This window comes from Papaver somniferum, chromosome 9 (assembly GCF_003573695.1).
Source record: "Papaver somniferum cultivar HN1 chromosome 9, ASM357369v1, whole genome shotgun sequence".
NCBI classification, from domain to species: Eukaryota; Viridiplantae; Streptophyta; class Magnoliopsida; order Ranunculales; family Papaveraceae; genus Papaver; species Papaver somniferum.
The window spans coordinates 42,924,773-42,996,861 of NC_039366.1; the positions used below are offsets into that span (position 1 = coordinate 42,924,773).

Consider the following 72,089-nt stretch of genomic DNA (forward strand, 5'->3'; position numbering starts at 1 on the left):
GATAAGATAAGTTATTAGAGAAGAAACGGGCATTTCAATGAGTTTGTGTCCCTCTTCCTTGATATACAGGGGGTATACGAAATTTATAATTTTGACGGGTAGGTAGATAAAATAAAACTAATGGGTACAAAGATAAAGGGGTGTCATTAGTAATTTCAGGGGTATATAAAAGAACACCCCTGAAATACGGAGTCAGAGAAATATATCAACATGTTCTGAAACTGTGTCATTCGACCCTTTACATTTCAGGATAGCTCACAACAACTATATTGTATAGTTATACAAGTACATCAGAGTACTAATACGAGACACTAAATTAATGAAGTACTCAGCAAACTAGGGAACGTATAGACAAGTAAACATGAGGAAGGGGGATTCTCTGTTTTCATTTCTCTTCTTATTTCCCGTACTGTTACAAGTGACCCATATGGGTTTTTATAGTAGGAATACATTAGTGGAGATACATAACCACCCATCATAGCTATTACTCTGCGGCCAACACGTTGTAGCTTGTGTGTCTTTGCCTAAGGCTTGTATTCATGCATAAAGACACGTGAGCCAGCGGGTCCCTCATAAATGTGTTCAGCCACACATTAGATAGTGGACAATCTATAACACTCCCCCTTGGATGACCACTATATCTGTTGCTTCGTTAAAATCTTACCAGAAAATTTCGACTGGGATAAAAATTGGCTGAAGGAAAAGGAGTACAACACTGGAAGCTTTAAACTGATGATGGTAATCACACATTTTCTCCTATCGTCGAAACTGTGTCAGGAAAACCATTTAGGAAAAACCTGAACTTGGAGTGAGCTTGATCACCTCCATGAAATGATTTCTCTGTCAAAGTTGCGTCAGGAAAACCATTTAGGACAAAATCTGAGCTTAAAATGAGGGTGGTCGCCGCCACGAAAAATTGTCATTGACAAAATTGTGCCAGGAAAACCACTTGGGAAAAACCTTAGCGTTGAGAAATACTTCCTCCATCAAAATTGCGTTAGGAAAACTGCTTGGGATAAAACCTAAATGTTTGTGCCAGGAAAACCACTTGGGACAAAACCTGAGCGTCGGGAAATACTTCCTCCATTGAATTGCGTTAGGAAAACCACTAGGGACAAAACCTGAACGCATGTTCCAGGAAAACCACTTGGGACAAAACCTGAGCATTCAAATTCAGAATAATTCCGACGACGAAGAGCATGTTGCCTCGTTAAAAACCTCGTCTGGAAAACCACGTGGGAAAAATCAGATCAGAGGAAAAGAGTACAACGGACGTCGCCCAATGACAGTGCTAGGTACGCATATGCTGCCTCGTTAAAACCTTGACAAGAAAAACCCCTCGGGACAAAACCTTGATGAAGGAAAAACAGTACAGCGCGTTTAAGTCCAGCCTATGATTCTACGAGTCTACTCCCCCTGAAGCATGATTTCTTAAAGCGGTTGGTGGTGCAAATATTATATAACCTTTAGAAAACTGCTTTACTAAGCTCAGTTTATGGAGGATTGACTGCCAGATTTTGCGTCGGGTGAACAATCGCCATTGTACACCTCGCATTTAAATCCTCCGCCCGTTGCACACCAAATTCAGTTTTCCGCTTCAACTTCAGGCATAACAATGAAAGGCCTTTTGTAAACTCATAAATACCGTAGAATCAATTTCAGCCTCTAAAAGTGTAACCAGATAGATCGATCACTTCCCATTTTTGGGAATCATATAGTAATGGTGTTAATTTTAGTAGCACAATAAGTATTACTAGTATCAAAAGTTAGATACTCTAGTCTGTGCTAACATATTGTCGAACTTCTGGCCGAGAAATATTTCAATTTCGACGAGATCTCACAGTTTAGTTTAAGCGTGGATTTTAGCGCTATTAGATGCTCGTTAAGAGGTCAAGGATGATACCATCTTATCCGGACTTTAGTCATTTTTCAACAACTCAAAACACACAAAGGGTTGTTCACAAAATTCTCCTCTTCTAACTGGTGATTATGACTTGATTTCAAGCCTCACATAGTTCATAAAGTCAGGTGGCTGCCTGAGTTGGAAACTCGAATCCTTCAGGGATTCATTACATTCACTAGTCATAACAAGATGCAATATGAGTCCTTCATGGAATACCACGCTAAAGTGCATCTATATTAGGAGAATAATGTTTTTTTTACAGAATCAATCCTGGGGGGTTCAGCAGGAAAAACCCTTAAATCGCACCTTTAGCGATTATATTACTCTCTCTGCGCTTCATCTCAAACACCAACCTGTAATATTCAGGCCTCATGATTTTTACGGTGTGAGTCGGATCCGATCTTTTGCGCTTTTTGGAGAGATTCCATCCTCTACCTTATTTTGAGGGGAATAGACTATATTCCTACCAATCACGATGTCGATGTTCCTCTGTAGAGGGGTACGTAACCACCATTGTAAATAGATAATCGACAATCATATACAATCTAACACATTCTCTAGTGCATGCACACTTAACAAAAATTTCACAGACTGGTACCAGCGCCACTTCAGGGGCATTATCATCTCCTCATTTTCAATGAGGGGTTTCAAACTTAGAAAATGCGGATCATATTTTGATAGTCTCCACGAGCACTATCTGTAGTCTCTCTTCAAGAGTACTACATATTAGGAAAATGATTGGACTCTCTTTTGAGAGGCATATATATGAGGCAGTTATTCAGGCCTCAAGCGTGTTTGAATACACGACTTGGTCATTGCGAGATGCATGATTTAACCTGCTGTGACAACTTCTTGTGTCTGCATTCTCAAGCAAGTGACGAACAATAATTTTCCAGAGCTACTGCAGTTATTTATTTTAATCATGAGTAATCTCCAACACCTCAATTACATCCTATATTTTGGTGTGAGAAATAAATGAGATGTTTCACGCCAATTCTAGTGGCAGCCAAACTTTCTTTGATCAGGATAAACACTTAATCAGATAACCTATTTAATTTGTCGACATTGTTCACTGCAACCTTTAGGTGGTTCTTGTCGTCTCCATGACTTCAAGGGAAAAACCTTAAGGTTGTCGACATAATACGTGTCATCTTCATATGGCAGTCTTTCTTCCCCTGGTTTAGGCGGGAAAAACCCTTTTAGGTTATCGTAATTTGCACCATCCTTTTATGGTGACGTTTCTCCCCCTGACTAAAGTGGGAGAAGCTTTAAGGTTATCAACCCTACTCTTGCCGAACTTCTGGTGGCGGGTTTCCATGCCAACTTCTGGTGGCATTTTAGTTTTCCTGATCATGGCGGAAACATTACTATTTCATTTCTGGAAACTTCTGGTTCCATAATTGCCTATTTTCAAAGACAATTCTGTTCATGATAGTTTTTGGGTTTTAATTTAACTACACAATAGGTATCCCAAAAACAGCTGCAGGCTCGACAAGAGATGAGATATTTCACGCCGTTCCTTATAACGGTTTACTTCCTCCCCCTAACGGCGGGAATACAGTCTCATCTTCAATAAGACATTACAAACACATGGTTTTAAATGTCTTATGAATCAAAACCAACATATATAGCTAGGTGACGTTATGGAACAAATACGTAAGTTGTAAGGTTGCTTCTCAAGATGTAATTGATGGTAAATAGTTGGTCGAGCAATAAACTAAAGATGCTTAAACAAAGAACTCAACTAGACCATGTTGAGTATGCACATGTGATGTTTATATGTTTGATATAATACCAACTGAAGGCAAAGCATCAAAAGCCTATAAATTTACCACCAAATTAAATGGACTTAACAAGAAAGTCCAGAAAAATAGATATGCAACCAAACAAATAGTATGAGCATCTTAGCAAACACGAGAGACCATCTAGTGGATGTGTCTGTCAATACGATAAAGTATTGAAATAATTGTCCATACTGCAGGATGAATAAGTCCTGCATATGCCACCTTGAATCCTTTCTAGGGATTAATGTTGGTGATTCAGCAAATGGTTACCATAATGTTAATGTTGATGCAATTTAACAACTAATTGTCTCAGGGACCAACAACACAATTTACATCCTCATCTAATAGAATCTTCAGGTTCTGTAAAAGATGCCCATGAGCATTTTAAATTGTCTACTCGACTTGGTAGAACTTTGGTGTCCATAACGACCATGCATGAGCATGAAAAGTCGAGGTCATTAAGCTTCTGGCTAATGGCACTGTGAGATTCTACGAATAGAATTTTCATATGGCACACCCCATAAAAGAGAGAGTCTAAAGCTTCTCTAAACGTGCTTCTGGCACAAAAACAAACAAAGTAACAAAATACTCCATAAAAATGCTCGTTTATCATTTCAAGGTGGTAACGCCAAATATTCTCAAAAACTCAACAGATTCTTCAGGAAATCCAGAATATTATAAGGCGTTAATAAAGATGATTGTTGTATCACCAAAATGATACGCGCTCTTCCGGAGCCGTCTATCATATTATTCGAACCTGAAATGATATTTTACATTTCGCAAAACCTCTACAGGGTTATAAAAATGGTTCGAAAATTTATGTTTGTTGTTCCGTTGTCTTTGAGACACATATCTCCATCATATATATCTTTACTGGATAGATTACTTCTGGAATCCATATCCTTTGGTAAAGATAGACGAGAGAAAAATAGAAAGTAATCAACAAAAACATTTGGTAACCATGGGCGACTTCGGGAACCCAAAATTTTATGGTTTATTCCTGAAATCCATGGACCACTTCTGGAGCCTAATATGGATTACCACATAAACCACAGATTACACGTTGGACTGCTTCTGGAGTTGACAACGTCTCATGGATTACTTCGAGAATCCATTATTTACAAAACAAGGAAATAAAATAAACAGAACTTAAAAGCAAAAGGAAACATAAACATATATATGGTACTTAAAGGAAATAACAAATCTCCATTTTCGTCCCTCGGGGGTCGACGAAATATTAATTTACAAGTGTGCAAATGGATACATGCTTTATAGGAAATTTCCTCAATATCAGTCACAGGTCACTTCAGGGATCGCTGATAGAAGCGACTAGCACATTTGTAACGGGTCTCTTCTGGGACCAACGGGCTAGCGGAGCACACATTTTGTACCCATATTATTCCACACGACGTCCCATCTTCTGGTGGAACTATTTCAAAATTTCTAGAGATTATCAAAGTAAAACATTGTCCATCATTGGATGCACAATTTCTTGCTTTACCGGTGTTAAAAACTGTTAGTACCACAATAATATGATAAAGAAAATTCCATATTTCCTAAATCATGATCCTTACCGTTACCTACCGACTAGCCGACATATTTGCCCACAGGTAATAGTGCATACTCGTGATTCAAATAAGTCGCACCCTTTAAAATTTGCAATTTACCACCCATGGAAAGTTAAGAATTTGCTTTGATCACCCGCTATCCTGGTCACTTGAAAACACATGAGTCAGTATCAAACTACCCATATATTAAATTAATAAAACAAAACTTAAATGATTAAGTGAAATATGTCTTGGTCGTGATCGGCATCTTGATTAATTTATCCAGCAACAAATTTCTCTTTAATTAGCAGCGAGTCGATTGCCGGTACAGAGGAGAGCCTCGTGCTGATAACGTGTTCTGAAACTGTGTCATTCGACCCTTTACATTTCAGGATAGCTCACAACAACTATATTGTATAGTTATACAAGTACATCAGAGTACTAATACGAGACACTAAATTAATGAAGTACTCAGCAAATTAGGGAACGTATAGACAAGTAAACATGAGGAAGGGGATTCTCTGTTTTCATTTCTCTTCTTATTTCCCGTACTGTTACAAGTGACCCATATGGGTTTTTATAGTAGGAATACATTAGTGGAGATACATAACCACCCATCATAGCTATTACTCTGCGGCCAACACGTTGTAGCTTGTGTGTCTTTGCCTAAGGCTTGTATTCATGCATAAAAACACGTGAGCCAGCGGGTCCCTCATAAATGTGGTCAGCCACACATTAGATAGTGGACAATCTATAACACAACAAAAGCATTCTTGGGTCATTTGACCTTTACAAGTAAGCTCGTTGGACCATCCGGTTTATTCAATTGAAAATTCATACATCGAAATATGCAAGTTATATTCAAAGGTATCTGTCTAAAAAACATTGTTCTGGAATCTGGAATACTTGTTTTTAAACAGCTATTTCATGAGTATGATGATCAAAAAGGGAAACTTGGTTATACGATTCAGCAATCAGGACCATTACCAAACCCGATTTCAACTATCAATTTTGTGACTGAACTAAATGTTTTGTTCCAGCGAAAACTAAGTTATGGAATCAAGTACCGCAACTAAACGTCTGGTGATAAAAACTTGATGGCATTGCAAACAGATGGAGATAGCTAGAGCAATTTCTAAGTTAGAAATTCTAACTACAAGTGGTACATAATAATCCATGCATCATCAATTGGATATCTAACTCCAGTACAAGAAATAACAGTCAAACAGGACATACAAAAGAATATCTATATAAGATACCTATGTTGTAAAAGGCGAGCGCCTTTGACGCTCTATACGTAGAGCCACCGCCTGGGAAAAAAAGGCTCCTAGGCGCCAAAATAAAGCTTGTTATGTTGTTTTCTAAATCTCGGGCGCTCTAGGCGCTGGGCTTGGCGCCTCGCCTCGCCCGGCGCCTTTTACAACATAGCAAGATACCATGGAAAATTAGTAGAGAATACAGAATTATGCCTGCTATCCTATTTTCGTGCCCATCTCCGGTGACTCATCTACATAGTGTAAACCCATAAGACTACAGCATGCATTTATTGTACCGGAGATTACTGACTGCAATAATGTAATATTAGGAATCAACTACTTGCTTAATCTGTTAATAATCTTAGGCCAAATTTGGTCGTCGATGTTTAACAGCGAAATCTAACAGGAGGGACATAAAATAGGGAATATGAAGTAAACCAAAAACACCATGTCAAACATCATACGACAATGAAGTATATTTTCATGAAAATGATAAAAAAAGGAAGAAATATTAGATTAATTCAAGGAGAAAACTGACTTAAGGGCCAGCTCTAGGATCAGATGATCCTTCAGCCACAACTCCCATTCCACCACTGCCCTCATCAAAGGTAACTCGTATCTGCTCATTCTCGCCAGATGCTCTGACAACAGGTTTATTGCCCTCTAATTGGTTTACAATTTCATCAATTTTGCGGAATTGATGTGGCCAACTTGGGTTATAGAGGAACTGGCGAAGATCGAACCTGTTGTCTTCTAACGCATAACTCTGCACCAACATAAAATGGATTTTCAAATATACTTTTTCTGAAGACATCAACCAGTAAATTACTCACGTACTTCTGCAAGATTGTTGTCTGTCGGTTAGTTGTTAAATAATTTAAATCTAGGATGAAGAAGAAACTGCAACTATACCTCAGCATGATAGGAAGGTGGCAATACGGTCATCTTGTGTCGATTAATTGAGTAGTACTTGAAGAAGTGCTTCACCTTGTTTCCTATCTCTAAATGACTTAACCTTCCACCCCATTTATAGCAAAGGTTCTGTGACACCAAATAATTGTCCAATGAATGGCTAAAACTGATGGCATGAAGGTAACCAGAATCTGAAGATTTCACTCAAGAATTTATAAGTTCACTAAGATAATGTAAAAATCAACCAACGCCGAGGCTAGACTATTCGATTCCATTTTCTTGAAGTGAATATAAGGGTCAGAGTCCTCCCGGATAATCATTGCTCAGTTTTCAGAGGTTTGTTGAAGATTGCAAAACGTACCTGAAACATGGATACTGGACCAAATCGGGAAATTTTTCGCAGTTTTCCATATACTGAGAGCTCCTCGTATGTCATACCCATGTCAGCTACATCTGACTGAATTGCTCGAACGAAAATATCAGGGATCAAAAATAAGTTAATGAAGGAAACTTATAAGGAAAACAAGAAGGATATGGCGGAATGAAATCGTCACACAAAAAGGAAGATGAGCTGTACAAAAGTTACACCAGAGAAAGACACAGTTGCAAAATCTTTTATACCTGAATGTAATTGGATCGTGTAGGCTCCAACTCAGCAGTTGGAGGGGCGGCTTCGACTTCCGCCAAGGATGAATAACCGAGATGGACAGCAGCCCATCTCAGAAATGCTCGAATATCCTGCTTACAAATACTTCCTATGGGGTTTATATCTCCAGAGCTGCAATCGTACTGCAAGACAGTAATGTGTAAATAGGAACAATACTGTTACTTGACTAATACGTATAACTCTAACAACTAGGAAAATAAATGGTAGCTGATAGAATATGAAATGCAGATTACTGATGGAGCTTTAGCATTCTAGGTTCAAGGTCCAAGCTCTACCTTGCATTTAACATCTGAAATTCGAATGGACAAAAAAGTAAGCTACCTTTGTTAAGTAACCACGCAATGCTTCGTCCGCATTTGAGCTACTCAAAACGAGATGAAATCTAGGCTTGCCATGAGCCCAAGGAAGGAGAGATGCTAACATAAATGCCAGTACCATTCTAATACGAGCCTGGATGTTTTGCAACGCCAAGTTCTCAGTGTTTGATCCCCCATCAACCTGTACACAAAAATCCTACTCAATTACTAAAATGAAACCGTCTCTTTCTCATAAAAGGAAACATGAACAAATTGACATAGAACTAGATGTTTTACTAGAGATACATTCCTAGTTCATTTCGGTCGGGAAGGAAGAATAAGGTTGAAAAAAAGCGGATATAACTATATATGGAGAACTAATCTTGTGTCACTAACTTACGAGCACATAGACATGTAGAAAATGAAAAGCATGATAAACTATAGGAATACCTTGTAAAGTGGACGTTTTCTAGTAAGTGTCTGGAACAGGGATAGCAAGGAAGAAATGACACTATTTATGGAAACATAAAGGTGCCAGGAACCGATTTCATCGGCTAGTAACTTCGCACGCGCCTTTGTGGCATCAGAACTACAGAAATACAGAAAATAGCTTTAATAACCCTTTAAATATAAGGTGAGTGAATACTTATTAAGAACTTCGAATTAATTACTATTGAGAACCAAAAATGAAATAAAAGGTCCTCCCCCTGGGTTCAAATTCAAATCCAACCTATTTTCGGTTCCCATGTAAACCGTGTAAAATATGCGTTTGGCGAACTCTTTGCTATCAGTTGGATACTCCCCGTCAGTGTAATGACCAATTCTTATTGCATCAGCTTTCACCTGTTCATTCCCATTTGCAATTTCTGCATACATATATCTGTCTATCATCAACCACAGCAAAACTTAGCTGATGCCATTGCTAAAAAAGTGAGAAGAGAGAAATTATTTATTGAGGAACTTGATAATGTTTCTGGATGTTTATAAACTCTCATAGGTAGGCATATTACCATTAATTAATAAAATTACTCCTGTTATCTAAAAAAAAAAAAACCACAGCGAAAGCAAGACAGAAAAACCATAAGACATGCAAATGAAAATACATCATTACATAATTCACCTACCCATTCCACAAAGGACTACTAGTATTTTTCTTATTTAAGATCAAACACTAAATACATAATTCACAACCTAGTATATTTCATCCAGACATGAAGTAGCAAGTCATATATAAAGAATCTGCTTGATTATGAGCGATCATTAAATCATGAATCCTCCCAAATCCAAATCCAGATCCAATCCACGAACCTATGAAATCCAAGATGAGGCCCACACAACTTACCCTTCACAACAAGCTGACACATACATCCAACAATGGAAGCTACAGAAGAGCTGTCGGCTCCACCAGAAAGTGGAAGCAGAAAACCGGAAGCCCCACTTCTTCTTAAGTAATCCCACATCCAGCAACCAGCACCCAAGGCTATCTCCTCCTCGGGACAGTGATACTTAATCTGCATATAATGATCAACCGTTATAGTTTGTACGCACTCACGCCATTGAGATTCATCATATACAGCTTATAATAGTGAAATGGATGGTACAGGATGTTGGGTGGAATACATATATTAGTACCTTTACAACTTTACATGAAAAATAAACTGACCTTCAATGGACTCGAAAGCAAAAGTTGGGGATTAAAAGATTGGCAGAGCTTATACGGTGCTTTTATGGAGGAAACCTTGGTCTTACAACTGGCTTGTTCTTGAAAACTACTTATTGATCCTCTAAGACTGGCAACCTGTCAAATCAAATTTAAATAGTGTAAAGCAATCATACTTTATTCTATATATATCGGGCATTGGTGGTAGGCTGGTAGCCATTCTTATAAAAAATATTTAAGAAAATTTATATATTTAGGAAAAGATCCAACGAGTATTAATAATAACAGTATCAATTTTTTCACTTTTCAACGTAATTATATCTCTCCTTAGACATACTTTGAGGACAAATTTAAAAAACTATGTCTATATGTTGCTTAAATGATGTTCAAACCCTTCAATTGATAAGGGCATAAAATAATAGATTTTTGGTAAAAAAATAGCGTTGCTGATATGCGATGCACGCACACACTAATTATATGCTTGAATGACCACCCAGAAGTTTAACCCATAATACTAGACCCACCCAGAAGTTTATGAAAAACGTGAAATTAAATCTTACAACGTCCAGATCAACTTGAGCAACCAAAACCTCGACATCGTTTAGAGAAAATTGAGACCCCTGAGCAACCACATCCCCGTTAACAACTATGCAACTGCATCCATCTGCCACATGTAGAATACAACAGTGATTATATTGTAGAAAAAACAAATTTTTTTCATGAAAGATGTCACTCAAATGGCCAATTCACTACCGTAATAAAGACGAGCACCATCACATCCTTGGTGATTACTGTACATATAAACCCCTCCGCGAGTTTGGGTAGCACCTATAAAAGCTCGAAGACGGACATCAAGCTTTCTTAACTGATGGTGACTTCCACTTGCATTAAGAAATACTTCAACACCATTAAGTGCTAACTCAGCATGCGGAGGTACAGGAGAAAATAGTTCTTCACAAATTTCAGCAGCAACAGCACTACAAAATTAAAAACACGGATATCAAACAGTCAAACACAATACCCAAAAGAATTTAAACGCAAAGCCAATGTATTGTAACTCCACCTAAACACAATTATTGAAACGCATTCTTACGTGTCTTGAAATCTAATGTATCCATAACCAAAAGGCACAGATGTTTGTGACAAAGCCTGAGCAACATCTGGTGGGAGTTGAAATTCCTCAAGCTGGTCTCTTTGTTTCCATGCAGTAAACCATCTGAATTCTCTATAATTTCCATAATTTGCAAGCCAAATTTTTGGTCTAATCATCAGAATTTTCCGGTTATAACAAAGAAGTTGACAATTATAACGCTCAGATCCACGAATTACTGGCATCCCAATACTACATAATATTCCATCAGTATAATCACCAGCTAAAATTTCCTTTAAACATTCCCATCTGCACAACAAAAGAAGTCATAAAGAAATTTCTTAATAATTAAAGCTAAAAGGATAAAACTATTTTTTTGGGTTATTGGGTATAGAAGACAATCAAAATATGGCTATTGTTCTAATATCCTAAAATCTAAAAATATTTTTCTATTATCCAAATTGGGTATTTCACCCATGTTTTATAACTAATTTTATATGTGAAAACTACAGGGAGACCCATTCTACAGATTTTCTACACCGTGAAACGCACGGGCGGAAAAGTTCATGCGCGCACCCAATTTTCGTGAGAAAATTTCTCCCAAACCCACAATTTATAAAATTTGGTTTCTTCGTATCTTATCTTCTTCTTCTTCACGGGAATTTCTTCTTCAATTATTTTTCTTTTCTTCCTCCCAACTGTGACTTATGATCAATAATATTGATAGACAATATAATCACATGAAGATTGGAAACAATAGATGAATGAAATCGAAAATTAGGGGTTTGAGGTGATGTTATGAGATGAATCGAGATCTTGCTGTTTGTTATTTCCAAAAGATGTATGAATGGTTTTTTTTTTTTTTATGATTGAGAAGATGGATCTGAGGTGTGTTCTGAGATGGAGATTGGGTTTTGTAATTGTTTCAAACAAGTAGAACAGGAAGAAAAATTAATTAGAGATTTAGAAAATATAGGGAATAATAATAAAGCTTATTTGAGCTTAGATGATGAACAACGACGAAGAATAAGAAGAAAATGATGTTGTTATGAGTGCATAACATGTCATGCAGTCAAAAAATGGATGCATAACACATTATCCGGCATCTTTGTAATTTTGTGCGAAATTGAAAATTGATGCATAATGCATCATGCAGTCGAGAAAATGGATGCATAATGCATTATGCGTCGAGAAAATTGTTGCATAATCTTTTATGCATCGAGAAAATGGATGCATAACCTGATATGCATCCTTAAATATGGTTGCATAACCAATTATGCATCAATTTTTTTATGTACGGACTAAAATCAACCAAAACAATGGCTACATGACTCGTTATAGATGCATAACTTTGTTATGCAGTCGAGAAAATGATTGCATAATTCGTTATGTGTCTGCATAATGTGTTATGCATCTGTTTTGGAGGTTGCATAATGAATATGTAGTCAGTTTTCAAAACTTTTCCCTAAAACGATGATCACCTCCGACTTTTTCTTGAAAAACAATAATTTGATATTTTTGTTTGTACTCGTTGTGTAGCTCTCTTAAAAAGATTTCCAACGATATAAAATTTGTAAAATTCCAAGGCGCGATTTTTAGATATGTTATATCCAAGTTGTGTTGCCAATTATACCCCTGAAAAATTAGGCTGCATAACGAGTTATACCTGAAAAAATATTATGCATAACGAGTTATGTATTGATTCTTAATAATTTCGGATAATTTTGGGTGTCACGGTATCTAAAATTAATTGTGGACCTGACAATAAGAATATTATTTTTTTTTGGGCCTGCGCCTAATTTTCCCACAATTTTATATCTCATGTCCTAAAATACCCTGTTAGTCATCTCTCCACCGAGCTTATCGGTCTTCCCCTAAAGGAGAGTTAAATTAACCCATAAAGACGATGTATGTAACTTTTGCTTTTTATTACGATGCTAATTGGGTAAAGTTGGGTTTTTTTTTCTAGATCAAGATCAAATTGATGATGTTTCTACTTTTCAAGTTGAAAACGAAAACTAAATTAGTATATATGGAAAGGCTTCTTATAAATCTAGCCCATGCTTTTATTAACTATAGCCTAAAAAATTTAAGTTAAAATGAAAAACCAAAATTACCAAACGAGTCTTAATCTTTTAACTCATAATCTTATTTCTCTATCTAGATCTCTTCTGTCTCTTTCTCCTCTTTTCCTCAAAAGAAAAAAAAAACCTCTGAGCTGCCTTGCTCAGATTTGGTACTTTTGAACCAGATCTGAGCAAGAATTCTTTTTTCTTTCAAAGTTTTTGGTAGTAGGTAATGAATAAAATGTTTTTACATCGTTTCTGGTGTCTTTTGACATATTTCTTCGCCATTTTGGGGCGATTTTTCTTCGTCGTTGTGGGGCGAGTTCTTCAAATTTTAATGTCTAGTTCGTGGCTTGCTTATCTCGATTCAAAAACATCGACGGTTCATCACTATATCGCTTTCAATCAGCATCTGTGTTTGTGTGGGATCGACAAATTCATGGGCAAATTACTCATTTTTTTAGGAGCATCTCTTATCGAAGAAGACTACAATCTGACTAAATGGCTGGAAATCACTTCAGGATATACCATCATCTCTCCCTTATACATAAGAAAAATTGGATATCTTTACAGTTTATTTCTCTTTCTCTTCGCGATCAACTTGTAATTGATGTCCTTATTTGTATTAGGGTCTTGATTATCTTTTATTTTGATGTTTTTGTTATTTTTGTAAGCGAACATGTAATTATTGTTTGGATTTGAATGAATTGAAATATGTTGATTGTCCAAAAAAAAAAAAACTTATTCTTCCCCAAAATTAAAATATGAACCCTATTAAAATTAAATTATATTTCAATTTCTTTCTAATCCTTCTCTCATTATTTTTACAAATCAAACCTTAATTTTTAACTTTTCCTCCATAAAAAACTAAATCTAACTTTTCACTTTTTCTATGAAACGATGTTATTTTTCCAAATCATGATTATCAATTGAGGTTGTATTCTAACTATTCCTTTAAAACTTCTCCACAACAATATCAATCGAAAGACGAAATGAAATCAACTAGGGTTTTGATTCTTTTCCTAAAATCAATTTTCTAAAACTCCATAAGCATTATTATTCTATAAAAAAAATCTAAGATGATTTTCTTTTTTCTCAATCATGATTATATGAAACTGGGTATTCTAAGATCATCAATTATATATGCCACAGATATTACATAAATCTAATTATGAAAATACATGATTAACTTTGTTTTATTTTTTTGATTTAGGGATTTGATAATATATTTTGGGCTATATATAAAAATTATGTATAATTTTATGGGTTATGTTAATAACCAGAAGAACCAATTTGGCTGAATTAATGACTTATTTTATGTGGGTAATAGTTAATAAAAGCATGGGTTATATTTAAGAGAAGCCTATTGAAATTGGAATTCGAATGAATTGATTTCAAGGAAAACAATTTTTTGGTTGATTAACCCATTTACCGAAATAAATTAATTATCGAATATCATATACTCCATCAGTTCTATAGAATTTTAGGCTTTTGTTATTTGCACAATTTTTAAGGAAAATATGAGAAGAAATCTTTGTTTTTTTGTAATTTTTTTTATTTGCCGTTTTGTGTTAAAATTTCGAATTAACATATTTGGCAAATTAAAAAAATTATATTTTGAAAAGTGATTATAAACATGGCTACCCAATTTCTTTATATTTCTCCAAACTATTTTTTTCTAATAACACTAGCTAGTAAGGATTTGTTTGGAAAAATAGCATATAAAAATAAAATTAGGGACAAAATATAAAATTAAAGACGGACCGAGGGAATATGCGGATTGTGCACTTACGAGTGAGTAATAGTATCAAGCTCTAAGAAATGATCTTCACATCCATAACCAGTGATTTCAAGTTCAGGTCCAAGTCGAATTACGGCACCAGCTTCTTTAGATTTTGCGATTGATTCTTTGATATTTCTTAAATTACAATCAAAATCCATTGCCCATTGATTTAAATTGCACGTTGCAACTTTAAGCAACCTCATCTCTTTTCAGGACTCAAGGGAAACCCTAATGGAACAGTGGGTTAATCACATTATTCAAATAGTGGTGCTGGCCAGAATAAGAATGCAGACAGAAACCCATTGACAAAAAAAAACGTGGAAAACGAGCCCAGCAGAAGAAATTTCCTCGGAAAGAAAGATCGAAAGAATGCTCAATGAACCATGTTCAGAAAGTGCAAATTATCATGTATCTGCAAGTCAAAATGTTGATTTCATAATTTTTCTAAGTCAAACCATCAAAACGTAGCTCTTCTGATTTATTCCATACCACGACTACTAAAAATAGGTAAAATTAGAAAAGTAAAAGACGCCATTTCATGGGACAGAGATAATACTTTGAATCACTTTGTTGCTCTTCGCAGAAAAAAGAAAAATAGATCCAAGACTGGATCATCCTCCAAGTGAAAAAGATTGGGATCTTTCTTGGCGGTGAAAGTCCCGGCACGTCATTTGACGTTAATAGTATCAAAAGTTGTTTACTATTCTACATAAGACAGCGAAAGAAAAATCAACTCTGAATTATCCATGTCACGACTTCTATATATATAATGCAATTCTACATTAAACACATAAAGGTTGCTATCAACTTATTATTCACAGACCATTAACAAGGTCTAACGTTGGAACTTTTTACTATGAAAAAGAAGAGAGATGGAAATAGAATATAAAACTGGGAGAAAGATAAGGGTTTCTACCGTGAAGAAAAAAGAGAAGAGAGCATATCCGGAAGAATAGAACAGGGAGAAAAAGAAGGTAACCATAATGAAAGTGAACATCTTAGAAGGAAAGAGAAAAAGGAGAAATTGCCGCCCTAAAAAGATGCCCACAAAAACGCCCAGATTAATTACCCGTTATTAAAGAAATTATGTTAATTTTTTTTTTGTTAATAACATGTAACAGATAAAGGTTGATTTAGTCCATCTGAGAAATTGAAATTTTAAATTCAATCTAGAACTGTTATTTTCAACCGATTATACTTTTTGGGCTAGATGTATGCAATTTTAATGGTGGATTGTTGGAAGAGAGAGGAATCAAACTTGGATTTCTCAAAAATTTTCATATATATATATATATTATTGAAGCATTCCATGATACGACTAATAGTCAACGATGCAATTCACTTATTATTATGAAATAATTTGAAAGTAGACTAGTGATATTTGCTCCTTTTGCTTCTCTATCTTACGAACTTTTACAACTATATGGTACGTGCACTTCGTAAAGCTAGACAAAGAATTTGAAAGTGGATCAGTAAGGAACGATTTTTTGGGCACTACTCCATTTTGGAGAGGGACTACTATCTCTTTTTGGGGTGGATATTTGGAAGTAAAATGAAATACCTCTTTTCCATATATTTATTTTAGTACCAAAATTATCCTTTCTAATTAAATTAGTGTAATGATTATTGAGTTAATTAATGATTAGTGGGATTCAATTAGTAAGTTGATTTTTTTCAAAAGAAGAATTATTGAGAGGGAAAAGAAGAAGATGAAGATGAGGGTTTTGGAAGAAAAAAAGTTAGATCTTTTAATTTAAGAGCCACAACAAAAGTATGATGTTTTGGGTACTTACGGATACTTCAAATTTAGTTAATGGTGCTTGAATTGGCCAAAACATTCCTAAAAATGAAAAACTTACAAATTGATTTCGGTTTGGTTAAAAAAATTCAGCTACGACATCTGAAGAACAGGTAGCCGAACTCAGCTTTAATGGAGTTTTTTCATTCAGAGAAAAAGTTCGGTTGGGAGAAAAAATTTGGGACGTAACCGAACTCAATATATAGGTTTTTCAGAGAAAATTTCGGTTAGGAGAAAAAAATTGCGACGTAACCGATTTTTTTGCGACGTAACCGAACTTTTTTGTGACATAACCGGACTTTTTACGACGAAGTCAAACTTTTTTGTGACGTAACGGAACTTTTTACGACGTAACCGAACTTTTTGTGACGTAACCGAAATTTTTACCACGTAACCGAACTTTTTGTGACGTAACCGAACTTTTTACGACGTAACTGAACTAAAAGTTCAGCTGAGACATTTTTTACGATGTAAACGAACTTTTTTCTGAAAATAAAAAACCTCCATTGAAGTTGAGTTCGGTTAGTTTGACAAAGTTTTCACATAATTCCTAGCCGAACTTCTCTCTGCAACTTCCATTTTCAGCTCATTTTGATGATTACTTCTCATTTTTTCAACCAAAAACGAATAACAAATAATGGGTTTGTGAGAATATTTTTGTTAATGATTTAAATTAAGCTATATATATAGAGAGAGAGAGAGGTGGTGGTGGTGATTGGTGGTGGTGGTAGTCGGAGGTGATAGGTGATGGTCGGTGGTGGTGGACAGCAGTGGCGGGAGGAGGTGGTGGGAGGAGATGGTGGTTATATATATATATATAGTTATTAGGTTGGCTTTAAATTAAATTAGATTAAGGGTAAGTTCATCATTTCCACATTTTAGAATACCCCTTATAACTATAGTTAGTTGTGTTCACTAACAACTAACTACTCTCTTTCTTTAGTTGCACGTTGGTAATGGATCATGTGACAGTATTTACATCTTCGGAGACTCCACTAAACTACAGTTTACAACTGGAGCATCTTTTTTGGCTTCAGTTTCCTTGCTAATTTTTTTTTTTGTTCTTGCTTTAATGCAGGTACTCTATCTAGAACGGGAAAAATTACATCACAGGTTCTAAAATGAAAGAGTAACTGGCTGGTGGCTGTCTGCTTCAATCTGTTTATGGACGTAGCTTTGTCCTCAAATTTTACTTCTTAAAAATTTGTTTGTTTTCATTTTTGATGGAAAGTTCCTGACTTTTTAATATTGTTCTTAATTTGTGCGACATGAATTACTTCATTTCAGTGTTAGACAGTAGATTTTATTTGAATGTGTGAAAAAAAATTATTACGTAAAAGGGTGTTCTATGCTTTTTGGCACAAGATCGTCGAATTGGCAGAGACGGCCCTGGTTTTAATACAATAAAGTTTTTCTGTCTTTGCCTTTGTATTTAGGACCAAAATGAAAAAATGCTGGAAACTACAATAGGCAGACACTTATGTAGACAAACAACAAACTGGTGAAGACACCATTCAAAATGAAGTTCACTACTGCCATTACAAAGAGTGGAGTAAACTTTCCAAAATGATCTGCAGAGCCAAAGAGAGATCGACTGGAAAACAAAATAGTTACTAAAATGTAAGTATTTGCAAATTTGAGACTCGATTCAACCATGTATAATTTTGGGATAAATTCCTTCATTCATGTACAACCCCAAATGAATACTTCCCATGAAAATATAAGCAGCCCCAACAATAGAAATACAACGCCCACCCCAAATGATTACTTCTCATAAAAATATAAGAAGCCCAAATAATAGAAATACAAAGCCCATGGAATGCAAACTCACGTACAAATGTGAGATCCCAGAAAAATGGAAACCCTAGCCCTAAAAGAGCTAAAATTGAAACTGAATCTTCCATCACATGAACCCTAACTCCAGCGCCACTTTCGCCCCAAATCCCCCATCTACTCAAAATCCATAGCCGTAAGCACTGCTTGATCCACAACCAAACCACCATCACGAAATCCGTCGACACTCTTTCCATCAACAGGCCTTGTTATAATAAACCACTCTAGACTGCATTCAGTTATAAGAAAAGATGTACCTTAGCCAATTAGAAGTGCCGAAACTGGAGTATGCGACTTAGGAGATCTTAGCAAGTTGATTACTGTGGAATGCTAAACAAGCATAGATAACCACTAGATGCAGCACATCCATAGACAAAAATGCAAAATTCAGGTGAGTTGTGGGATCTTAGTAAGTTGTCACATGACTGTTGGAAAATTGAATTCAATTTTCGTATATGAATGGAAAAGTCATTTGGCTAGTACCTTATTGGATTTGGGTGTTGGGTTGGATTAACGGGATTAATTTTAATTTGGCCTAATTAGTTAGGTTAAGTTAGTTTCAGTTGGGAAACCAACAGAAACCTAAAAGGGAATACGTGAAGGGATGTAACCCTTAGGAATTCAAGTTGGAATTCTAAAAACACAACCCTTTAGAAATCCTTGAAGAATCATGATTCTTCATTGAAGAAGTACTTGAAGCATCATGACGGTTCATTAGAAAGGTACCAATGATTTCTATAAATGCCCTGCACACTTAGATTAGAATATAATCAGAAACCTAATTATCTTTCTACTCCATTCTAAAATCATATTTTAAGTTTTGTGTCGATGAGAGAGTTCATCATTTTAAGTTTTGGTTCGTCGTTTCTCGAAGTTTGAAGTGTTACTATATCGTTGTATCCTGGGACACAGACATCGATAATCCATAAGCACCAGTGCGGGGTGAATCTTTCTTAAGGCTAGAGGATATAATCCTTGCCTCGACTTTGGTTTCGTCTAATTGGGTTTGCATATCTCTTCTTCTCTGTTGGTTTCATCGCAGTTTATACACAAGATAGCCAACAATGACTCTATAATGCTAGGCAATCGCCAAAACTATTTGGGGTTGCATGAATCTAGAATGCTAGACAATCACCAAAACTATTTGTGGTTAGATCTGAATCTCTTTGAAGATTAAAAGAGATGGGGGCATTCAGAATCTTTGCAGATTATAATAAAAGAGATGGGGGTACTTTTATAAGAGGATATAAGACATGGCACTACACCAAATCCAGGATTTTGTCACAGGACATATCTGTTACTGATTTCATTTGTAACACTTATAGACCGTTGGTAAAACGCTGTTATAAATAATTGTTGCAATATGTTGCAACGCTTTTTTCTGTGACAATTATTAATTAAAGTCACATCTTATAGACGTTACAAATTAAACAGTAACGACTGAACTAATTTTATGGTTGCGACACGTGACTTACTGCAACAACTAATACAGCGTTTTTAATTGTTACTTAATAATTACAACAATTATGTTGTAGACACGTGTCCCTTACTGTCACATATACAACAACAGATATAAGTGTGAATAATTAGTTTGCAACGATTGGACGTAGGACACGTGTCACATTTGGTCACGGTTATACTAACACATATACGAGTTACTAAGTTTACCCACAATTACTTAAAGGACACGTGTCTTTGTTGTTACGATTACTGTAACGTTAAAACTGTTACTTTAAGTTGTAACAAAACAGTGATGCTGACAGGTGTTTCTTTTTGTAACAATTTCAAAAATAACTGTGACAATTTTTAAAATAACAAATAAAAAAATATGGATAGCCCGGGTCACTATGGTGGACCTGGGCTTCCAGTTTAAAGGCCTGCAATACAATTAAATGGGCTTCCAGTAATATAATTAAAACTGACACACACACCTGCACTTTCTTCTTTTTCATATACACTCTGATTCTCAATCTACAAATCATTCACATTATACTGTGATCCATGTATTCATTACAGAAACCCAAGTACAAAAATTTAATCGTAAATAATATAAAGCCATCAACATTGTGAGCTGCGAAAAAATAAAACCAAGCTTAACTTCTCAATAATACCATATGATGAGCTTAGACAAAGTTACCAGTTCATGTAATTCCGGCGTTTGGCATTCAATACGCAAGACCTGTCCAACAATAAAAATGAACACGTCAATGACAAAATTTCCAAGTTTCATTGATCAAGAGAGGAGTAAAGATAAAAACAGGTTAAAGAAAAAACTAAAATTGTTTATTGATTTCTCTTCATAAACTCCAAACTACAACTTAGATATTTTTAAATCAAAACATAGACTGTAGTGGGCATTCCACTTCACATGACTACTACTTCCTATATTGTAAGTAAACAGACTCAACATGAATACTTACAGTTCAGCACGTCCTATACAGGTTACTTAACGAGGACAATGATGATATATGACCAGCTGCGGCCTTCCATGAAGCTGCAGTCGGTAAAGGTTTATCAGGTGTACCATGTAACACTTGAGGAACTGTCGAACTGGGTGACAGGAACATGGACAAGAAGAAAAATAAGCAGCTGGGTATTTGCAGTAACAGGGGTCAAAAGGAAATTCAGATTGACAGGAGACATGAGTTGGCCGAATTATGACCCCAAAAGAAGCATACCGGGTTTTAAGTCATAATTTCCACAGGATACACCGAGGGAAAAGGAAGCAAGAAAAAAAAATAAACAGTATAAAGAAGAAATGAAGTTAAAGAAGCTCAGGTTCGGCTGAAAACACCATATATTGTACTCAGGGGGAATGTTAAACCAGGGCATACAAGTGATCATGTAATTGGCATTGCTACTGCCACAGGCCTTCGTGATGCTGGCTTAACACCACCTATACTAGGAAAAAACATGGCTGCTCAAATGCGTAAGTGATTCTACTAGCATGGCCCCTCAGAAAAACCCTAAGGTTTGATTCTAATTTTTGTTATAATTTAGTGAGATAACTCAAAAGAATGTATACGTACCCTGCTGATCAGTAAATTATTTAAATATATATTTGTTTCCCATGCATCATCATGTTCATATCCAAATTCAGTCACTCGAAGAGATCTATCCACCTGGACAAAATAACCAAATTCACATTGCAATTATTATGACAAACCCAAACTTTCTTTGCATATACTATAATATGCAACAAACTTAGATTAAATAAAGAAAAAGACAAAATTGATGCGTAAGTTACTGATAAAATTATCTAAGCAACCAGTACTCACCCGATCAGTTTCGCTAACATGGCTTGTCTGTCCATTACAGAAGGCCTCGCCACCTGAAAAACCAATTGCCCACATAAATAGTTAACAAAGACATAATAAACAAAACAAGACTGCAATAAGTAATCAGTAACATCCATACCGGTTGATGCAGAAAATGTACGGGTATTCCAACACATAGGACCTCCAACAAAATTCAACCTGGACATGAAGTTGAGATGCGCATAAAGACAACACAACCAGCAGCTAACCTCCAGGTACAAGAGTACCACCGCCAATACAGACACACACAAGAACCAGCCATCCAACCACTCCAACATTAACACATTCCCCTCCACCACTTCTTTCTCACCATAATCAGACCCCTACAATAAAATCAGAAAACGGAAATTACACATCCAGCAGTTCATTCATAGGACTAAAGAAAACACCACAACAAAAACCTAACTAAAAAAATTCCCAAACCTGTTTTGAATCCAAATCACATTCAACAGTTAAATTTTGAAGCGCTTCCATATCAGTACTCTGCATAAAACAAACAACATTATCAAAACCAGAAAATCAAAACAAGAAAAATACATAAAACAAGTACTAAATTGAGAACCAAAGGATTTACAAATTTGAACAAATATTAAGGGCTTTTCTCAGTAGTAATAGCTGTGTAATCTAGGGTTTGAGGAGCAATAAGATCAAAGGGAAAGCGATATCAAGGGTGCAGTACAAAGAGAGAGCGAGAGAGCAATACCAATACACTATGAATGAACTTGCAATTCAGCTGCATATCTTCCAGAATCTCGGATGCCAACGATCACTTCAGGTTTGGATTCCTTACCAGTTGATTATACTGTGGAATAACATTGACTTCGAGGAACGCCCATGAATGAGTAGTATGGAGTTTATTAATCCTACTTTTAAAAGCAAAAGTAAAGGATTAGTAGATAAAATTAGTCTGCTTTAGGTATATATAAATTGAGTACAAATGGAGCTTACCCCGCGTTCCAGTTTGAGGATCAGCGACAGGATTTGGTAGAAGCCCAGCTGCGTTGTTGGAGTTTTCACCCATACTCATCTACAACAAATGAGAAAAATAAACAAGAAGTTTAACTTACACCAACCAGGTATTATAAGATTATGAAGCTACCCATATCATAAATACTTCTAAAGAAAAAAAATTTCATGACACTCTTTTACCGATAGGACTTGCATCAGTATACTCCATGGCAAACCTGACTGTTTCATTCACGAGGTTCGTCTCCTTGACAGAACCTTCACCTTTACCTGTATCAGTTTGCACAATGACATTTCAATAGAAAACATAAGTGTTATACAAAATAACAAACATCACATAAACAAAGCTATATTCATGCTAAGAACTACTGCATTTCACTTATAACTGTTATCTGTAATTCATTCTTACATGCTCAGAACCCAAAACATATGCAAAGCTTTTTTCTCTCCTAGTGATATAAGAAACAAACCCAAATTTTTAGACAACAGATCAAACCCCTAATTTGAAATAGCCGAATATCAACATAATAATTCTAAAACCCTAATTTGAAATAACAGAACAAACCTAATTAAAAAGTTGGAAACGAAAAGTTAGATCAACATCACGTCTTCTTAGATCTTCCATCAGTCTCCTCATTCATCCCCCCTTTTGTCCATATTTGTCCATATTTGGAATACACAGAGCAAAAAATTCATATTTGTCCACACATGAGTGACTCACTGACAAATCTGACATCAATCAAAGACAACCTAATATTCAATTCATTAGTTTGCTATAAACTGATCAATAAAGCTAACCTGGAATGGAAACTGAGGCCATGGTTCAGATACAAAGATTAGAAGTTCAATAAAGAAGAAAGAATTATAGAGAACCCGGAGATAAACCTAGATAGTAGTTCAATTGAAATCTGCAATCCCAACGAAGCCATTTAAAATCGACTGCAATTAGACCTGAAATAGCTACTACCAAGTTAAAAAAGATCATTCAACAATAGGGAATTACGAGTTACTAATAACAAAATTAGGGAACTAGGGTTTCTCCGTAAACAAAAGACCATTCAAAATTAAGGAAGTAAACCATTCAAAATTAGGGAACTAGGGTTCCTGTGCATAAATGAGCTTACCAAATTCATATATGTATTAGGGATAAAAGAATTATACCTTTATCCAAACTGTTAGATTGAAGCAGTTGATTTTGATTTCCTGTTTTGCCTCGATTGAACTTCTGAATCATCACTTCAAACCCTAACTATCAATTTTATTTTCAATCACCATCATCTATTCTTAGAACCCTAAATTTCCTCCTCTGATCTCACTTCTTTCTCCAATTTTAGCTCAACATATCGATTTATAATGCTCAAATCACCAAACCCAATCTCTAATTTCTTCTTGTTTATCACTAAATTGAAACTTCAATAAAATTCAAAACCCTAACTTTTCAAATTAAACTCCCCATCTTTACGTCTTCTCGAAGCCTGTTTCCTCTATCAGCATCACCTACACGAACTAATTCCTAATCTCGATTATAAGGGTGAGGAATTAGAAGAAAAAACAAAAGAAAGAGTAAAGCTTCGGTGGTGGAAGTCTGGAAGATGAGGAATCGAGGATGTGTTCAATCGAACGAAGAGATAGTTGAGATGATATGAAATAACTATCCGTCTCTTCAATTTCCTGTGTTCAATTGAACGAAAATGAAGGTGGAGGCGTTATAAGTTAGGGTTTTTTCAGCGCGGAAGGGAAAAGGTGGAGGCGTTTAGAGAGAAAGAGATGAGCGGAAGGGAAGAGAAGTGTGAGAGAAAATTTTCGTTTTTTATATAAATAAATGTGGATGTTGATTAGATAGTCATACGGATTCTTGAAAATCTTTGGACGGTAATGATTTGATTTAAGACATTCATACGGATCAAACAAATGTTTTTTATTTGTGCTTTCTCTTTGTGTTTTTGTGCTTTCTCTTTGTGCTTTCGGATTGAATTTCAACTAGTCACATAGGTCATGAAGTAATTTTGACTAGTTATACTGATCATGAAGTACCTTTAGTTCATAATGGTAGACTCAGTTTAGTAGGATACCTCATCGAAATCGATAAATATGAAGCTCATTGTCGATTTGAACTTCAAATATGATATAACGACATACAAATTATGAACCAAGAAGCTCCAGGTGGGTTCTGACTTCACAATTATCAGGATACATCCTCAAAATCGACAAATATGAAGTTCAGTATTGATTCAAACTTCAAATGTGATATAATGACATACAAACTATGAACCAAGAAGTTCCGGGATGGTTCTAACTACAAACTTAGCAGGATACATCATTGAAATCAATAAATATGAAGCACAATGTCGATTCGAACATCAAATTGGATATAATGACTTACAAACTATGAACCAAAAAGCTCTGAGAGGGTTCTGACTTCAAAGTTAGCATGATACATCATCAAAATCGATAAATATGAAGCTCGATGTCGATTCGAACTTCAAATTCAGTATAATGGCAAACAATCTATGAATCATGAAGCTCCGAGAGGGTTTTGACTTCAAACTTAGCATGATACGTCATCAAAATCGCTAAATATGAAGCTCGATATCGATTGAACTTAAAATGCAGTATAATGTGATACAATCTATGAACCACGAAGCTCTAAGAGGGTTTTAACTTCAAACTTAGCATGATACATCATCAAAATCGATGAATATGAAGCTCAGTGTCGATTCGAACTTCAAATTCGGTCTAACGACTTACAAACTGAGTTCGACTTACAAACTGAATATGAATATGGACAGATTGAGTTCGATTTCAAGAGATTTCGATGATTTCAAAGAGAATAAAATGGGAAGGAGAAGAAAAAGGTATCAGGAAAAATAAAAAGTGAGTGGGTGAGACTTGAGAGGCGAAGGAAAAATAGAAAGAGATTAGGTTTGAGTAATTTTCTCTCTCTTCTAAGCTTATGTATGAAAACCTAATAGTTTTCTCGACTAACTAATCAACGAGATAAAGGGACACAATATCTTGTTTGTGTTTTCCCCACATATATCTTAGCTCGATTTTAGTGTGATAGAGATGTACTATCAGTACATATGATCCCAATTCAATTGGTCCACAAATATTTGATGGTCAGCTTCTTGCAATGTGTCAAAAATAAATTTATTCGGTTCCCATGGTTTAATAATATAGGTGGTGCAGTTTATTATGTTAGACCTTGGTTTCTATTTAGTTAGTCCGGAAAAGATTAGTAGACTTAGACCTTAGTTTCTATTTAGCTTTCTATTTAGCTATTTCCGATAAGGGCAGTCTCTTTGCAGTGAAGTTGTGCTGCAGTTTTCTGAACTTGCCTACAATCTTAGTTTAAGCCTGCAAACTGTTGTAAGGTAGTGCAGTACTCAGTTTTATGAACTGATGTACATGCTGTAGACTGTGAGATTTTAGGCTATGAAGCTTGTAGTGAGAAACTCAGTCTCAAACTTGCTGTGAGTTTTATGAACTGATGTACATGTTGTAGACTGTGAGTTTTAGACAAATTTTGCTCCCACTTCCCTCTTTCACCAATTCACAGTAAAACACAACCTCAGTAAATTGACCATAGTACAACTCAATACTTTGATTAACAACCCCATACCACTTGGTCAATACATATTTGGGATTTTTATCGCCTTTCTTGCTCCTAAATGTGGTGTTTGCTGTCATGCAAACACCACTGTCTTGACTAACAACTATTTCTTCATGATACTTGGGAGAGAAAACAAACCCATTCACACGGTACATAACAAACTCTTTCGCATCAACATGACCTCTTACATATCGCCACAACAATGTATCCGTTTTATTTTCTTTTATCAGCTACGCAATAAAATAAAACACCACTACCATTAATAGCAAACCAACATACATTTTGCAAACACTGTCAGTATAAAGTAGACATTTTGCAAACAACTGGCATGAGAGCGCAGGAGTCGACACAAGTACTAAATGTTTCAGACCCGCTACACAGCTGGTCATATGAATATTACATTATCCTCAATGTAATTGAGTCATAGAAATCAAGGTGGGAAATTATAAATTGCAAAAAAAAACAAAAAAAAATAAAAATAAAAGATAGAGAAAAGGGAACAAATCTGATGGGTTGACTCCCACGAAGCGAAATGTATTGTTTCCCTGCTTTCAATAACACATAATCTCAAACAAAATGAGGTTGATACCCCAAAGTAAGCTGCCAATCATATATATAGAGTCTTAAAAGTTGGGGATCAACCCAACCAATCCGGTTGCCAGTTCAACCCTATGAAATGAAGTTGTAAAATATCAGAATTTTCAAACTCAGTTTGCCAGATTACTAGAGATAGACCCGAGGTTCTCATTCTGGTGAACTGAAGTTGTGAAATATCAGAATTTACAAACTCAATTTGCCAGATTACTAGAGATTGACCCGAGGTTCTCATTCTGGTGAACTGAAGTTGTGAAATATCATAATTTACAAACTCAATTTTCCAGATTACTAAAGACTGACCCGAGATTCTCATTCCGGTGAACTGAAGTCGTGAAATATCAGAATTTACGAACTCAGTTTGCCAGATTACTAGAGATTGACCCGAGGTTCTCATTCCGGTGAACTGAAGTTGTGAAATATCAGAATTTACAAAATCAGTTTGCCAGATTACTAGAGATTGACCCGAGGTTCTCATTCCGGTGAACTGAAGTTGTGAAATACTAGAATTTACAAACTCAGTTTGCCAGATTACTCGAGATAGAGTCGTGGTTTTCATTCTGGTATACTGAAGTTGTGAAATATCAGAATTTACAAACTCAGTTTGCCAGATTACTCGAGATAGAGTCGTGGTTCTTATTCCGGTGAACTGAAGTTGTGAAATATCAGAATTTACAAACTCAGTTTGCCAGATTACTAGAGATTGACTTGAGGGTCTCATTCCAGTGAACTGAAGTTGTGAAATATCAGAATTTACAAACTCAGTTTGCCAGATTACTAGAAATTGACCTGAGGTTCTCATTCCGGTGAACTGAAGTTGTGAAATATCAGAATTTACAAACTCAGTTTGCCAAATTACTCGAGATAGAGCCGTGGTTCTCATTCCGGTTTACTGAAGTTGTGAAATGTCAGAATTTACAAACTCAGTTTGCAGATTACTATATGAAAAGATAAAATTACCCTTGCCGAAATAAATGTAGCAAGTTTTGTGGAGACTGTGAAAATAACCGGACCACCGTTACTTGAACAAGTGCAGCGAATTCAAGAGATCGTGAAAATGACCAAACTACCCTTATTAGAATAAATATACTATCTAAGGAATGTAAAAATGACCAAACTACTCTTATCCCAGAATCTAAGAAATGTAAAAATGACCATATTACCCTTACTAGGAATTAGTGCAATAAATATCATGGAGACAGTTAAAATGACCATACTACCCTTATCGGAAATAAGTAAAGTAAATATTACAGATTGTGAAAATGACCATATTACCTTTACTAGAAATAAGTCAATAAATATCATAAAGACAGTGAAAATGACCAAACTACCCTTATCAAAAATAAGTAAAGTAAATATTATAGACTGTGAAAATGACTATTCTACCCTTACTGGAAGTAAGTGCTATAAATATTATGGAGATTGTCAAAATGACCAAACTACCCTTATTGGAAACAGGTGCAATAAATATCACACAAACGGTGAAAATGACTATACTACCCTTACTAGAAATTAATGAAATAAATATTATGGATACTGTGAAAATGACCAGACTACCCTTATCAAAAATAAGTAAAGAAAATATTACGAACTGTGAAAATGATTATTTTACCCTTACTGGAAATAAGTGCAACTAATATTATGGAGACTGTCAAAATGACCAGACTATCCTTATCAGAAATAAGCAAAGTGAATATTACGGACAATGAAAATGACCATACTCCCCTTATTGGAAATAAGTGCAATAAATATTATGAAGACTGTGAAAATGACCAGACTACCCTTATCGGATATGAGTAAGTAAATATTACAGTCTGCTAAAATGACCATTTTACCCTTAGGGGAAATATGTGCAATAAATGTTATGGAGACTGTCAAAATGACCAAACTACGCTTATTGGAAATAAATGCAATAAATATCACACAGACGGTGAAAATGACCCTACTACCCATACTGGAAATTAGTGAAATAAATCTTAAGGAGACCGTGAAAATGACCAGACTACCCTTATTGGAAATAAGTAAAGTGAATATTATAGCCAGTAAAAATGACCATATTACCCTTACTGGAAATAAGTGCAATAAATATTAAATATTATTGAAACTGTGAAAATGACCAGATCACCCTTTTCGGTTATGAATAAAGTAAATATTGCATTATGTGACTCTGTGAAATGACCATTTTACCCTTAGGGGAAATAAGTACAATAAATGTTATGGAGACTGTGAAAATGACCAGACTACACTTATCAGAAATAAGTATAGTAAATATCACTGACAGTGAAAATGACCAAATTACCCTTATCTGAAATTAGTGCAATAAATATCATGGTGACAAAGAAAATGACCAGACTACCCATATCGGAAATAATCTAAATAAATATTATAGACTGTGAAAGTGACCATTTTGCCCTTACCGGAAAATGACCATTTTACCGTTACGACCGTAAGGGTAAAATGGTCATTTTCACATCTCCGTAATATTTACCGCACTTATTTCCAATAAGCGTAAAATGGTTCACAATCTGTAATATTTACTTTACTTATTTACGATAAGGATAGTCTAGTCATTTTCACGGTCTCCATAATATTTATTGCACTAATTTCTATCAAGGGTAATATGTTCATTTTCACAGTTTGTAATATTTAGTTTACTTATTTCCGATAAGGGTAGTCTGGTCATTTTCACAGTCTCCATAACATTTATTGCACTTATTTTCACTAAGGTGAAATGGTCATTTTCACATACTACAATATTTACTTTACTTATTTTTAATAAGGGAAGTTCAGTCATTTTTATAGTCTCCATGATATTTGTTGCGATAATTTCTAGTAAGGATAATATGGTCATTTTACAGTCTCAAATATTAACTTTACTTATTTTTAATAAGGGTAGTCTGGTCATTTTCACAGTATTGCACTAATTTCCATTAAGGGTAATATGGTCATTTTCACAGTTTGTTATATTTACTCAACTTATTTCCGATAACGATAGTCTGGTCATTTTCAAAGTCTCCATAATATTTATTGCACTAATTTCCATTAAGGGTAATATGGTTATTTTCATAGTTTGTAATATTTACTTTACTTATTTCCGATAAGGGTAGTTTGGTCATTTTGACAGTCTCCATAACATTTATTAACCTTATTTCCAGTAAGGGTAAAATGGTCATTTCCAAAGACTATAATATTTACTTGACTTATTTTTGATAAGGGCAGTTTGGTCATTTTATAGTCTCCATGACGTTTATAGATTTCTAATAAGGGTAATATGGTCATTTTCACAGTATGTAATATTTACTTTACTTATTTCCAATAAGGGTAGTCTGGTCATTTTCACAGTCTCCATAATATTTATTGCATATGTTTCCAATAAGGGTAAAGTGTTATTTTCATAGTCTGTAATATTTACTTTACTAATTTTTTATAAGGGTAGTTTGGTAATTTTCTTTGTCTCCATGATATTTATTGCACTTATTTTCAGTAAGGGTACTATGGTCATTTTTAGTCTGTAATATTTACTTTACTTATTTTTGATAAGTGTAGTTTGGTCATTTTCATAGTCTGCATGATATTTATTGCATTTATTTCCAGTAAGGGTAATATGGTCATTTTTACAACTGTAATATGTACTTTACTTATTCTTGATAAGGGTAGTCAGGTCATTTTCATAATCTCCAGACTATTTATTACACTTATTTTCAGTAAGGGTAAAATAGTCATTTTCATAGTATGTAATATTTACTTTACTTATTTCTGATAAGGGTAGTTTGGTCATTTTCATAGTCTCCATGATATTTACTGCGCTTATTTCTAGTAAGGGTAATATGGTCATTTTTATAGTGTCCATGATATTTATTGCACTTGTTTCTAGTAAGGGTAATATGGTCATTGTCATAGTAAGGGTAATACGGTAGTTTTCAAAATGTGTAATATTTCCTTTACTTATTTCCAATAAGGGTAGTCTGGTCATTTTCACAGTCTCCATAATATTTATTGCACTTATTTCCAGTAAGGGTAAAATGGTCATTTTCACAGTCTGTAATATTTTCTTTACTTATTTCTTATAAGGGTTGTATGGTTGTTTTAACAGTCTGTAATAATTACTTTACTTATTTCCGATAAGGTTAGTCTGGTCATTTTCACAGTTTCCTTAATATTTATTGCACTAATTTCTGTTAAGGGTAATATGGTCATTTTCACAGTCTGTAATATATACTTCACTTATTGCTGATAAGGGTCGTCTGGTCATTTTCACAGTCTGCATAATATTTTGTTGCACTTTTTTCCATTAAGGGTAGTATGGTCATTTTAACAGTCTGTAATATTTACTTTACTTATTTCCGATAAGGGTAGTCTGGTCATTTTCACAATCTTCGGAATTTTTATTGCACTTATTACGATAAGGGTAGTCTGGTAATTTTCACCGTCTTCGGAAGAAGCAGATATGTCAAAGTCAAATTTCTATAAAGTCATGACTTGTTGACTTGGTCTTGATCCTGTTTTCTAATAAGAAAATTAAAGAAAAAAAAGAAAAATGTATTTTGATTTATAGAAATGAAATATAATTGTTAGTTTGTACAAATGTGGGAAAATTAGTGACAAGTAAAATTCAAAGTGTTATAATTTTGGGGTTGTTTTAGATGTGTTGAAATATTTGGGTGGAATCATCACTTTGAATTATAATTGTGATTGTCTGTAAAGTTGTCAACAAATATTATTGTGACTAATAAAAGAATTTAATATATTCCTAATTATTATCACGAATACAAAATTTAATAACAGTTATAACTGTTGCAGGACTTATCACAGGTGTATCTGTGACTGAAAAATAAACTGTGACAGGTTGCACCGTTACAAAATCCTGATTTTGGTGTAGTGTGGGAGGCTTTCCGAGAACGAGAATATTTAGATCTGAATCTCAATCCTTAAAGATAAAAAACAGACGTATATCAAGGAGAAAGTCTCCTGCATCTTTTAACTGTACATAGTGGTGCCGGATGCAATCTCATGATATTCACATCCAAGTTGAAGTACACATGCTAATTCTTTTCTGAAGTACACATGCTAATTATTTGATGGTGCGCGATCCGCTCACATACCCAATCTCACAGACATTATCACAGAGTGCCTGAGCCGTTGATTTTGTCCACTTTGAATGGACGTGATTAGTTGATAAACACGCAGATTTATTGAACAACCCATGACCCGATATCTTTTGTAATATTCTTTTCATTGTTTTTCATCTTTCTCTCCATTCTTCTTCCAGTTTCCATGAAATTAAAAAGGTTCATCGATTGATGAAACAATGGAAAGTCTTAAGATCTCGAAATAATTATTTCATGTCTAGGGTTTTGATTATCAAATTATTTCCTGTCTAGGATTTTGATTTAGGGATTGAGATGATGTCAAATAATCAATTGAATTTTTCGACATCATGTTTCAATTCTTTTTTTCCCACTAAATCATTGTTCTGTACTTCGGTTATGAGACTGTAATTAAATTGTTTTGTTTATGAACAAATAAGGAGGTCATCATGATGTAATTAAAGTTAATAAGATTCAAAAGGTTTTGCGAACGTGGTCTTCTTGATTCCTTCAGATTTCGTTCTCTTGGTTGCAAGGTGACAATCATTCCCAAAAACCCCCTATTTTTCAACTTCAATCATGATTTTTGCTTAATTTTCTTCATGGGTTTTCTTTCAAATTCTATGTGCCTTCTTCCTTAATTGAATTGGTTTATTGTGTCTGTTTGGGTGTTCATGAGTATCATCGATCGACTGCAACCATTAACGATTTGTTTCGGTGGATAACAGTAGAAGAAAAGGAGAGAACGAAAGCTGAAAAAATACATCTAAACTGTTGAACCGGGTCATGGAAACTTATTAGAACCCGCGTGTCTGGTTTAAATCTTAGCCGTCTAAACTTACAAGATCCATTGGCTAGGAGACTGTGTGACAAAGTCTGTGAACGGATCGCGCCTCTTATTTGATTAGATATAATTAAAGCTATTTCTCTGTTTTTGGTGATGACGATGTTGACTTCTAAACTTCCGAGGTATGTTGATCGTCATAATGCTCCATATCATATTGTCAAGACCAACTAACACGGATTCCAAATTTGTGCTCCACTCTCAAAAAAATCGGGGTGCACATTGCAGCTACCTTTATCAGTTCGATTTGCATGAAAATGTCACTAGTGTTTTCTATATTGTAAACTAGAAAATAAAGAAGGAGACACGAAAAGTAAAGGGGAAGAAGTAGGGAAAAATTCTATTCATCAGCGTATAATAGATAAACATTAGAGCCTCTATTTATAGGGCTAGACACAAAGACATCCCATTAATAAACGAGATTCATCCTACATATTCTTAACATAATTACACATTTATAACACTTCCCCTGATGACATTGTGTCTAAGCTAATTGCCTCGTTAAAACTTTGTCAGGAAAACCCATTGGGGAAAATTTTGGAAGAAGGAAAAAGAGCACAATATCAACATTTTAAATGAAAATCAAATGTCAACAAGATGTTGCCTCGTTAAAACCTTGTCAGGAAAAACCATGTGGGACAAAACCTGAAACGAAGGAAAAAGAGTGAAACTTTTGACGATTTATGAATGCTAACTCAAGTATATGAGTATTACAGAAAACGAGCATCAAAATCATAACTCTAATCTACCTCAAAGACGAGTTTAAGCTAGCATAATTCTAACTGCAGATTTAAGAAAGAAAAATAATAGAATTTATGCTGCCAAAGTGTGGATTTTAATGTTTTTAAGGACTACCCAAGAGACCTATAACGTTGAAATCATCAACTAATTAATCCGGATTTTTGGTTGTGTACCAAATTTCTGAAAACACATAAAGGATTGTTAAACCTTATGTAAGAAAATAAGGTGTCTGCCTAAATATAATTTAAATCCTCCAAGGATTACAAATTCAATATGTTCTCCGACCACATACGAGTCCTTCAAGGCTACCACGCCAAATATGTCTTATAAGAAGCACAATTATTGAACCAATCTTAGGGTCTGAGCAAAAAAAAAAACCATCAAATCGTTTTTACAACGAATATATTTCTCGTATAACACATTCTGACTACACCAACCCGTAATTAATAGTCTTGGCACTTTTAAGGTGTTAAGTCTTGGATCCAAAATTATGTCAATCAAGAAATTAATCCAATGTAAATTGGATTGTGTGTTAACCAATCACATATGTCGAATTCCTCTACAGAGGGGTTTAAAACCACCATCATTTATTTTAATAGCGGCTTTAAATGAATATTCGATAATATATTAACTAATTGCGATCCCACACAATTCTCAAGTGTATGCATATCTTGAAAAAAAATCACAGAATTGTACCAGCGCCCATGGGAATTATAATCTACTCCTCTACAAATGAGGTGATAATAACTTTGAGAATGTGCATCGTGTATTTGGTACACTCAATTGGAGCACTACCAGTAGCATCTTATGGAATGCTACTTATTTTACTAGATGTGACTAGATTTTCCTCTTAAAGAGGTAAATGCTTATATAAAAGCAAATGAGACATTTCACGCCTAGTCGATAGCGGCCTTTTTCAATTTGATCATGATGGGAGAGAAACCGATGTAACATTCAAGTTAATTAACTCCAATTATTGCTGATAGTTTATAGTCTCCCCTGATTATGGCGGAAATATGTTCATCTCATAAAAACGAAAACAAATTTCGTAAAGTATTATCCGATTAATTTGGGAAATATACTTATTATGAGTATATTTTTCGACATAAAAAATTGTAGTCGACATAAATACTTACCATCAACACTAGTGGAAAAGAGGCTATTTGAGACTTTATGAAACGACACAAAAACCTAATTCTCAAAACCACCACATATCGAATGCGTCGTTGCCTAAAATCAAGTTGTCGTTGTAGTTGGACTTTGGTTGACTTTTACAACGACACAAATGATTTTGTTGCTGATTAAAGTCACGTGGTTATATTAGGACTTTGGTTGACTCAGGAAACGACATACTAATAGTATTATTTCTGTGGTAAGATTATTTTATGAAAAACATCTCACCTGCTTATCTACCCTAATATGGCGCCATGTGTCCTCATAATGATAATATCTGTATTTTCTCCGTCTATTTCATTATTATTACTCTCTCGTCTCTCTCCTTGTTTCTCGCCTTGTTTACATCTTAGAGAGCCAGAAACAGAACTCCTTCTCCCTCACCTTGTTTGCTATATCAGTATCAAAATCTCAAAGGTTATAGCTTTTTTTTTCCTCTCGTTCTCCTCTCTAGATAGAACCCTAACTTTGTCAGATCTCCTCATCTTCATCCTTCTGCTAAGAACCTTCATCTCTCCAGATCTATTTGCTAATTATCTAAAGGAATCAGCCTTCATGAACCTAAAAACCACCTCTATGAACCAGAAAGAAAAAATCAACCATTAAAATCTCTTATTCTAAAACCATTTCTTCAAAACCCTTACCTTCAAAATAAACCCATTTTTTGTTGTTCTTTAATCAATTTCATGTTTCGTGCTTGTTTAGGGGTTTGATTTTCTACAAACTAAATCAGGTAAAAGTTAGCGTTTTCCCTATTTTTCATTATTTAAGTAAGGTTTGATTTTGGTTGACGGGGTTTTAATATCACTCATCTTTGTTAACGAAGCAATTAAGTTATCCAGAATTTTTATTAAACAAAATTGGTTATTCAAGGATTATGATGTTGGGTTTTGGATTTGTAATTTTTGTCAAACAAAACTGTACCAGTTATGTGGTATGTATGATTCCAATATTGGGTTTGATTTGTTAGTTTTAGTATGCTTGTATTGATAATTTTTAGTTTTGTATGAACAATTTTTGGTGTTGATGGTAACTAGATCGCTGGTGGTGGAGGTTGTGTGGACTGAATTGGTGCTGGTGAATTGATGCTTGGAGAGGGAATCAATGAGTTTGACAAAGCATTGGTAGTGATGATAACTAGCTGGCTGCTAGTGGTGGAGGTTGTACGGACTAAATTGGTGGTGGTGAAGGAGTGTTTAGATAGGGAGAGCAAGATTGTAAGTTTCTTCTTTTACTGTAAAGGGTTATTTGTTATAGACTCAGGTGTATTATAACAAGCTTAATGTTTTGTACAGGTTCGAAAAGATTCACAAACGTCTTTTTATGATGTCTAGTTGGGAAATTAATCTTTGATGGTTATGACACTATGCCGGTAAGACAATTGCTATGTCAAATGGAATTAGAACTGTAAGAATGAGTTTGTTTCATGTTTTTAGCTCATAATAGATTATGTTCCTTGGGTATGTCTTAAGAGTTTAAGTGAATTGAAACTTGAGCCAGTTGAAGTGGCTTATGGCTATTACAGGTCTTTGTGGAAACTTGGTTCACCAAAAATCTTAAGGAAATGAATTTTTTTGGTACTCTATTCAATTGATGGCTTCAATTTCTATTTTTTTTTTAGGATATGATTATATGCTTGGAAGAGGTTTACTTGCTGTGTTATGGGGGGGCTTTAGCTTACCGATACTGATGGAAACCTATTGTAATCTTCTGTTGTACAATAATATTTGTACTCCAAATAAGTTAAATGTGGTCACTAGGTATTCAGGTCTTTTCTCGCTTGGTTATTCTTTCAACTCCTTTGCATTTGGTGTTTATGTATCTCATTGTGTTATGTACTGAAGATGATGAGTATTCGGATGAAGATGATCAGGTAATAATGTGAAAAGAGATTTGAACATTCATTCACTTCTTGATGCTTTCAGGGAGATGATGAGTATTCAGATGTAGATGATCAGGTAATAATGCTCGTTTCAATAAAATGTTTGTCCCTTTCAATGAAAGCTTCTTTTCTTCTTACCGTACATGCGTTAATTGCTGAACAGTAGTGCAAACTTACATAGACTTTGCAATTAAGATACTCTATGGGGTTAGATAATCACACTATGTTGTCCTGTATATTTATCTCAACTAGTGTTGTCGTCTGCTTCTTTTTTACAGTTCAATATTTCTAGGTATGCTAAAATGTTCATGTTGATCATAATTTCTGTGCTCGGGAATGTAGTTATTAGCAAAGAAGAAATTGATGTTGCAGACATCTTTAGTATTGACCCGGTTGATCTTACTGTATCTATATGTGTAGTTTCCTGATTTGTAAACAAATTTTAGGTTTGGGGCTATAATTTTGATACTCAGGGTTATACTGGGGACTGGTGGTAAGTTGTGTCAGTGTTGAGGAAGCGTGACTTGGTAAAGTCATTCACTCAGTGTTGTCCCATATGGCCCGTCAGGTCGATTCTGGTTTGCTGGATTATGATTTTGCAGCTGTTATATATGTTTGTGATGTAGAATTAAGAGTCTTGTACTGGATTCTGGGTGCTCTAGTTATGTTGTGATGCGAGTTAGTGAAGCCCTCATTATCCATGTCAATTATATGCCTCTTTTACTTGATGAAGCTGATGGGTGGGATTATACTCGTAAACCAGCTGAGACTTGATCATTCTCTAGCAGAACTTTGAGGAGATGATGATTTTGAAATAGCCCACTCTGTACAGGGCTTGCCGTTTCTCACTAGCTAATAAGAGTTGTTATCTTCCTTGCACTATAGAGAACTATAGGTACATTAGGAGTTTGATCTTAAACCAATAGTTAGAAAATGTTAGGTTTGTGTGACAATTTTTCCTTAACTTTACAGATTACGGTCATTTGAACAATTGTATCAGATCTCAATGTCGTGAACATGAAATAAAGCCAGTTACTCATTCTTGGAATCTTTAGAGAAGAATTTTTGTGTTTGAGCCAGTATGCAGTAGAATAGTTCAGCATAACAGTAGTTTATATGTTGCACATGTTTATGGTTATGGTTGTGGCACCGGTTCATCAATCAGTACAATTTTCTCACGTTTCTGCACCTTGTGCAGATAAAATGTATTTAGAATAGAATTCACATTACAGTGTACACTGATTCTGAACAAAACCATGAGTTGGTTGATGAGGAAGTGGTTTTAAGATATTTTTATCTTCTTTATGTACATGGATATTCATTCCCTTCTTGATACTGTCAGGAACTAGCACTAGCTGAATGTGCAGATGATGAATATTCGGATGGGGATGCTTAGATAACAACGCTCGTTCAATCCTTGTTTATTTGTTGTTTTTTTTATCTTCTTTATGCATATGGAGATTCATTCACTTCTTGATGCTGTCAGGAACACAATCTATTTCTAGGAGATTCATTTTCTTCTTTATGCATATGGAGATTCATTCACTTCTTGTTGTTGTTTTTTATCTTCTTTATACATATGAAGATTCATACTCAGGGTTATGCTTAGGTAATAATTTATTTTCAGTTCTTTAGTCTTTATGATTTTCAATTTCTGAGAATCCGTGGTTAGGAATTGTAGTTAAGAACTGTAAAATTAGGAGGGCTTTAGAATAATGGGCTTTTGCATAAAAATGAACACAATCTCATGAAGTTGTTTGGGGGGTTTTGGTTATGGAAAGGAGTCAAGGTGGCAGTAATTTGGAGGGTTGTGAAAAAACTACCTTGAACTCGGTTACTTGATAATTAAGGGTATATTATGATTGCTTTTGTTGGGTTAGTCTTTTGTAATGTTGTTCACACCATTGAATAGCTACACAAAGTTATCATCCTATATGAAAACTGACCATTATGCTATTTGCTACATACAATTATTGGATTTTGAAATGCGTAGTTAAGAAATCTAAATAGCTAGCATAAGTGTGTAACATAGAGCATAGAGCTTATAATAGCGAGTTATAACTAGGGCAGGGTATACAGGGTGTTGCGACAAAATTGCTGCATTGAGTATTGTCTTCTTATGCTTGATGGTTTGACATAGATGCAAAGTGAATGCCTTCTTTTCTTCTTATTTTCTTTTCTGGTAATAAGATGTTGTTTTTCCTGGATCCCAGATAATGCTGATGAGTGCGAGTTTCATAGAAGTTTCCATTACAGAATGCACGATATTTAGTCGTAGTCATTGATGGGATTTGAAACTCAAGTAGCTTGTCTTTCTGAGTTAGTGAATTTCTTGCTCGATATTTAGTCATAATGCCTGTCTCCTTCTTTATTTGTTCATCCCCATATATTGATGTTAGGAATGAAGTCACTATGTAAATGTTGTTGTTGCTGTTGTCTTGATGATGGGTGTATTAGACCACCTCCGTGTATATTATGTTTGAAGTCATGTAAACCTAACATATACGGTCTGACTTACTCTTCTTCTGAATGTAGTTTGATACCTTCATGGATGCCGTCACTCTGTTCCCGATGGTCTCATGAGGCTAACTGATGTCATGGTTGATGGTAAGATCGTTGCTCCTGCTGGATGTAGAAATGGTTGAAAGAGTTTTGCGTCTACAGTTCTGCTCTCACGCAAGCTAGTGCCAAGATCCCAATGACTGAAATTGTTGTTGAAATTCTCAAGACTTGTATCACTTAAGAAACCTTAATAATTAGAAGTTTTTTGTAATGATTTTGGACTAAATTTATGAGTACAGTTCAATGTAATCGAGTTGTCATTTGGTATTAGACAAATCAGGTTCTATATAGAATTTGAATTTGAGAATTTGAATTTCACTTGAATTTGAGAACTTGAATAATTGTCATTTGAATTTGAATTTGAATTGTCATTTAAATTTCAGTTTAATTTGAGTTTATTTTAGTACAATTTGAATTTGAATCAGATTTATTTCAGCCCAGTAAGAATAACTGGAGTCAACTAGCCAGATCTGACTAATTTTTTTTATATTAAAAAAATCAAATCTACGACGATACCCAGCTGTCGCACTCAGCGGCACTCAGAAAGTGTCGTTCTAGAAAAAGACACTGAATCTACGACACTTTTAGCAACACTCCGAAAGTGTCGTTTAACTCGTTAAAACGACACCACCTGACTATCTTAAATCGGTTGTTTTCCACTGGTGCAACCATGGATTATTTTTGGAACAAAAAAAGTAAAAATAAAATAAAGTTTTATGTTAAAACCAAAAGCATTTAAAATATGCAAACAAATCTCCGATAATATCGTGACCTCAAGGGATAACAAGATAATTATTCACTCTAGAATGAAATTATGGACATTTTCTTTATCAAAAGAAAATTAAATTAAGATCAATATAATCACTATAGGGACTAATATTTATTGGCTAACAAGTCGGGTGCGCACCATTTGATCTTTTGTGTCCATCTATAATCCAACCACAAGTGAAATAGTCACAATTTTGGAGATTGTGATGATGAATGGTTTCTTGGAGAAATAAAAACCAATGATTTCTTATTTGATGAAACCATATATACAATTTTGTTTCCGAAATCACATCATATTGGTTAAAAGTTAGAAAATATGTCAATATACTTTCCCCAATTCTAAAGAAAATTAAGATGGAGAAAATTATGGATTTTTATGATTTACCAAAATGGTGTCGACAAAAAAAAAGAAAATTGTTGTTCTGGTCATCGCAGAGGAAAAATCATCTTTGTGATAGATTAATGGCATATTGTAAAAGAAAATGTCAAAATCATGTGGATAAATCACATGATCCTTGTATAGAGAACAAGAATACTAAATTTAATTGGCGGTAAATTTTTCAACCATGCACGTGATTAATTACCGTAAAGATAATAAAATTTGTGATAACACTAATTTCTGGTAATTATAGTTTCATTAAAGTAATAAAAACTATAAACCATCTTTTCAATGGATTTCTTTTTTCTTTTAGTGTAAAAGAAATTAGGGAAGAAAGGAAGATCAACTTATTCGAAATAGTTAATCACCCAATCATATATATTTTATAGTGAATGAAAATAATAATAAAATAATCCATCACATAATATAAAGGAAATAGAAAATAACCAAAAAGAACATTAAAAATTGTCCGTATAAGATAAACACGTCCTTGAGCCTCCACTTTCCATCGAAGTGTTGGTAGATGGCTTTTGCTCGTTCAATCTTCTTGGGGTTTTGACTGATTCCTCGCATATGAGTAACCCATACAATCCAATATAATAAGGTTAGAAATAACACAAAATTGGTCAAAAATATCAAAAATGAAAAATCCTGTGTGAAATAGATTATTAATTTTTGATACTGTTCATATAGCCAAAAGTCAGAAATATACTGTTTATATAGCCAATTTGGATATTTCACCCAGGAAAATTAAAACAAAAAAATATATGTTACCTAAAATACCCCCGAACTTTTTAAACTCTTCTTTTCAAAGAGAATTTCTTTCTCTTTTCATAACTCCTCGTCCCTGAGCTCCTGAGAATTCCTTACCTGCAGAATTCGATCGAAATTTCAGAGCTCGTGTATTCTTTTTTTCATATCTGGTTGATCAATCATGGTGATTAACGATTCTTGAATCGAAGATTAGACTACTCCACTTTCAAGTCATCTAATATCATCAACAACCAGTAACACAAATCAGTAACTTTCAAGTTTCAATTAATCCAATTTTGATTTCGTTTTTGTCTAATTGTTTGTAGTGCATATCTGGATATGTCGATTTTGAAGTTTCTTATCAATTATTATGGGATTTTTGACTATCTTTTGGTTTTAGTTGTTGATTTTGATTATCTAGGGTTCTACTAATAACCAATTATCTTTTGGTTTTAGTTGGTGCATGTAAATGTGATTATTTGTTTATATCCAATCGATTGATTGTTTAAACCTGCTGAAACAATATACACAGATTCCAAATTGATTCAAACAAAATTGATTAAACATATACACATATCCAATCGATTGATTGTTTAAACCTGCCCGTAAAAAACCCGCACCCGGCTCGGCTGGTGTCTAAACAAGCCGGGTTAGGGTTGGAGAAATGCCAGCTTGTGGGAAAACGGTCTAACCCGTCCCGACCCGCAAAACTGCGGGTACAACCAGTAAACCCGTGTTTATCATATATAAACAACGTTACCATCTGATAACCCTAAAAAACTAAAATGTTCGACCTTCTTCTTTTTCTTTCACAGCTGCGGCAATTAATCCAATACAGAGAACCACCACTATCAATCAATTCACCACCTCTTTATCCTCCTCCTTCTTCTAATCATCTTCTTCTCTCCATACAGACAAACAAAGTTATGCTTTTTATTTCAGAGTTAGGGTTAGGGGATCAATTCGTGAAGAACTCAGGGGAGAAATTGAGAAGATGAAGCCGTTCTGAGTAGAAATCGAGAGTTTATGAAGAATTACTTGATGGGTTTAATCCTGAGTTAGGATAGGGATTAGAGATTTTTGATTGTGGATGAGAGCAGATCGAGAAGACGTCTAGGGACCAGGGTGGATTCAGTTTCTGGAATCAGATGAAGATTGAGTAAAAGGGGTTTGTCGATGGGGGTCTGAAATTAGGGTTTTTGTTATATGATTTAGTTAGGGTTTAAACTGGTTTGAGGTGTAGGTGACACAAAAGCTACTAAAGAGGTGGAAATGGATTTGAATTGAAGGTGGAGGAAATCAGTTAAATTAATTGAAAAAAGGAAAGCTACAAATGAATGGGGTTAGGTGCAGATATCTAGTTCAGTGATTAATCGAATGGATCAATGGAAGATTTCAAATAGCATCATCCAAGCAGCTGGTGTTAATGGAGGAAATCGTTGAAGAACCGGAGGCTAATTTCTATTACAGAAACAACAGTTGAAATTGGGGATTTCGGGTTTTGGTTTTGGTCTAAATTGTTGTTGATTGTGTTCGATGGATGGAGTAGCTATATGTAATGATGTTGGGGGATTGAATTGTGGCAACTGTGGTTTCTTGATGCTGTTTGATAAAATGCATACTTATATGTATGTTAACACAGGGTTGTGAAGATGAAGATGCAGATGTAGCTCATGATTTTTTGTGTTGAGTGGATCTGTATTTGATTTTTGTGTTGAAATTGAATGGATCCTTATTTGATTTTTGTGTTGAATAGAGATTTAAGATGCTCAAAGCTTAAACGAGACCACAAGTTAACTTCATTAAGTTTTAGATTAATATTAATTAAACAAGCCGGGTAACCCGTAAGCCCGCAGGTTTTACCCGCTACGGGTGCGGGTTGATGAAATGACGACCCGTGAAGAATATCAACCCGCAAGCTTGGACCCGTGTTAACCCGAACCCGTGTAACCCGTAACAAGCCAGCCCCGGCCCGCCCGTTTGCCAGCTCTACAACGTATCATCCTAGCATTATCTTTCTCAGGGAAAGTATGGCGCACATCAGTGTTCGGTCCTTGCAGAACATTACGTGGAGTAGGTGCATAATTCTTAAAATGCTCCCACATCAAAGCTTGAAGAAACATCGTGTTGGCATAACACTCAATCTTCATAAAGCCGTTCGACACGCTGGAGTCTATAATCAAGGAATCCAGGTTGTAATACAAGGAGCCTAGGAATAAACTACCTATAGGAAGTTGCTCACCTTGAGCCATCTTAATAGCAAAGGGAATCACAAAAGGCTTCAACAAGTTTCCACTGTCTTCAAAAACATCTCTGGACAACCATAAACATAAGAAAGCATCAATGGGTAACATACCGTCGATGGGTTTATCAGAAACCTCGTCTCTAGGCCACCAGTGTGTCAACCAGGAAGCATAGCATCCTTTACTACCAGCCTTATTCACTTTCTCCATTGCAGCTGTCAAAACATGAGAAACGGCGGTCTCGTCATCTGAAAGATCCCCAGGAAGATTTCCCGTGATCAGGAGATGCATCAGAGCCGCCACGTCTTCCAAGGTAATGGTAAACTCTCCCCATCTACATATGAAAGTGTGAGTGGGAATGCACCAGCGAGCAAACAGGGCCACAATACCACTTGCGTCATGATAAATGAACAACTCTCCATAAGCTTTAATATCTCTCGTCACCTGCGCCTGGTCGAGCATAGTCCTCACATGAGGAAAACCCAACATATGCCTCGCCCAGCCGGCAAATTTCTCCAAAGGTCATCGAGAAAGCTTAAACTCTATGATTGATGACGCGAAGACCCCTCGTTCAAGACAAAATCGAATCACTGTCTTAGGAGTCACCAATTTCTTCTGAGTAACAGTTCTGGGATTTATCAAAAGACGATACACTGGGGATTTCAAATGTTCCTCAACTCCTGGAATATCTTTTTCAAAGAATGCATCATCTATGTTCGGGACATTCTTAATCCCAGGGATTTCGTCTTCATCTACCCCAACGAAAGTTTCATCCATGCATGTCTCATCTCCGGAGATACCATTAGCAACGCAGATCTCTTCCCTCGAGGCGTCGTCAACTTGGAAATTGGACATCTTTGCTAAGTAGCTGAAAATGTTCACACTACATTCCACTTCAGTATGCCGTCCAGATATAAATCAAGGAAATACAAGCAAAAATGGTAACTCTCAACTCTTACTTTTATACTTCCACTAACAATAGTGATAGTAATGCTAGAGTTAACACCCCAAAATCGTTCGTCTCTTCGAAAACTGCAAAAACGAACGAAACTTTATTTAATTTCCGAAACTGATTTTCATAAAATCACGGACACAATTTTAATAATGTGAACATTCACACAACTGACGTATGAAGTTTACAACAATAAAATATTTCATCATAAATATATTGTCTATCTTCAAAGGTTCCTCAAAACACACGCTTTGATTTTTCGAAAAAAAAAGCAGCAATTAATGCAACTTGCATACATAATCTCAAGGATTTTATTTAATGAAAACAAACTCATGAAAATAAAATATATCATCATATTTTACACAATATATGTCACGGCTGCATATATATAAAAAAAATTATTTGTCCTACGTATCGTCATTATTTGTCTTTAAAACGAAGGTTTATTTCAAAAAATATTGTGAAAGCTCACATCTCATACATATTATAAAGTTTTGTATTTACATGAAAGCTCATAAGAAAAATTTTATCACTGGACACAAGTTCATATACATAGTTTCCTTCATGTCATCATTATTTGTCTTTAAAACGAAAGATTTTTCCAATTTCATGAAAATTCACTTCTTTTATGATGAAACCTTGTTATACATGAAAGCTCATACACTAAGTTTTATCACTGGACTTAGGTTCATATTTAAAAAAAAAAAATCTCTCTTAAATCAGGGATTATAGTTAGTTTACAAAACTAACGATCGAATGAACGTACGTTTTCAAAAAACGAGGGTTTTTCATAAAACTCCCACTAATATACACACATGTATATAATTTCATCATGGTCAAAGCATGAATAATTCATGAAGGTCATAGAATCAGCAAACATCAACAAAAAAATACGCACCTGGAAAGTTCGGCCGGAAATTGGCCGGTGGCGGCGCTGGAACTCGGCGGCTTCCTGCTGCTGGCGTGATGAAGATGAAGAGTTGATCAAGGTGCTGGTCGTGTGAGGGAGGAATAAAAAAAAAGGATTAATCCCTTTTATATCAATTTTATTTCCAAAACCTAATTTTCTAAGGATTTCCTTATTGGGCCCGACCCGCGAATCCTAACCGACCACGGACTCGTCGTCTAAACCAGCGGTTCGACACCAATTTATGCTCATCAAACGACGCTCCTATCATGACATTGAATCCTTCATCAAGTCGTGGCTCGCTCATGCTCTCTAAATCCGGTGACGTCTCAACTTACGACTAAGTTCAATTACTGGTATTATTATTTATGGCCGGAAAATCACCATTATGTTGACTGAGGAACACAACTTTCTTCAGTAATCAGGGGACTTCATGTATATGGTGGATTTTCGACAGAGGCTAAATTCGTAAACTCATAATTATACGAAGCTCTGATTCAGCAATCAGACGTGAGTATCGAGACACGGGTCTCTCATCGAATTCTCAATGGAGAGTACTTTCTCTCAGAGTACATGTAGATATGTAGTCTCACGACTGGACAACGACATATATCATGAATATTGAATACTTTCAGTGATTATTTCAATATTGCATCGCGAGATGGACGGCTCCTAGAAAGCTTGCTCTGCTAGTATAGAGCGATAACGTCTTCAGGAACAAACAACAAGTTTACCCTGACTATATAAAGGATATGACTTATCGGAAATCTCGTATCAGGACAATTAATGCTCCTAGACAGCTTGCTCTGCTAGTATAGAGCCATAAAGTTAATTATTTCCTAATTACAATCGCTCCTATTTCATGGTCGAATCCACGACTGGTCCCATGGAATGACAATAACAATTGTTCTGATTCTATGATCGAATCCACAACTTGATCTCATATAATAGCAATAACTATATTATCTCATTACTCCGATTTCATGATTGAATCCACAACTGGTCTCGTAAATGGTAATAGATAAACCTTAATTACTTCGATTCTATGGTCGAATCTACGATCCCATGGAATGGTAATGCTCACTTCATTATTATGAGTTCGTAGTCGAATCCTCAGCTGATCCTATGAATTAATAATAAACATCTTATTACTAAGTTTTGTGAATTATTCTCCACTGAATTCCACAATTATTAATAAATAATCAACAACCGGGCATCTGAGCTACCTCTAACTAAGCCCCGATTCAAATGGTGAAGGTGTATTCAACGATGATACACTAACAGTCACCGCACGAACGAGTATTTCAGAAATACAATGAAACGATGAACCTATGCAAAATAGAGAAGAAAATAATAAATAATTAAAAATATTGACCAGGGTGTTGGGAGCACGGACACACGACCGACCGACCGTGTCGTGGTCAATCCCATGCCAGTTTTATATTTTTAACGCATTTTTATTATTTTCCATGATTTGATGAAAATTCTCTCATTTTATCAAATCTCCTTCGTCTCAAGGAAACTCCTCGGTTTCATGGTACTTCCATAAATCCATAAAAAATAATATAAAATTAAGGAAAGGAGTGTGGGGCGTGACCATTGGCCAACCGGCCATGCCTTGGTCCCGACCGGCCCCACACCCCACGGTTCCTTATTATTTTTTTATTATTATTATTATTTCTTTAATTTCATGAAAAAATTCCTTGATTTCATGGTATTTTTGCACAAATCATCAAATAATAATAAAATAAAATAAATTATGAAAACTTGTGGGATCGGGCCTTGGCCGGCCGGCCATGCCCTAGCCGGTCCCACACGCCCCTTTATTTTATTATTTTATTATTATTAGTTTTCTTTGAATTCATCAAATTCCTTGATTTCATGGTATTTCTCTCAAATTAGGAAAAATTCCCTCAAATCATCAAAATACTTAAAAATATTAAAAAAATAGGGAAACTCATGGGACCGGGCCCTAGCCGGCCGGCCATGCCTTCCACGGTTCCACACGCCCTTGTTTTTATTATTTTAATATTTTTTACTTCCTTGAACTCATGGAAACTCCTTCAATTCATGGAACCTCCCTAAATTCATCAAATTTCTCAAAATTCATGAATTTTTCATAAAATCATCAAAATATTATAAAATTAAGGAAAAGGCACCACTGGACCGTGGTCACGACCGTCCGACCATGCCTTGACCACGGCGGTCCCACGCCTCCTCATTCGTTATTTTATAATTATTTTTCATCATCTCGTGGTGTTTTCCTCAGTTTCGTCGAAACCCTAATTTTGGCATATTTTCTCGAATGGATGCTCAATTTCACGCCAGAAAATATCAAAATTCTCAGGACTGAGACGCGGACTCCTTGGGGACACGAGCACGCAATCTTGGCCGACCAAGATTGTCTCTTTGGCTCACGGAAGCCGGTCTCATCAATTTTCACAGTTTTGACCTATTTTGCACAATTGCTCGTATTAGGTCCAAAACTCTTCAAAACACTTTGGATTTTCATGAAGTGATCGTCAGGCGGTCACGTGACAACCCAGGGCCGGTTTCATGACTCCATGGTCGGTCCCTCGCCTCGTCATAATTAATTAGGTTTTCTCACCTAAGGCTCAGACGAGCATTTTGAATAAATGATTAAACCAGCATTTAATCATTCTTCCACCAAAAAATCATCAACTCTTCAAGAGTTCTTCGTATTTTCTCACGTGAGAATATGGACACTACATGGTTGATCCACGGTCCCATGTAGTCGCTCCCTCCTTCGTCCCATGGTTAAACTTCTGACGAACCATGAATTGATCATCATTGATCAAATTAGGGTTTTTGAATCCAAGGATCATCATTCCAGATTCCAACCTTAATAATTTTACGACGACTTCGTGGTCATTAATTTTATTAATTATGCTCGGTTCAACGACCAGTATTCTAATTAATATTTTTGGTACGCTGCCAATAATCCATCAGATGAGCAACACATGCTCAGACGATCAAATATTCAACAATTCCATGAGCAACATTTGCTCAGATGATAAATATTTGCTCAAACCAAGGAATATTGGTTCAACAATCAATATTCAACAATCCATCGAATGAGCAATACTTGCTCACTTCATCGTAAGAACTATACCTATGTATCATGACATGTTCAATTCATGAGTTTCAGAATATCATGCTCAACTCAGTAACTACATGGACTCATCATCCCATCAAACCACGAAGTCATCAATTGACTAACATACCACGAGACGTCAATCGTGTCACTTTGGGGGGATATCACTTAGGGTTTTGGTCTGGTGGTCTACGGCACGTGTGTTCAAACACACGATGGAATGTGAGCAAGTCGTGAAATCAGTTGAAGGAATTCACGAGGTAGTGGGTGGAAAATCGACCAAGTCTCCACACGTTGAGCAACTGGTTTCAAACACGATCTCCACTTCCCCACTCAACTGTCACACTTCATGGAATCATGGTGTCTACAATTCCAGCAATATAAATAAGTCTCTGAATCATGATTGAATCATCATCAGTATCATCAATCTCACGTCAAACTGACAACACGAGATCATCAACTCATCAATTGAGCAACTACTCTCAATTGAGAAATTTCAATCATTCAGAGCTTATCATATTCGGAATTCACACACCCACAATCTTTGATTACCATTGATTCCACACATTTTTCGGCTTCCCTCCTATAAATCAACCCATCCTCTCTTGTGACCGAAATTACTTTGGAACGGTCATTGTCTTGATTTAGGTCGGAGTACTACAGATTGATCTCTCGAATCTAAAGCACCCCCTTTGCAGCGGTGCATCTGTGTGAGGTTTATCATTTCTCTCTGTTCGAGGAGTCTCTCCGTACGATCGTCTCCTCAATTCCTTAAAAACCAGCGAATCGTTTTTCCTTACCTACAATGTTATTTCTTTTCCGCATTATATTTTGTTATATAATTGCAATATCACAGGTTGTGCGTTAAAATCAATCAATTAGATAATCCAACCTTTGGTTGTTGATTTAGATTGATTGACACTTGAACATTGGTCTTTGGTACTGTTTAAGTTACTCCTCTTATATTCCATCGGGCTCGCAGCTTTCTATTTGATGATTGCAGATTGAATTAAGAGTTAGAGATATAAACTCTTTGATATAATTTTCTCTAGTTTGAGTCTGATTGTCTAGTTGATTCTCTAGAAAGTATATTGGAGTAAGTTCTCTCAGATTTCCAAACTAATTGTTGGGTATGGTTATTAGACCCCCGCATTTTCACTATATGATTGCTCATAACTTTTATCTTAATCCAGAAGAAAACAAAACTCGAGTTCTAATGTTTTTCCATATTTTCATGTAACTGTTGTGAAGTGAAATTTTGTTTTTCAAGTCAAATGTCAAGTGAATTGAATACCTTGATTGAATTTTTAGTCCTTACTAGAATAGTTAGTTGATTCCTACTTTAGAGCTAAACCATTGTGTGTTGCTTCTCTATGGACGATTTCCTGATGACATTAAAGTGTTCTTAGATGACAATACTTTTTTTTCTCGATACCGTGACTGAAAATAACAAAGCTAAGCGCATCTCCAATTGGCATGGCAAACTAACCAATTTTCCCATTATACACCTACAGTGGGGCAGACAAACAACTAAAATTGATGAACAAACCTTAAAACTAAAGGATTTGTTCACCACGACTCAAGTTGAGTCGACTGAATTAAACAGAGACGATCGGGACAACATGTGTTGACCGACCATCTGAACGGAGCCTCGGTACATATAGAGACGGTGATCGTCTTAACCTGCGCCAGTCGTTCTTAACTGAGCTGACAACGGCTAGTTCATCCAATGTTTGTCACTCCCCTTCTTATAAATTGAATCGAATTGAACTCCAAAATGACACCTTCCTTATACACCAACAGATTTTTTGAGTAATGGCTCAATCGTATTAAAAAGTATACATACTACTCGAGCAAGATATTGATGTAGTTGCTTTAGATTTTAATCATTATTGAACGTCTCAAATCAAGCTTTAGTATACTTTCTAGATAAATTAGTATTGATTACATGTAACAGTTACCATTGTAACTTCAATTTACAAATATTAAAAGTAAAGCTTAATTTTAACTATTAAGAAAACAAAATTCGTTGTTAAAGATTATTTGTGAGCTTTGTCAAGTAGAACCTCAATTTAATTATCAGTATGATACAATGAATATTATAGGTCTTACCCGGAACAAAAGGTTACTTCAGCCTTAAGGATTCTAGGATATGAAAAACCTCCAGATTCTAATGATGAGTACTTTTCTTGAGTTTGATGATGTTTTTCATCTCTCTAGACATGAATTGTCGGTCCACTACTCTTTGTTTTCGAAGGTTTTCTGATGATCAATTAAATTTTCCAAAAAACCTTCACTTGCTTCTCCTTCTAGTGCAACTTTTCTCACTGCTCTTGCATTGTTTCTTACTAATTGTTTTCTCTTAATCGCAACATTGAGATTCAAGTTGGAATTAGTGTTTGTTGTAGATTCTGGTGAAGAAAATGGATTCTTTAGAGGGGGTTGAGATGATTGAGATGGTTGTGAAGATAGTGTTGAAGGAGAAGAAGTGTGTGGTGAACTTGCAGGTACATTCTGCAAATTTTCTAACAATTCTGGATTATATTTAGGTAATATTTTCAAAATATGATAACATATTTCATAATCGAAAATTTTCCCATGCTTGTGGTTCCAATCATTTCGGCACTTTCGTTCAACATCGACAAGACTGCTCGCTCGAGCACAAGCAGCTTACATTATAACAACAACATATAAGGCAACTTGGGCGTTGATTATAACGAAGGGACCCAAAATTCCATTTGCATCACGACTGTTGATGTTCCTAATTTCTTCATGAAATTTAAAAAATATTTTATCCCACAACTTGGTAAATTTTTGTTGGGAACCATCGATAAAATCTTGTGTAAAGAACACATAGTTTCTGCAAACGCTTTCATCTCCAGCTATGGTAAATTTTGCACCCATAATCCTCTTCTGATTATTCAATTGAGAATTAGATTGAGACATATTAAAAAAAATACACAATATGAGTGAATTGTAGAGAAAATAGAAGTGTTGGATGATGATTTTTTTTTTTTGATTATCACAAATGTGAGAAGTGTCAAGAGTAGAGAAGGTGTGTATTAAAATGAAAGTGTAATTGGGTATTTATAGAGGGGAGGAATTTATGGCCGTTGGATCAATTTTACTGAGCGATCGAGACTACATTGAGCGGTCTAGTCTTAGTCGGGCCTGTTTGCCACTTTTCCATGCCCATAGTGGGTGCAAAAGTTTCAAACATAGGGCTTTGCCATGCCCATAGGAACCGGCCTAAGAGCTAGGAAAACTTGATTTTTGTTGTTTCTGGTGGAGTCGACTATCTGGAGAGGAGACTACTCTAATTAGGGGAAATCTCTTATGTTCTCTTATTTAAAGATTTTTGTGGGATCAAGAAACTCTACGAGTACCATTGGTGGGAAACTAGATAATTGCATTGTTATTTTAGATTTTTATTATTGATTTGATGTACTAATGGTTGTTGAATCTTTGATTGCACCTAGTTTGATTATTCTTGAGATCCTTCTCTTTTGATATAAGGTCAGTCAAACTAGATCAAAGTATATATCGACGGGACCTTCAAAACTGTTTTTTGATCTGAAGAAAACTTGTAATCATCCGTTGTTAACAGGCTCCGTCCTGCGCATGATTTATCATAAGTGGAATCAAGTTTTGTGTGAAGGAACAGTTGAAGACAATTGAAGATTTGAAGACAAGAAGATTTTCTGTTTGGCTTCGCATCTTGTGATATTTGTTTATCTTTAATAGACTTGCGCTAATCTATAAATAAAATCGGCATCTCTGTGTGGTTCTCTTAATATAGATTGATTGTGAATCCAGATCTAATTACTTTGGTAATAAGACCTTGATTGATCTAACCCGACAAAGGAATTTACTAGTTTAAACGGAAGATCCTTTGTCAAAACTCAACATATCTTTTCTTAAAGATTGATAGAGTGGATACCAAACATCTTTGTTCCATTACTATTTGGAATGTGATCAAAATGAGTTGAGTCCTTAAGAGTTTACATTGGTAAATCAACTCAAGGTAGCGATTTCCATCTTGGGATTCACATGTTTTCGCCAGACGGTTATAGGCGTAGGGATAATGAGGGAACTAAGTAACTAGGGGTAGATTGCTTGGTCTCAACTATACGAAGTTGGCTTTGTTCTTTGTATAACGGCTTACTTCTGAGAGTATTCAAAATATGGACTAGGTCCCCAGGTTTTATGTATTTGCAATTTCTTCGTTAACAAAATCTTGTCGTGTCATTTACTTTTATTTCCCGCAATTATAATTATATTTATTATAAGTTAAAAGTAAATATACTTATAGTTAATATAAAACACTTGATGGTGCGCCTATAGTGTATTGGTTTCATACCTTAACTATTATCAAGTCTATACCATGTTGTCGTATTGTCTCGACTTTGTCGATAGACGATCACACTTGGTATCAGAGTTACATATTGAAAACGAAAATGCTGTAGTGTACTTGGGTACCTTCGTCATTTCACCAAATGCAAATAAAATTCACATCACCAGATGAAGGAAAACCCAGAAAATAGAAAAAAAGTCGAGTCCACATCAATGCCACCTCAGAAATAAGTTATAGTTCGACAGTAGATTTGACTAGTGGGTTGAACAAGATTATTAAACACTGAACTCAACCGCGACGTATCAATAAAAAAATCACTTAATTTCACCTCCTTCCAACACAACCCAATAGACTTTCGCGATTGCGACACATGTTGCACGTTTACAATATGGTTTTTAAACCGTAGGATTAATTTAAAACAAGGGTTGCATAATCTTATTTCCAAAAAATATGTACACATAGTTCGTATGTGTGAAAACATGGATGAAAAAGTCAAGATAAAATAACGTAAATATTAATGAGATACTTATGCAATTGGACGCAAAGCCAAAAAAAATCTCTTAAAATATAAATAAAAATATATCTCAACGACTCTTAATTTGTGTTAAAATTATCACAACTTAATTAAATCAATATGTGGGATATCTATTATTTCAGGATAAATTAACTTTTTATATATGTATATAGAGTTTTGGTTTAGATCTTGCCTCGAGTACATCGAAGCATGCTCTAGAAGACTGGATATTTAGCTTTGTAATAACTAAGTTTTTCCAAAAATATATCACATTTAATGCTCATTGTATCACTTAATTGCAAAATTAAATAGATTTATTGGATGTATCAATATACCATTGGTGTATATAAAGAGCTTCATATCGATAAACAAAATACATTCCTTTGATGATAATGAGTCTTAGGAGTCGTGTTTTTTTCTTTGTAAGACTGGCTCTAATGGGATCCAAGATTCTAGTTTCTCACTATTGAAGTGTCGTTTATAGTGCTACTATTACCTTGATTCCCAGAGAGTGCTTCATTTTTCTTGGATCGAAGATGGAAGTAACCCAGGCATGCCCTTTGAAACGGCGTACCAAAAAAGCATCATACGCCGTTCCTAAAGGCATACCAGCGAATATTCTATGGAAATATTCTTCCGCACGACATTCCTAACAGCGTGCCAGGGTGATTAAAATGGCATGTTCCAAATACTTCGTTACAACTGGCGTGCCCGTTTTATATTTGTTTGACCTTTTTTTTACTACACCCAGTTTACACTCTTATGTTATACAACAAGTTATTTGCGTATACTTTCTCAGAGTGAGTGTTGGTTAAACATACACCATTATGAATGAATTGATATTAACCTAAGGGATACATGGATTGAATGATTCAAGATATTTAAATGATTATTTAATCCTAGACTTAGATAAATTTCACTGAAAGCAAGGCAACACATAGTATGTGCGTCAAGCATTTAAATCGTTATGTGGCCATAACGGACGAGTTTTGTCTCGTGAGGGTTTACATAGAGGTATGCCCACAAAACCATTACTATCATGTCGTGGATGCGGTTGTTTTAATCTTCCTCTCCATCTTGAGGAATATTTTGTGGTGGTTGTATCGTGTTTAGTTCCGGGAAGTTAGCCTTCATGATTAGGTAGCATTGATAAAACATGAATTCTTTTCCTGTATCCCGAGCGTATTTCCTATTTGCATATCGCTCCTACAAAAAAAAAATCATAAGTTGGAAAGTTTTTTTGTTGAAGAATAAAACCAAGTGGTCTGAGTAAAAAGATAAACTACTTACAAGCCTCTCAACTGTCCATAGAGGAGATCGGTTCTGGAAATATAAATTTCTTTCTAGTAACGCACGTAAAGCCTCACCCCCTTTTTTATTACTCCGAGCCTACCCTTTATAGCTGTCGATGTTCTTTGATGAATATTTGTGAACTGTTGTGTGTAATTTTCGAATATGCGATTCCAAACCGTATTAGCCGGAACCATGTGATGGTCAACCTCGGGAAGGGTAACAACACTTGCCCACGTATTTGTGATTGCAACATCCTCTCTGACGGTATACTGAGCCATTATAAGTGTATTGTGGTTGCCGGATAAAATGGACGAGAAGAAATAATATTCCCGGAGAAGATGTAACTGGATGGATCTGAATATCTTATTTTCTGCACTATAATTTTGGTGGACAAACAAGTTATTTTATAGAGGACCTCATGTAACACCCTTTCATGTAGCGATGATGTGTAAGGCTTATCTTTTTTTTCAAGTGGGTTGAGAAACCCGATAAAAAACACCGACATGTCAGACACTTTAAATGCCTTTTTCTCCTCAGGGGTTGATGTATGATCCATATTGTAGAATAGAAATAAAAGATTATATGTAGAGATTAAATAAGATGTTAAGACTTGTGGTGTGTAATTATCTATACAAAGGACACCTTTTATAGGATATTAAGGGATGAGTCCTCTCTTCGACACACTCTATAATAATGCATGTTAACCGAATAGTATGACAGTGTTCAAGACACAGGTTTCAAAATTTCTGACCGGATGTAATAATGCAAGATGGTAGGGGGTGTCGGTGATAGGTCTATCCCCATCATCCAAGAGGTGTTTAAAACAGTAAAGGGTGTTTATGAACAGCAAGAGATGGGTTTAAAAAGGTTTTCACACCAATTCGTAAGTTGGAACCTATAAATGGCAGGGTTACCCCAAGGTATTTCACACTTCAAATTTAGTCATTTTCTTTAGCCCCTTAGATGATAAGTTACAATGTCTGAATTTGATTCCTATGAAGATCTCGTAATTATGAAAGCATGGGTGGAACAATTTAACAGTGAAGCCTATAGACGAGGAAGCGTAAGTCAAGAATTTTGTTGGTTTCACGTATTTCACTGTTACAAGGAGGAGTATGGAAAATAAAGGGGAAGAACATTAAACCACATAAAGGATAGGTGCAGATTAATCAAATCTGAACTTTCTATCCTTCGTTTCCAACAAAAACAAGTATTCAATAACCACCCTAATCCCAAGGAAATGACCCAATCGACACTGGTAATTATTTTAACCATTTCTATATAGTGATTTAAACTTAATCAGAATGTATTAATAGTTTATATTCCAATATTGCAGGAGTTACTGGCAAAGGAGGGGTACCAGCGAGATAATGGGACGGATTTTCCTCACGTTGAAGTTTTTGAGTTTAGGAAAACCAAGTATCGTGTGAACCTTCCAACATAAGTCAAAAGTGATCTTAATGGAGTTCCTGATGAATGGGAAGGTATTTATTAGGTTTTACATAAGATTTTGTGGGTAAATCTGTTCTCAACCCTCACGAGACAACACTCGTCCGTTTGAAACACCTTACGGTTTAAAAGGCTTGTTGCACGTGCTAAGTGTAACCGTGATTCCTACGAAAGTCAGTTAGGTTTTTGAATTATTAGCTACGATGTACTAAGATGTTTATAATAAAACTCGTCATTATAAAAGTTGTTCACTGCCTCATTGCAAGAACGAGAAAAACACAATAAGTAAAACCACACTTAACATCATAAATATTTGTTAACCAAACTAAAACCGACAATTAAACATAAAAACTCAATGGGTCATCCCACTTCAGATTCATTGAACTGTAGCATATCGAGACCTATTATGGTGCGCTCCTATACAACCTCCTCGAATTGTACTCGTCGAAGGCGTCCTTCATAAGGAGGTAGCATTTGTAAAATCTGAAGGGGCGGCTGTTTTTTTCAAGGAAATAGGCTTTGGTCATTGATTCCTGCATGAAGTGAACAAACAATCAAATGATAGAGTATGTAACAAAAACATGTTTGTTAAAAACCAGTATTTGTAACTCTAATTACTTACGATATCCATATCCCCTGTAATGAGTGCTGGTGGAATGTATATAATTAGTCTGCCTTGGAGGGTTACATACAATTTCATGTCTCTTTTTATGCTTCCAAACCTGATCCTTATGGATTGCTTCGATCTACGGTTGGGATTGGAACAGTTTTCAAAAAAATGGTTATGGACCAGATGTCATATGTTTTGGTGGGGTCTATCTACACCTTCCACAACCGGAGCTGTCCTTACACTAACCCATCCAGCAACAATTGCAATATCTTCCTGAACGGTGAATTCAGCATCCATTTAGAAAAAATGGTATAAAATAATAGAAGAGAAAATCAAATAAGATGTTCAAGATTGTGTATTCCATCTTGGTGCAAGTGCATCTATTTTCGGAGTGGTATTCATTAAATTTCTTATGGATCGCCGGCATAGTATCGCGTCTCTTATAGCCATGGACCACCCCTGGCATTTCATTGTAGATGTCGCCGAACAAATAGTATCCATGCTTGTACTCGTGACCGTTGATGCGAAAATTACAAGCAGGGATAACGCATTCTTATCCCTATCAAATAATCTCGACTGCGCCAAAACATTCAAGTCGTTGTTAGCCCCGGCCTCGCCAAAATAACAGTGCCAGAACCATCTGTCGTATGATGCCACTGCCTGTAAAACAAGATTTAGTTTCTTAATGTGTCCCACGTGTCGGCCGAATTCTTCTGTAGGACAATACTTCCACTCCCAATGGGTGCAATAGAGGCTTCCAAGCATTCCAGGAAAACCACGAGCTTCGTTCTCAGCCAATAGCCTCTTAGTATCTTCGGTTGTTGGTTGCCTCATGTAACGGTCGTTAAAAACCCAAATTAGTGCATCCATAAATTTTTTAACGTACATGTATATTGTTGCCGCAACCATCTAAGTGTAATCCTCTAGGCTATCTGCACCTACCCCCGTTGCTAGGTGTTTCATGACGGCGAGCATTTTCATATGAGGAGGGTGACCCGGGATGTTACAAGAATCTCTTCGCTGTAAAAAATCAGGATCTTGGGTGCAAATTTCAGGTAATATTCTAAGAAAAAGTTCTCGGGGCTAACCGTGGCGTCCCTTAAAACGCTGACGTCCGTATCTGCAACCGGGGTTGAAGTAGTCCTGCATCATCTTGGCATCTGCATCCATACGACATCTGTTAATTGTTTTTCTATTCAAAACCTTCACTGGTTCAGGTTGGTTCAAATCATGCGCCTACTGCAACACTTCCTGATACATGATTGCGTAATCTGCATGACTATCATCGTGGTACCATTTAGGGTATGTCGCGTCTCTCCGTCGCGTATATCTAACGACAGCGGACTCCATTTTACGGCTAAAAAAAATTACCATTTTTATTTTTGTAAGTCACGCCATGGAAATAAAACTGTGTAATGCTTCAATGATGCCATTGAAAAATAATATAAAAGGCACATAAACATGAAATATCAAGAATGTATAATATGGATAATACGATGTCCAGCTTATATTAGGAGAAACTAAATATATCAAAAAAGAACAAAATAACTAACATGTACTACACTCTCGCTAATCAACAACATTATAACCAGTTTTACTAGACTAATGGAAAATCTGACTTTCTGGCACAACATCCGTATCAGCACCATCATCACCTCTCTGACCACTGCCATGAACACTACCCTGCCAACTACCACCTAAGATCAGGCCTAAAAATTCACCCGAGTTTGGTAAATCATTATAGATTGGCGAGGCATGCGCCATTGACAACTCGTTCTCTACAAGAACGCTACTATCAACACCAACAGGGACATAATAAGCATTCGATGTACTAGGGTCTCCGGCCTGACGCTTACGACGGTGTTGGGTTTCCTACAACGATACACCTGCGTTATAAGTGCTAGAACATGTTTGTTCTTCCTGAATTGAATTCAAGAGCCCATCAGATGTTTCGGAACTACGAACAATTGTGGGGGTGTTATATAGCGTTCGACGAAGAGACTCATCGTAGATTCCCTGTCTGGTAGATTGGATGCACCAGTAAGCCTCCACCGCAAACTGGCGTAACTCTTTCTAGAAAATTAAAATAAAATTTTTAACATACTAATTTAACAGTAAATACTCTCCAAATGAAAAGGAAAATGAGATATAAAAGGACTAACCGACGAGGCGTTGATATCAGAAAAATTGTATGGGTTGGGTGGTATCTTTGGGACTACAACTAGATCTTCAAACGAATCGTTGTAGAAAGGCATGTCCCATTGTATGTTCGGGAGTTGTTTCATGGACTGTCCGGCTTGGTCGTATGTGTATGTCTGGGATGACATGGGTATTGGGGCATCAAATTCCGGGGTACACCGCTGTGACCAACTCCGATATCATCACGTGTGTTTATGTGAGTTGTTTCTGTCCTAAAAGCTCCCACGCTATGAGTTCTCCAAAAACGGGAATACACTTCCTCCGGGATAGGAAGGAAGTGGTCCCTCCAATCTAGGGGGTTGCATGGGATAACTATCGCACCTACCACCTGCCTCATACATCTCTCGTCCAGATAAACAGAAACTCTTGTTCCCTTACTAACATCCTTGAAAACAAATCTCATCTTTGACATCTCAAGTTTTGTTTGGAATGCTTCAGTGTTTTGGTGTACACTATCCTGGATCTAGGGGTCCCAAATAATCGCATCTCCCATCCTCATGTCTATTTGAGCGCGTGAATCAGACACAGAGTGTTTGTGAAGATCTACATGTCCCCTCTCCCTAAGGTTCAACTCACGAAATAGAAGAATAACAGGGTGTGGCTCAAGTTCATAATCTCTTAGGTTTTCCTTCAAAACCGGCTGACAATTACGGAAATAAAAATAATACTAGAATTCTAAGATCATCCACATGCCACCCATGTCCTTCTGTTTGCACGAACTCCAGTCATCAAGAGTTTTATACAAATTACCCAAAGCGGGAGTACCCCAATCATAAGACCCAACATCATCCAAATTATCCAACACTACACACCATCGTTTATCTACTCTAAGACTACAGTGTACAAACAAAAAAACACCAATACACTAAAGCAAGAAGATTCTAGTCAATTCATCAGCAATGTCGGTGTTGTTAGCATATGCCCTACTATTAATGTAATTAGCCAAGTGAGATAATCGTATCGTACATGCCTTGGAATCATAATCTCCAGTTCAGACCCTGATCTTTTCTCTGTCTCATAACATCTAACACACCCCGGAAATACTTATCATCCATAGCTTCAATTTCTTGCGGCATCATTGTTTGCTTAGGTAATTCTGGGATTGGCTTACCTCCTCCGATTGGAATACCAGTCAACCGGAAGAAATCTAGAGGGGTCAAACCTATCTCAAACTCAGAGAAGTGAAAAGTTTTAGTCTTCTTCCACCACCTCTCACATAAAGCTTCAGTTAATCCATTGTCCGCATACTTATAATTAAATTCGAATACAGACTAAAAACCACACATACGAAGAAGTAGCAGTGCACTAGGGTTGCTAAGAACCATTATTTGGTAAAATTTATTTACGTTAGTCCAACTACTCCTAAATTTAAACTCTCTCTTATTAACTAAGTCCTCACATTTATGTTATTACCGTCCGACACCTTGAGATAGTTCGGATAACTTCTCATACCTAGACCAATCAATATGCTCCATTATCTAAAAAAGCAAAGAGTAAGGGAAGCACAATCAACATGTGAATAACAAACAATGATCCACATATATTAATCTATGAACAATCAACATATGAATTCCCACAATCAAATTCACATCACATTGAGGTATGCACAATGCTCATATGAAAACCTCCAACAAAAGCATATTAACAACATAAATTTCACCCATATAATCATCTCAACATCAACTCAAAACAATACATGAGTTAATCCTCAAACTCATTGCAAAATGCTCAACACAAATTTGTTGACATGCTTATCAAATTACAAATTACAAATACATCAAACGATGCATAAAGACAATTAAATAATTCAACTACAATCATGAATTAATGAATCAATCAATCAATTTTTGTTTCACCTAAAAGAAACCTAATATCCAGAACCCTAAATTCACATTCCAATTTTTTCAAATCAATTCAAACATTATCATACTGCTCCATAACAACATAATCAAGTTTATACATTCAATAAGATCGAAATCAATCCTTTATAACTAAAATCAAAACACCAAAATCAACATAATAAATCAAAACTAAAATTTCATACCTAGTGTTGATTTGTTGATGAAATTTCCCAAAAATACCACAAATAGATTCCCCACGGCTTATAGAACAAACCCTTGAAATATTTTCGCTCATTAAAAACTAAATCATCTTGAATAAATCCATGCAAGGTGAGGTTCTTCGGGTGTAGGTTGAGGAAGATGAGAGAAAAAACAAAAGAGATGAAAGAGTTCTGCTTCTGCGAGTTTTAGGGTTACTCTATGGCACGCCACACGGTCAATACGCCGTTAGGAAAGGCGCTTTTGAATTCTCCAACGACACGTTGTTTCTAATTGCGTGACGTGCCCTTTCAAACAGCGTATTGGCTAAGAATCTTGGATCACCATTGCGACTGGGCGATAAGTTTTGGTGACATGGATTCAATGAGAAACTTGAATCTTGGCGTATCATTAGACCCAGCCTAAAACAAATTGATACCCCACAAGCGGTCATGTTTCGTCATGGAAAATTGGTACCACACAATCAATTAATTATTAGTCAATATGTTATCCCATTTCTAAAATCAACATGAGTATCTCAATTGATATTTTTTTATTACTCTTTATTTTGAGATGGTTAACATTATATCTGTTTTTTTTTCTGAGTCTGACTCATTTGAATATGTTTGAAATCACCTGATTCATCTGAATTTGACTTAATATATTTGTTATTTAAGTTAGATCTGACACAACTGACTCAAAAATATGTGAGTGATTGGCTTGATCCCATAAATTAAGGTTATTTTTTTACCTGACTCAAACGGATACGAACCAGCGGTTACGTCTGAGTCAATAACGAGTCAGATCTGACTGATATTAAAAAAAAATGGTCTGATATCCGACTAGCGACAAGTTAGATGTTGACTCGGATCCAGATCGCGAGTCAGATGCAAACAAACATTGTGTAAGGCCATGTACAAAAGTTCAACATGTTAAAAGACGTTATTACCCTTTAGTCTAGGATGGTTAACTTTTTAGTTAGTATCATGAGTTCTCATTAAATTGAATCATCGCCGAGTTTGAAGACAACCCATACATTTCTTAAATATTTTGATGCTGAAATTCATTTCGCACAAACAGCATTTTTTTCCCAAATTAAAAATCAACAACACTGGGGACACCTAATTCAGAATCTGAATAAGAAAATTTGATCACCAAAGTTAGTCGAAAGTGAGAATGAGTGAACACCATTCTCACTGAAATCCAACAAACACGATTAAAGAACTAACATGATCCCAACTAAAAACCAATCGAACCCTTTGATTGACACCCAAATTTAAATCCTCCACCAAAAATCAAATTAAAGCATCAATTCAAACATTAATTAAAATCCTATAGAACCCAATTGAGATAACAATTAAAATCCCGTCTGACCCTCCAATAGACTATCAATTTAGTCCCTATAAAACCCATATAACTAGATTACTGCTGCAGTTGTGAAGGCCGATGATAAAAGGGAACTGCTTTTTAATAAAATGATACTTGAATTGATCGATTTCAATCGATCTGATGGCTATTTTAAAGAAATTTGAAATGTGAATCTGTTTGTTTAATGGTGTTTGACTGAAATCTATAATCAATTTATTGATGATCCAAGTTTGAGCTTAATTTCATGAAATTGTGATTTCCAAAAAGCCAATTTCAATTTCTTTGCACAAACATTGTGACGGACAAAATCACCATTTTTTCATCACTAAGGGACTCCTCCCTTTGATCGTCGTCCAATGATACCTAATAAAAACTCATGAAGAAATTCACCTAGGAATTTGTTAAGAATAACGTAAGGTTCCAGAAGAAGGAGCAGAAAAAAGGGTCAACTACAAAATGGTCCTATTTTTAATAATGATTGGTCATGATGTTTCATTTACCTAACAAATTAATCATTTTCCATGTAGCTTAACTTTTTGGAAGACAAAGGTCTTATGTTCTCTTAAAATATCCTTACCTGAATCACGACCTTATCCCCGCTGTCACCGTCGAAACTCCATCACCCTTAGCCTGAACCAAACACCACCGCCACTTGAACTCACTTGAACCCCACTGCTTGAACCTTGAACCTCCACCACCTGAACCCACCACCGCCATTACCTGATGAACCCCCTGAACCTGCTGATTAACCACCTGAACCATGAACCCCCACAACCTAAACCCATTACCACCACCGCCTGAACCCACCACCTAAACCACATTAACAACACCCACGACTTAAACCTTACCTAAACCCACCACCTTTGTTAAGACAACGGTAATAACCCTTACCAATATAACTCTAAATGGTGGACCACGTGTGACATAACTCTAACCCTAACGAAATTATGACCATTTTGAAAAGAGTTTGTAATGCTAGGATCGTTTTGTAAATCAAGTCCTAACACTAGGATTATCTTTTACATTTCTCAAAAATAAAAAATCATTCACCGCCACCAACCGACAGGGACGGAGCTAGAACTTTTGTTTAGGGGAACAAATATATATATATTGACATTGATGAACAAAACTTGGTAGACGGCCGAAGGTCACAAAATTTTTCACCTTTCCATAACTGTATTTTGGTTGATAACACAACGAAATACTTTTGTTAAATTGTGTTAATATATGAATTCGCATATAACACATACTATCTAAGGGTTTAATTTACTGTTTCAAAGCTATCCTATTATTTTGAATTAGTTAACTATTGTAATATTAGCTATCTGATTCTTGAATTTGCTAACAATATGCCATTTAATCCAGGAAAGCAGCAACTTTACATATTTTCTTTCTTAATTAGCCATCGGTAATTAAGGGGAGATAAGAAATTCATATCTTTTACAATTTTTCAGTACTATGCCTTAATTTTCCAGTATTATGCGTAAATTTGTCCCCCTATGTCTTAAAATTATAAAATTACTAAAGATATAAAGCTAATATTACAGAATCTAGGGGGACAGCTGTCCCCATTAGATCCTGAATAGCTCCGTCCCTACCAACCGAGCCCCTAGCATCTACATAAGGGGAAATTAAGCTCAGGCTCAACCCATGGATAACCCATAATATGAGGCCCTTAATTAAAAAAAGTTTAAATCTAGGCCCCGAGTTTTTAAAAGACCTTGATACCCTTATGCATATTGTCAAGCCCATAATTAAATAAAATTTAAATCTAGGCCCAAAATTATTAAATCTAGGCCCGAAATTATTAAAATACAGTGCGAAGGTGTAAACAGAAGTTACACATGCATATGGCATGTGTAACCAGAAGTTACACATCCTTATGATATGTGTAATGCAAAGTTACACTTGTATATATATGCAAATAAATAGACAACAAAAAAAAAACACAAAAAAAAAAGTTATTACTTTAATATTCATTTACAATAATTTCTTAGCATGTGTAACTAGAAGTTACACACGCATCTGTTTAGTGTAATTGAGAGTTACATATGTGTCTATCTAGTGTAACTGAGAGTTACACATGCATCTGACTTGTGTATTCAGCGTCAACTCCAGTTCCAGCGAGACCATTACCATGTTTAAGCAATTAGCTTTTATGAAGTTATCTAAAACCTGAAATATAACAACAAGCAATCAGTATTTATACGATTAAAATGAACAGTACATAAAACAATGTATATTTCAGTTTCACAAGCATCTGACTAGTGTAGCTAGCGATTACACATGCATCTGAATTGTGTAACTAAGAGTTACACATGCATATAACATGTGTAACTAGGAGATACACATTCATCTGGCTAGTGTAGCTAGCAGTTACACATGCATATGACTAGTGTAACTAGGAGTTACACATACATATTGATATGTGTACCCAAAATCAGTATGTGTAAGTAAAAGTTACACATCTAATTAACATGTGTAACTTGCAGATACACATGCATCTGAATTATGTAACTAGGAGTTACACATGCATCTGACTTAGATATGTCAACATAAAATCAGCAAATCCATCTCTAAATGAATAACACTAGCAAAAACGAGAGGTGACTATCAAGCAATTACCAGTCATAAAATAATACAGTTAACCTTGCAAGTGAATGAGAAGCTCTTAATTAAGATATCACTGCTTCAGCAGAAAGACGTTGTTAGCACTGTATTAACAGAAAGACGTTTTACAGCGCTAGTCTAGATGTACCTAAGTCATTTTCATATTATCGATGACGAAGGACATTTTAAGCAACAGACAGTAAAGCTTCAAACAGTAATTATACTGGCAGAATAATACAAACACCTGGGAACCTTGTGCTAGCACATTAATATCGCAAAAAATGATCACACAACTGATTCAGCAGGGTATAGATATGAACTCAGGAAAACAAAATGCATGTGTAATCAGTAGTTACACATGTAAACAATAGTTACACATGCATATTAGCATAAGTTACACATACAATCATCATGTGTAACTAGAAATTACACATCTAATTATTATGTGTAACTATAAGTATAACCTGCATCTAATTAGTCTAATCTGCATCCACTACTACTCCCTACTACTAGGACTTGATGTTCTTTTCTCAATTTCATAAATATAACCACTATAACATATCCCATCAAATTAGCATGTGTAACTATAAGTTACATATGCATATCCCATCAAATTAGCATGTGTAACTATAAGTTACACATCTAATTTCCATGTGTAACTAGTAGATACACATTTATTTGGCTTGTGTACCTAGAAGTTACATATTTAATTAGCATGTGTAACTACTAGTTACACATCCATAGTCTGCCAATGCTAGTTAAACGTGCAAATTGTCATGCATATGGCTTGTGTGATGTGCAGTTAAACAGATGTATGAGTTAAGTGAAACCATTACAGACCTATATCCATATACTACCTTTCAAGAAAAAGAAGTAGCTAGTCTTAAGTAATCAAGAAGGCTTACTTGATAACGGTGTTCACTTTATCTGTCTGGATGTTGTACATCTTCTTGAAAGCATCCTTGTTTTCTTCTTCTTGTTGTCTTCAATCTTCTTCATTGCGGACTCGGTGGTGAGTGGGTATTTCAGGATCTGGTAATGGTCCAGCTTGTTCCTTGGTAGTGCACTAATATATTGGTACTTGGGATTCCTTGCCTTCTGCAATGTCTTTGGCCTGTGAAATATGACTGATGTGCAGATATTCTTAGCCTTCTTCTTAATGGTTGATGCTCCAGCTTTGACAGCCTTGGAAGCTTTGTTAGCCAGCACCTTGGGGTCAGCCTTCTTAGTAACTACATGTCAAGCAAATGATATCAGTACCATAGCAGCTAGAACACTTCTCATACAAATGAACAAAACAGGACATCCAAAAATCAAAAACCAATGGACACAGAATAGTCAAATCTATCTCATAACTAAATAAACTAGAGCAAGTATACAAAACTTAATAGTTCACCCTTACAGAAATATTAAGCTGATATTATTACATTTTGTTATTGATTGTTAATGTGTGCATAGTTGTATACATGTGATTCTTAATGTGTACATAATTGTACACATATTGATTTTTAATGTGTACATAGTTGTACACCCGTTCGTTAATGTGCACATAATAGTACACCTTTTGATCGTTAAGATATTGTGTGGCATGGGGTACTAAACACATGGTTCCTGGTTTAGAATTCGTGTGACTTATCTAGGTTATGGAGCTATAAAGTCGTTTTGTTTGGATTTTGTTTAAGTTACAAATATCCCACCTTGCCCTTTCCTTTGAATTAGTTTGGCAGTTTCTAATTTCTGATTTTCATGGAATAGCTGTTGTTTTTTTTAAGATTTTAGAAAATGCAGTTGACATTATTTTGTTACAAGTTTAACCTGAACTTCTAATATCTTATATTTCGTATTTCTTTAAACATTCCATAAGCTTATCAACCGCTTTACAGGAATTATAATATGATATGTAGTAATTGTATGAATTATAATTTGATATGTATTTATACTGTTAGGTTATTTTGATATCCAATTCTAATCTTGTTCTAATCTGTTTCCACTTTTGTTTGACTTCAAATGTGCCAAAGAATTGGTGACCTTCCAATTCTAACCTGACTTGAATGTATATGCTCACTGACAAAGAGATATGTTTCATAATTCTAATATGCTGGTCTCCTTGGTCTAATCTTAGTTCAATCTTACATAATGCTTAGAAAAATGATATCGTGTAAGCCAAGTGATCTTTAGAATGAAGTAAAGGATGCTTTATTCTAGCAGTGCATGGTTTTTAGAGTTTCCGATTTAGCTTGAAAGTGTCTCTTGGAAATTAAGTTTACATCCTTCTATAAGTGTGCATATTGGTGCACCTGTATTGCAAGTGTACATATTGGTGCACCTGTACATATTGGTGTACCTATAATATGTACCAGTGTACATATTTGCTTTCTACTTCGGATGGATCTTAGCATTTACGCGCGTACATCTGTGGAGTTTGTACAATTTTCCTACACCGATAATAATGTTTGAGAAGTTTTCAAAATACTTTGTTAAGTTGCGATTGAATATATGTAAAACAGTGCATTGATATTTCTTAATCGTCTCATGAAATACATGGGGGGACTTTTTTTTTATCTAGGAAAAGGAAAAGCAAGCGCTAAGCAAAGCAGAACCCAGCTCAGGACAGATGTGAGCTTCAGTGGGAGACATACAAAATAAATGGATGTGACTACTGTGAGTAGTTCTTGCACTGGCCTTTTTCATTAATTATGTTTTTTCAGACAGTGCATACGACCTACCATTTATCCTGAGCATGAAGTGGAGTTCTTATTGTATCTATGCTCTTTTAGAATTCATGTTGTTGTTGGTTGCATCTGGCACAAATGACAGATCTTCTAAAATGATAAAGTCAAATATAAGATAACGTCCGAAAAACAAGTCACACTAGTATAATTAAGAAACACGATATCAAAATGTTGGGATGAAAATATCCCATGAAAAGTGAAATACCTTGATTTAAAACAGTTTCCTGATACATAAACATTCTGGAAATTATTAGTCTCAATGTGGATTTTTGATGTAGTGGTCTCAAATTACTAGTCTCGTTGTGATTGTTGAACTGATCATGCCTTACTTTGGTCTTTTTAATGCGCATTTTCATTAGTCTCACTAAGTTATCTTTATCTTAAACAATCTTCCCTGTGCTTAATCTGAGTGGGGATCCTTTTTGTAATGCTTTAGCAGTGGCTCTGTTTGGATTGCATTGCATGTGTATGGTACATTCAAGGTTATTGAGAGGAAGGATATTGCTCAACAGAAAAAGTGGCTTGTGTTAGATTTGAATATCATGCTTGTTAGTGGTGCTTAGGTGGAGTTATATGTGGTGTACAAATCAGTGCACCTTGTCTTGTCTTTGGATTTTCTGGAATTTTGTAGATGTGTATATGTCTTACACTAATGTAAACTAAGATATTTAAAAAATAAAAATTATATGGTCATATGGGTACTCTTTTTTTCGAGCTCGAAAAGAGCTTTCCGAATATATAAAGTTTGCGGATTTTGGACAAACGGTTCAAAAGTTAAATTGTTTTTTAATTATTTTTTTGTTAATTAAAATTGCTGCCATCATCATAAGTCATTATGAACTAAACTGTAAATATTTGGACTAAATTGTAAATTAATGCGATTGTAGATTGTGGTAAATAGAGTATCGTTCAAACTCGAACTTGTGAAGGATTTTTTTAGACTTAAGTTCAAAACTAAATAGAAAACTCAGAGATATATGATAACAATAATAAAAGAACACTGAGGCTTAAGATTCCACTATTTTTCCAAATTCAAAGTGATTAAATCCAATACTTATATTATGCAATTTTTCCGTTTAATTCGATTCTAAACTATTGCAACAAGTAGATTTCCAAAATAACAACTGTAAATCCAGAGCATAAAGCATCAAAACCTAAGCTAAGCATGTTATATCAAAACAAATCACAATCGCTTAACGAAAATCATTCAAACAATTATCATTCAAGGCAAAATTATCATATTAATATTTGCAATAAAAAAGATAAATAGAAGATGCCACTCTTTATTGGAAAAATAGCTTCCTCTATCGCCTCAGCAATAGGGTTTAGCTCCTCATATTAATTACTTGATCAAGATTCATGATTACAGCTCAAAAGTTGATTAAAAGATGAAGAAGTACTAAAACAGGAAGTTTAAGACTTACAGAAAGTGTCACAGATAAACGATACAAAGAAACTGCTTATGTCTCCGTTTTCTAAGACCGTTCTTCCACTGTCGTTGATACTGTTGAGGAACGACTGGCTTTAAGTTTCTGTTCTTCGTGTTCTTGAAGGTCTTCAATGGAGGCAGCAGCACCAGAAGAGGTTCCTGGATGTTGATTGTTTACACTTTTCTGAGGCTCTAAACTTCTCCCTAGGGTTTCTCCTCCTTTCTATGACTCGCAGCAACAACATGACCAACAAATCTTCACGAAACCTTTTGGTTTATCTCTTTTTTTCTTTGGCAGCAAGTCACGATAATTTTCTGTGTGCGGCTTCTGTTGATTCCGTACTCTTCCCAAACTCTTTATAGAATATAGTAGAATCTATATGAAGGTATATCTATACTTTAGTCACGCTGGGACTCCAAGTTCGACTTCAAACAGGACCCGATATCACATCCTTCCCTGTTTAGCTCTCTTCCCCTTTCACGGCTTGTTCAGCCCAAGTTACTCGATCCAAACACATTCACGGACCCTGTTTAGCTCTAGGAAGCCCATCCCAACAATTCCCAGTGATTGAATCAGTGTAAAACTCTTCAAAAATTCTAACCCTAACTTCCAGGCGAGAAAGCTTCTTTTCCCGCTAGAATTTCTAATTTGAAACGTGAAGAAGGTGACCTCCCCCTATCCAGTTTCGGTGTCCCTTTAGCACATGCCTAGAAATGGGTTACCCCTTATCCAAAGCGAGAGTCCGGATAGCAAATGTCCTCCCTGGTGCCTTTAACAACTTTTCGAGCCAATTTTGCTCCAAAAGCTTATTTCTCCAAAAACACCTACAAAGAGATAAAATAGCCAAATAAGTATAAAATCGAGCACTAACAATATATACAAATGAGATACATTAGACACATAAATGCGTATATCAAATACCCCCAAACTTATTATTTGCTAGTCCCGAGCAAATCAAAACTACAAAATAAAATCCTAACTCATTGTCGCAGGCATCGTCGATTGCATTTAGCGTATGCAATAAGCCTTTAAACCCCTAGGTGGCCCTAGTGGCCGAGTTATAGTCTCGGGAGGTCTTACCAGAGATATACCCACAAAACCTTTACTCCAGACCCTAACTATCTATGCATAACCTTGGAATGCACTAAAGAATCTCCTTGGTTGGCATACTTATTGACTACAAGAGGAAGTACGCTGATGCGAAATTCCAATTGTTGTACACGAGTTTGCACTCAAGCATACTAAAATTCATATATAAGTGACAGAGCTCTACTAAGATAGTTTCACTATGACATCATATTCGGAGTCAAACTAAACACATGGAAAGATTAAGAGATGGATATAAAAAAACATAGATGGTGTTGATGTTGACTAGGTGAACGGTGTTTCTCATATCTGTCTGAAGGCCACTGCCAAAATGAACCTATCCTAATGGATTGAGATACTGGTCTGACTAATATCAACACAACTGGCATATACAAGGGAACCAGTGATCGATAACCTAAATCTAGATCAACAAACTGGCATATACACGGGAACCAGTGGTTGACTACATAGAACAATTTTTCGATCTTTTTCTTTTTTCTTCTTTTTTTTTTTCTTTTTTTTTTAACGGCATGAATAGATCTTTTTAATCCAAGCGCATGCTTCTTGTCAGCAGATTACATGATAGTTCCCAAGGGTCCTGCATTCCACGCTTGTTTAGGCGACGGAGACAGGGAGAACACACACATATTGCTATCCAAGTGTTAATATTTATTCTGATTGGTCAGATTGGTCTGGTCTTTTTTTTTTTAATAAAAAGTAACTCAATCACTTTATTTCACCCTAGCAATGGTAACAACTTGAATCGTGAGACCCACCTAATCACTTAGAGAAACATAGTTTAAAATGAAAAAAATAAAAACAGAAGTGAAAAGGACTCAACGAGATATGGCGAAACTATCATGTTATTTCTAACACCTGAGCTCTGTACTTTTATGAATAGACTCTTATAGATGTTTCCATCTAATCAGATTGGTTCCTCAACTCCTACAACCAAAATGCTTCCATCCACTTAGATTAGTTAGTGCCATCCTTAATAAGCATAAATTTCTAGGCTCTGGAGTTTATTTATTGCAACTAAAAAGTTTCTCCCATACCCGCAAACTTAAATCTAACATTGTCCTCAATGTTCTAAAGATAAAATTAAAAGCATGAACAAGGAGAAACTGTTACCATTCGAAGCAAAAGAGTTTAAGGAAAGATATTACCGTGTTGCGTGAGAATGGGTTACCTCCCAAGAAGTTCTAAGTTTAAAGTCTTCAGCCGGACGTAAGTACCACAAAATGGCTAGTTACATTTCAAATCATATATCAATAGCCGAAACAACTACGGGTCAACCAAGCCAAATAAAACTGCCACTAATAGGAGACAAATGCTCAACATCAGAAGAATGAGCAGATAGAGCACAACCTGATTCAAAGTTTCTCGCAAGACAACTAGATTTATCTGGGGCGCCCTCTTGGGATTCATATGAGTGTCTCGACAAATAGATTCATCCGAAAAACGGGTCTCTAATTTATCATTTTCCTCTTGGACAGTATCAGGAGGATCCGGTTGTGGAGTCTGAATAGACTCAGGGAATACCTCACTAGGCTCGAGTCCCAAGTTAGGAACTCTGGATAATTGACAATCACAAGAATCATTACTACCCCCAAACTTAGGGTTTGCACTACCCTCTGACAAACCTCTAATTATTTCTTGATTTTCCGGATCTTCCCAGTCCTTAAAATACTCAAGAGCTTCTTTTAAACAAGGGGTTAATCTAGATTCAGAAACTATCAATGGTTCAAACTTAGCTTTCCAATGATCAGTATCTAACAGAGGAATAGAATCAACAGAGCATTTACTTGTTCAATGTTGCTATCATCGTCGAAATCCATGTTAAAATGGGCTAGACAACTCTCTAATGGATCTTCCGATATGGTGTTTGGTAAGGACTCCGGAACTAAGGCTCCT

The 72,089-nt window shown here is 35.5% G+C and overlaps 3 protein-coding genes and 1 long non-coding RNA gene across 12 annotated transcripts; 1 reads left to right on the top strand and 3 right to left on the bottom strand.

The window, feature by feature from the left end:
• Nucleotides 1-6,904: 6,904 nt before the first annotated feature.
• On the bottom strand, nucleotides 6,905-15,918 carry LOC113307724 (glutamine-dependent NAD(+) synthetase-like). Its single transcript, XM_026556169.1, has 14 exons — nucleotides 15,881-15,918; nucleotides 14,974-15,192; nucleotides 11,119-11,424; nucleotides 10,779-11,002; nucleotides 10,586-10,689; nucleotides 10,029-10,163; nucleotides 9,708-9,876; nucleotides 9,096-9,231; nucleotides 8,816-8,954; nucleotides 8,391-8,567; nucleotides 8,024-8,191; nucleotides 7,764-7,859; nucleotides 7,403-7,531; nucleotides 6,905-7,256 (listed from the first exon to the last, which is right to left on the bottom strand). Exons 2-14 carry the CDS (start codon nucleotides 15,165-15,167, stop codon nucleotides 7,029-7,031), a joined length of 2,205 nt encoding a protein of 734 aa, XP_026411954.1. The 5' UTR covers nucleotides 15,168-15,192; nucleotides 15,881-15,918; the 3' UTR covers nucleotides 6,905-7,028.
• Nucleotides 15,919-20,536: 4,618 nt separating this feature from the next.
• Nucleotides 20,537-24,644, bottom strand: LOC113309241. 8 transcript variants are annotated; one of them, XM_026557649.1, is made up of 11 exons: nucleotides 24,040-24,644; nucleotides 23,764-23,829; nucleotides 23,444-23,607; nucleotides 23,062-23,148; nucleotides 22,861-22,939; nucleotides 22,616-22,778; nucleotides 22,336-22,395; nucleotides 22,013-22,235; nucleotides 21,874-21,926; nucleotides 21,625-21,717; nucleotides 20,537-20,774 (listed from the first exon to the last, which is right to left on the bottom strand). In XM_026557649.1, the coding sequence occupies exons 6-11, from the start codon at nucleotides 22,649-22,651 to the stop codon at nucleotides 20,697-20,699; spliced, it is 543 nt and encodes a 180-aa protein (XP_026413434.1). In that variant the 5' UTR covers nucleotides 22,652-22,778; nucleotides 22,861-22,939; nucleotides 23,062-23,148; nucleotides 23,444-23,607; nucleotides 23,764-23,829; nucleotides 24,040-24,644; the 3' UTR covers nucleotides 20,537-20,696. The 8 variants fall into 8 exon arrangements, 7 of the variants coding, with proteins under 7 accessions (XP_026413434.1, XP_026413435.1, XP_026413436.1 ...); XM_026557650.1 differs by having other exon boundaries at nucleotides 23,444-23,628; XM_026557651.1 differs by having other exon boundaries at nucleotides 23,444-23,524; nucleotides 23,677-23,829.
• A 10,607-nt stretch (nucleotides 24,645-35,251) lies between these two features.
• Nucleotides 35,252-39,739, top strand: LOC113314299. Of its 2 annotated transcripts, XR_003342356.1 has the most exons (6): nucleotides 35,252-35,663; nucleotides 35,968-36,147; nucleotides 36,226-36,302; nucleotides 36,552-36,690; nucleotides 36,796-36,888; nucleotides 39,348-39,739. It is a non-coding gene; the product is annotated as an uncharacterized LOC113314299 (long non-coding RNA). The 2 variants fall into 2 exon arrangements; XR_003342355.1 differs by having other exon boundaries at nucleotides 36,552-36,888.
• Nucleotides 39,740-56,897: 17,158 nt separating this feature from the next.
• On the bottom strand, nucleotides 56,898-57,545 carry LOC113311881. The gene is made up of 2 exons (XM_026560674.1): nucleotides 57,246-57,545; nucleotides 56,898-56,984 (listed from the first exon to the last, which is right to left on the bottom strand). The coding sequence occupies exons 1-2, from the start codon at nucleotides 57,543-57,545 to the stop codon at nucleotides 56,898-56,900; spliced, it is 387 nt and encodes a 128-aa protein (XP_026416459.1).
• Between the last annotated feature and the right edge of the window lie 14,544 nt (nucleotides 57,546-72,089).

Bases quoted from the DNA above. Each gene is read 5' to 3' on its own strand.
- LOC113307724 (XM_026556169.1), bottom strand. From the start codon at position 15,167: ATGAGGTTGCTTAAAGTTGCAACGTGCAATTTAAATCAATGGGCAATG. The intron at 8,568-8,815 runs GTATTCCTATAG...TTTTGTGTACAG, and splicing joins GAAAACGTCCACTTTACAAG to GTTGATGGGGGATCAAACAC. The intron at 7,532-7,763 runs GTACGTTTTGCA...TTGGTGTCACAG, and splicing joins GTCCAGTATCCATGTTTCAG to AACCTTTGCTATAAATGGGG.
- LOC113311881 (XM_026560674.1), bottom strand. From the start codon at position 57,545: ATGAGGCAACCAACAACCGAAGATACTAAGAGGCTATTGGCTGAGAAC. The intron at 56,985-57,245 runs GTAATTTTCGCA...TTCACCGTTCAG, and splicing joins AGAATGCGTTATCCCTGCTT to GAAGATATTGCAATTGTTGC.
- LOC113309241 (XM_026557652.1), bottom strand. From the start codon at position 22,651: ATGCAGCTGAATTGCAAGTTCATTCATAGTGTATTG. The intron at 22,396-22,615 runs GTATTGCTCTCT...TGTTTTATGCAG, and splicing joins AGTTCATTCATAGTGTATTG to AGTACTGATATGGAAGCGCT. The intron at 21,718-21,873 runs GTGAGTACTGGT...TATTTTGTCCAG, and splicing joins ATGTTAGCGAAACTGATCGG to GTGGATAGATCTCTTCGAGT.